The sequence below is a fragment of the Nicotiana tabacum genome, chromosome 22 (assembly GCF_000715075.1).
Source record: "Nicotiana tabacum cultivar K326 chromosome 22, ASM71507v2, whole genome shotgun sequence".
NCBI lineage: Eukaryota > Viridiplantae > Streptophyta > Magnoliopsida > Solanales > Solanaceae > Nicotiana > Nicotiana tabacum.
In genome coordinates this window covers 179200976-179273064 of record NC_134101.1, presented here as the reverse complement: position 1 = coordinate 179273064, position 72089 = coordinate 179200976, and the positions used below count along the sequence as shown (strand labels likewise).

At 39.5% G+C, this 72089-nt stretch overlaps 4 protein-coding genes and 1 non-coding gene across 6 annotated transcripts; 2 read left to right on the top strand and 3 right to left on the bottom strand.

Annotated features, from left to right (window-relative positions):
• Positions 1-41620: 41620 nt before the first annotated feature.
• LOC107788858 (uncharacterized) lies at positions 41621-45832 on the top strand. Its single transcript, XM_016610588.2, has 2 exons — positions 41621-42237; positions 45211-45832. The coding sequence occupies exons 1-2, from the start codon at positions 41958-41960 to the stop codon at positions 45579-45581; spliced, it is 651 nt and encodes a 216-aa protein (XP_016466074.1). The 5' UTR covers positions 41621-41957; the 3' UTR covers positions 45582-45832.
• A 1023-nt stretch (positions 45833-46855) lies between these two features.
• On the bottom strand, positions 46856-50366 carry LOC107788861 (putative pentatricopeptide repeat-containing protein At3g25060, mitochondrial). The gene has a single exon (XM_075243257.1). It carries the CDS (start codon positions 50017-50019, stop codon positions 47983-47985), a length of 2037 nt encoding a protein of 678 aa, XP_075099358.1. The 5' UTR covers positions 50020-50366; the 3' UTR covers positions 46856-47982.
• A 64-nt stretch (positions 50367-50430) lies between these two features.
• TRNAK-UUU (transfer RNA lysine (anticodon UUU)) lies at positions 50431-50503 on the bottom strand. The gene has a single exon. It is a non-coding gene; the product is annotated as a tRNA-Lys (tRNA).
• A 49-nt stretch (positions 50504-50552) lies between these two features.
• LOC107788859 (uncharacterized) lies at positions 50553-56649 on the top strand. 2 transcript variants are annotated; one of them, XM_075243258.1, is made up of 13 exons: positions 50554-50777; positions 50876-51548; positions 51965-52049; positions 52145-52234; positions 52362-52435; positions 52871-52955; positions 53039-53128; positions 53914-54044; positions 54654-54735; positions 54802-54849; positions 55107-55179; positions 55276-55379; positions 56152-56649. In XM_075243258.1, exons 1-13 carry the CDS (start codon positions 50588-50590, stop codon positions 56260-56262), a joined length of 1836 nt encoding a protein of 611 aa, XP_075099359.1. In that variant the 5' UTR covers positions 50554-50587; the 3' UTR covers positions 56263-56649. The 2 variants fall into 2 exon arrangements, with proteins under 2 accessions (XP_016466076.2, XP_075099359.1); XM_016610590.2 differs by lacking the exons at positions 55107-55179; positions 55276-55379 and having other exon boundaries at positions 50553-50777; positions 56152-56402.
• A 253-nt stretch (positions 56650-56902) lies between these two features.
• On the bottom strand, positions 56903-64659 carry LOC107788860 (uncharacterized). The gene is made up of 6 exons (XM_016610591.2): positions 64314-64659; positions 62714-62778; positions 62321-62607; positions 58542-58613; positions 58392-58454; positions 56903-57327 (listed from the first exon to the last, which is right to left on the bottom strand). Exons 1-6 carry the CDS (start codon positions 64418-64420, stop codon positions 57283-57285), a joined length of 639 nt encoding a protein of 212 aa, XP_016466077.1. The 5' UTR covers positions 64421-64659; the 3' UTR covers positions 56903-57282.
• Between the last annotated feature and the right edge of the window lie 7430 nt (positions 64660-72089).

The window sequence follows — 72089 nt, the reverse complement described above, 5'->3', positions numbered from 1 at the left end:
GTCGTGGTAGGGGTAGAGCAACTAGGGCAGCACCTGCAGATCCACCAACTACCCCAGTTCAGGATCAGGTCCCAGTTATGGATGCTCCAGCAGTACCAGCTTAGGTACCAGCTGTGCCCATTGTGATTCCGGGTCTTTAGGAGGTCTTGGCTTAGATCTTATCAGTTTGCACTGGCCTAGTTCAGGCGGTTTCAGCCACTACAGCCGCAGCTACTTCTTAGGATGGGGGAGGCAATCAGACTCCCACCGCTCGCACACTTGAGCAGGTCGTGCAGGGACTTTAGACGTCGGGGCACATCCAGTCTAGTTGGTTGCAGCTGCTCAGGACTATGTAGTCCCTTCTATGCTAGAGGATGAGCAGCATAGGTTGGGGAGGTTTGGTAGATTGCAGCCTCCGACCTTCAGTGGTGCAGAGGACTAGGATGCCCATGGTTTCTTAGATAAGTGTCAGAGGATGCTTCGTACAACAGGTATTCTAGAGACTAGCGGAGTCGCTTTCACTACTTATCAATTTTCGGGAGCTACATTTACTTGGTGGGAGGCTTTTGAAAGGCGTAGGCCTGTTGGTGCATCACCCCTTACCTGGAAACAGTTCTCCGTTCTCTTTCTGGAGAAGTATGTGCCGCAGTCCCGTAGGGAGGAGCTGTGTAGGGAGTTTGAGTGGTTATGCCAGGTAGAGATGACTATGACGCAGTACGGGATGAGGTTTTTCGAGTTAGCTCATCATGCTATTTGGATGGTTCCAACAGATAGAGAGAGGATTAGGAGGTTTGTTGATGGCCTCACTTATTAGCTACACATTCTCATGACCAGGGAGAGGGTGATTGGTGCTACTTTCGAGGAGGTTGTGAATATTGCCCATGAGATTGAGTCTATTCGTCGCTAGGAGTGCGAGGAAAGGGAGGCCAAGAGGCCTCGAGGATCTGGTAGTTATAGTGATGCTCCTTCGAGAGGTCAGTTTCAGCACGGCAGAGGTCGTCCATTCAGTCATGCTCAACCAACTCGCCCAGGTTATCATGTGGCGTCATCGGGTCATGGTTCTCATAGTTCTCATTAGGGCCAGTCATCACTTAGTGCCCTTCCATCTCAGAGTTCGTCCCATGCTCCATTAGTCAAGGGCTCTTCTATGCCGAGCGCATCTGCTAGGCACTCCGGTGCGAGGGGTTCCCTTCAGTCCACTTCTCCAGCACCTGGGAGTTGTTATGAGTGTGGTGAGATGGGTCATATGTGGAGGCAGTGCCCTCGTTGTCTTGCAAGTTCATCTCAGTAGAGGAGTCAGTCATCGGCTTCAGTGCTAGTTACTTCACCACCACCTGTCCAGCCAGCTAGGGGTGGAGGTTAGTCAGTTAGGGGTCGCCCGAGAGGGGGAGGTCGATCAGGTGGCGGTCAAGCTTGTTTCTATGTACTTCCAGGTAGACCCGATGCTATTGCTTCAGATGCTGTTATTACAGGTATTGTTTCAGTCTGCCACAGAGATGCCTCTGTATTATGTGATCCCGATTCCACCTTTTCTTATGTGTTATCGTACTTTGCTCGTTATTTGGGTATGCCCCGTGAGTTTCTTGCTTCACATATTCATGTATCTACCCTGGTGGGCAATACAGTTGCTGTAGACCGTGCATATCGGTCGTGTGTGGTGACTATTGGGGGTCTAGAGACCCGTATGGATCTTTTATTATTGTGTATGATGGATGTCAATGTCATTTTGGGCATGGATTGGCTATCTTCGTATTGTGCTAGTCTGGACTGTCATGCTAAGATAGTCACATTGGCTATACTGGGTGTGCCATGGATCGAGTGGCGAGGTGTGACTGATTATGTTCCCAGTAGAGTGATCTTATTCTTAAAATCCCAGCGTATGGCTGGGAAGGGTTGTCTTTTGTATCTAGCCTTTGTGAGGGATATCGGTGTTGAGACTCCTGGCATTGATTATGTATCAGTTGTGAGGGATTTTCCCGATGCGTTTCTTGCAGACCTACCGGGCATGCCATCAGACAGGGATATTGATTTTGGTATTGACCTGGTGCCGGGAACTCAACCCATTTCTATTCCGTTGTATCGTATAGTACTAGCGGAGTTGAAGGAATTAAAAGAACAACTTCAGGAACTCCTTGATATTGGGTTCATTCGGCCTAGTGTGTCACCTTGGGGTGCGCCGGTTCTATTTGTGAAGAAGAAGGATGGCACTATGAGAATATGCATTGATTATAGGCAACTGAACAAAGTAACAATTAAGAACAAGTATCCTTTGCCTCGCATGATGATTTATTCGACCAGCTTCAGGGAGCAAGAGTGTTCTCCAAGATTGATCTCCGTTCAGGTTATCACCAGTTGAAGATTAGGGACTCGAATATTCTTAAGACAACTTTCAGGACCCGATATGGTCATTATGAGTTCTTGGTGATGTCTTTTGGGCTGACCAATGCCCCAGCAACATTCATGCATTTGATGAATAGTGTGTTCCAGCCTTATCTTGATTTGTTTGTTATAGTCTTCATAGATGATATTCTGGTGTATTCGCATAGTAAGGAGGAGCAGGCAGAGCATTTGAGAGTTGTGTTGCAGAGACTGAGGGAGGAGAAGCTCTTGTGCAAAATTCTCCAAGTGTGAGTTTTGGCTCAGTTCAGTGGCTTTCTTGGGGCACGTGGTGTCCAGCGAGGGTATTCAGGTTGATCCAAAGAAGATAGAAGCGGTATAGAGTTGGCCCAGACCGTCCTCAACCACAAAGATTCGCAACTTTCTTGGTTTGGCAGGCTATTATCGCCAGTTTGTTCAGGAATTCTCATCTATCGCATCGCCCTTGACCAAGTTGACTCAGAAGGGTGTTTCATTTGTATGGTCGGATGAGTGTGAGGAGAGCTTTTAGAAGCTCAAGATAGCTTTGACCACAGCTCCAATGTTAGTTTTGCCATCGGCTTCAGGTTCATATACCGTGTATTGTGATGCTTCGAGAGTTGGTATTAGTTGTGTATTGATGCAAGATGGTAGAGTTATTGCTTATGCTTATCATTAGTTGAAGCCCCATGAGAAGAACTACCCCATTCATGATTTGGAGTTGGCGGCCATAGTTCAAGCGTTGAAGATTTGGAGACATTACTTGTATGGTGTGTCTTGTGAGGTGTTTACTAATCATCGTAGCCTCCAGCACTTGTTCAAATAGAAGGACCTCAATTTGAGGCAGCGGAGGTAGTTGGAGTTGCTTAACGATTATGATATCACTATATTGTACCATCCGGGAAAGTCCAATGTGGTGGCGAATGCCTTGAGCCGAAAGGCAATGAGTATAGGGAGTTTAGCATATATTCCAGTTGGGGAGGGATCTCTTACAGTTGATGTTCAGGCCTTGGCCAATCCGTTCGTGAGGTTAGATATTTCAGAGCCCAGTCGGGTATTGGCTTGTGTGGTTTCTTGTCTTCCTTATATGATCGCATCAAAGAGCGCCAGTATGATGATCCGCATTTGCTTGTCCTTAAGGACAGAATTCAGCATGATGATGCTAGAGATGTGACCATCGGTGATGATGGGGTGTTGAGTATGCAGGGCCAGATTTGTGTGCCCAATATGGATGAGCTTTAGGAGTTGATTCTGGAAGAGGCCTACAGCTCGCGGTATTCCATTCATCCGGGTGCTGCGAAGATGTACCAGGATTTGAGGCAGCATTATTGGTGGAGAAGAATGAAGAAAGATATTGTGAGATTTGTAGCTCGGTGTCTCAATTGTCAGCAGGTGAAATATGAGCATCAGAGACCAAGTGGCTTGCTTCAGTGGATAGATATTCCCAAGTGGAAGTGGGAAAGGATCACTATAGACTTTGTTGTTGGACTTCCACGGACTTTGAGAAAGTTTGATGCTTTTTGGGTGATTGTGGATCGACTGACCAAGTCCGCGCACTTCATTCTTGTGTGTACTACCTATTCTTCAGAGCGGTTGGCAGAGATCTATATCCGCGAGATTGTTCGTTTGCATGGTGTCCCAGTTTCCATTATTTTAGATAGGGGCACTCAGTTTACTTCACAGTTTTGGAGGTCTGTGCAGCGAGAGTTGGGTACTCAGGTTGAGTTGAGCATAGCTTTTTACCCTCAAACGGATGGGCAGTCCGAGCGCACTATTCATATATTAGAGGACATATTGCGTGCTTGTGTCATTAATTTCGGAGGGTCATGGGATCAGTTTCTACCGCTTTCAGAGTTTGCTTATAACAGCAGCTACCAATCGAGTATTCAGATGGCTCCATATGAGGCTTTGTATGGGAGGCGGTGTAGATCTCCCGTTGGTTGGTTCGAGCCCGGTGAGGCTAGGCCCTTCGGGATAGACTTGGTGCAGGATGCCTTAGAAAAGGTGAAAGTGATTTAGGAGAGGCTTCATACCGCGCAGTCGAGGCAAAAGAGTTATGCTGACAAGAAGGTTCGAGATGTGTCCTACATGGTTGGCGAGAAGGTTCTGTTGAAGGTTTCTCCCATGAATGGTGTTATGAGATTTGGGAAGAAAGGGAAATTGAGTCCTCGGTTCATTGGGCCTTTTGAGGTGCTTCGGAGGATTGGGGAGGTGGCTTATGAGCTTGCCTTGCCACCCAGCTTGTCTAGTGTGCATCCGGTATTTTATGTTTCTATGCTTCGGAAGTATATTGGGGATTCGTCTCATGTTTTGGATTTCATCACGATTCAGTTGGATGATGATTTGACTTATGATGTGGAGCTAGTAGCTATTTTGGGTCGTTAGGTTCGAAAGTTGAGGTCAAAGGATATAGCTTCAGTGAAAGTGCAGTGGAGAGGTCAGCCCGTGGAGGAGGCTACCTGGGAGACCGAGCGGGAGATGCGAAGCAGATATCCCCACCTGTTTGAGGCTTCAGGTATGTTCCTTGATTCATTCGTAGACGAACGTCTGTTTAAGTTGGGAGGATGTGATGACCCGGCCAGTCATCTCATCAGTTACCGCTCCGTTTTCCCTATTTCTTCTTCATTATGCCTTGTTATCCATGTTATGTGGTATTGGGTTGGGAGGATCGAGTTCGGAAAGGATTTGGTAAGGTTTGAGACACTTAGTCTCTTTAAAGTGAGTTTAAATTGGAAAAGTCAACCAGATGTTGATTTATGTGTTAGAGGGCTCGGATGTGAGTTCTAATGGTTCGGTTAGCTTCGGGAGGTGATTTGTGACTTAGGAGCATGATCGGAATGAATTTTGGAGGTTCGTAGTACATTTAGGCTTAAATTGGCGAAGTTGATATTTTGGCAATTTTCGGTTGGTAGGCGAGATTTTGATAGAGGGGTCGAAATGGAATTTCGAGAGTTACAGTAGTTCCATTGTGTCATTTGGGATGTGTGCGCAAAATATGAGGTCATTCGGACGAGGTTTGGTTGGGTTTTTTATCAAAAGCGGAATTTGGAAGATTTTAGAAAATTTGGCTTGAATCCGATGTGTTTTGGGTGATTTAATGTTGTTTGAGGTGTTTTGAAGATTGGTACAAGTTTGAATTAGGTAATAGGATTTGTTTATGCTTTTGGTTGAGGTCCCGGGGGCCTCAGGGTGATTTCGGATGGTTAACGGAGAAGTTGGAATTTTGTTGTAGTTGCTGAAGGTGTTGCTTCTAGTATTTCCGCACCTGCGGATTGGGGACCACATGTGCGATAAGGGAGGTCGCAGAAGCGGAAAGTGCTGAGGGAGTCAGGAACCGCAGAAGCGGTGAGATGGACCGCATCTGTGATGTCGCAGATGCGGATGAGGGATCGCAGAAGCGAAAAATTGTAAGTTTAAACGGAGAAATAACCGTAAATGCGGTACCGCAGAAGCGGGTATTGGGCCGCAGATATGAAAAGTTCTGGGCAGAAAGTATAAATTGTGGCCTTCGTGAATTTTGAGCTATTTCACCATTTTATCTCGACTTTGGAGCTTTTTTGACGATTGGAGAGAGGGATTTCAAGGGAACTTCATTGAGGTAAGGAATTTGGACCTAAAACTCGTTCCTATGCTATTATTTCATGGATTAGAGCTAGAAATCATGGAAATTAAGGGTGAAAATTGGGGAAACTAGGGCTTGGGAACGTAGGCCTTTGATTGAGGATTTGGTGGACCATTTGGGGTCGGATTTCTGAACTTTTGATATGTATAAACTCGTGGGGAGATAAGGAATCTATTGATGTAAAAATTATTGAATTCCGAGACGTGGGCCCGAGGTCGGGTTTTGGTAATTTCGGGATTTATGTTGTAAATTAATTATTTTCGCTTGGGCTTCGTTCCCTTAGCATATTTTGACGTCCTCGTTCTGATTTTGGATAGATTCAACGCGAGTGGAGGCCGATTAGAGGGGCAAAGGCATCGCGAGCTAGAGATTTGACCGGTTCGAGGTGAGTAATGATCGTAAATGGTGTTCTGAGGGTTTGAAACCCCGGATTGCACATCGTAGTGCTATATTGAGGTGAGACACACGCTTGATGACGAGCGTGGGGTCGTGCACTATTGGGGATTGTGACTTGGTCCATCCCGATTGATGATTTTTCCGCGTATTTGACTGAAACCTATCTGTTATCATCATTATTTGGGCTGAATGTCATATTTGGGCCTTGAGCTAACAATTTGAACCCTTTGGGGATTCTTACTGGTATTTCCTCATTGTTTTAACTTTATACTTGAACTCAATCATGTTATTTTCCAATATTTTCGTACTCAGCCATGTTTACTCAGTTTTAATACTTAAATGATATTTTTAAATGATGTTTGGGCTGATAAACACTGTTTTACTATTGCCCAAGTGGCTTGTGAGGATTTTTGACTGAGTGAGGCCGATGGCCTATGTTATGAGGAAATATTTGATACTGATTATGAGGCCGAGGGCCTGAGATATGTATGCCACGAGGTGGCTTGATTGATATGAGGCCGATGGCCTAGTGATGATGTCACGAGGTGGCTTGATATTGCGCTTGGGCCGTAAGGGGCCCCTCCAGGAGTCTGTACACCCCCAGTGAGCGCGAGTGTAAGCACGTGATTTTTGCCCTATATGAATTACTCCCACAAATTCAAAACAAAATAATTTCTTTCATTATTTGCAAATTTCGTAGATTTTCGTAGCATTTTTTGTTATTGTTTGCATTTGTCTGTGCATGTTTAGTTTTGTTAAATTATGAAAAATACAAAAATATGTTGCATTTGCATTTAGGAGTTAATTTTGCATTTTTAAAATCAAGTAGTAATTTAGTTGCCTTACAAAAATGAAAAATCACAAAAATAAATTGGTTTATTTTGCATTGTTCAATTTTTAGATTTGAATTTTGTTGGTTTTCCTTTAATTTGGTATTTAATTAGTCGTAATAATTATTAGGGTTAATTAATTTAATTTTCTAAGATAATTTGGTTTAGGAATTATGTTGGGTTTTGTTTCATTTTCATTTTTTGAAAAGAAAAGAATTTTTGAAAATAAGAATTGAAAAGGAAAAGAAGGATGAAAGTCAAGAATTCAGTTTTTGGGCAAATTTCACCCAAATTCGTTTAGGCCCAAGTTAGTTTTCCCCTAGACCCGGCCAATCCGAGTCTAAACCCGCCAACCCAGGCCCAGACCCGCTCCCAATTACCCGGTCCACCCCCTTACAATCCAAACGACCCTGTTTTGTATTGAGTAGATCTCAACCGTTAACTTTCCTTGATCCAACGGTCACGAAGTGGGGGGGGGGGTCGATAGTATTTATATGTCCGAACCTCTAACCCCCCTCCCAATCGTCTTTCTCACCCCCTCTCTTCAATCGTCTCTCTCACCCCCCTCCTCTTCTCTCTTCAGATATTAGAACCCTAATCCGCCGCCACCATTCCCCCACCGCCTTACGGTGGCGGTGCCACCCCAAACTGCTCCAAACTAACACCCTGAAACCCCCATGACACCCTCTTTCCAAATCCCTAACCCATATCCCTCGAATCCCTCTCAATCCTTTCGAATCTTAAATCAAATATTCAAGCCCTAAAAGCCCAAGGCCAAATTCATACATGCAAGGCTACTCCTCCAAGTTTTCTCAGTTATTCAAGGACGGTTTTGTCACAAAATAATGTTGTTCGCTTGTTCTTGACAAAGAACAAGCGATTGACATTATTTGAGGATTAAATCGGAATATCAGTCGCGAGTTCGAGCCTGGGTCGGTGAGTTCCTTCTTTCTTGTATTCTTTCAGCCATCTTGCCTTTCTCTTCTTCTTTTTTTCTTGGGATAATTCAATTGAAAAATTGACCAAAGTTTCTGGCCGAGATGGACTACTGTCCGTTTGTTCCTTATTAGTTTTCTTTTCCAAGTCTTGTTCTCTAATGTCGCTTGGTCTGTTTAATTTTCCTGTTAAAAGCATGACTAAATTTCTGAGTTCGCCCTGTTTTTTCAGCCTTCTAGGTTAACTTAATTAGGTTTATTTGATAACTTCATTCAATTCTGCATGTTAGTTTAGGTCTTAGTCTTATGAAATCGTTTAGCTGTTTTCTTACGTTTGTCATAATTTGCTCAGTCTGGTTCAATTCATTTTGCTGTTCGGGCTCTGAATCCATTTCAGAATTCACTCCAAGGGACTTGAATTAAGTTTTGAGTCCGGACCTGGCTTAGCCATTGGGTCATTTGACCCATGACCCATTTGGTTTCCTGAAGTAAAAATAGGGATATTAAGGGGTATTTTGGGTAGTCTAGGTAAAGAATCTCTGAATAACTACCTAGGGAAGCTTCTAGGAAGCTGGAATTGGGGTTAATTGTGAATTTCTGGTTTTTTAACTAGGGATATCTAAGCTATAATGAAAATTTCAGAAGGTGCAAAGTGAAAACTTGATTTTCTTTAAGCTGCCCTAATAGCTTGCCTATAAAGGCATCCTAACTTGACACTCAAGTCATATTTTGAGAGAAGAAAAATTCTGCAAAACTGAAACAACTGAAAACTTTGGAAACACGCTGATTTCTCTGCATTCCTTTATGGGAAATTGTTCAAAATTATGAGTGATTTGAAATTCTGACCCTCTTCATTAGTTTGAATCTTTTGAAAACTCTAATTCTGCATTTGGGTTGAAGATGGTTTGATTTGGGGTTTCGAAAGTGGGGTTTGAGCTGGTTTTGTGTGGAGTACTATCTAGTTTGCTGTTTCAATTCGAATTCCTGGTTTTTGGCAGATTTCAAACACTGTTTCGTTGTTGTCCTACTGTTTATTGCCTACTGATTTTTGCACTTCTCTTGTTTCCCCTTTTATTTCTAGGTATTTTTCAGCACTATGGATGTCACTTGAGTGTAATTTGAAGTGTAGATTTGGAAAAGTTGATGAAATTTGAGGCTATTTGTTATTGAGCTTCATTTCTCCTGCTTTCAATCATATGCATAGCATGTAACACTTAGTTTTTTCTAGAAAGATTCTGATTAGTGTATATATCAACGAATATGATGTAATTGAAATCTAGAATATGTTAGTTTATTAAGTGTTGTTCTCTTATGTTTTTTCATCAAACTATGTAGTCAATATTGGACTTCTTTGCCTTGTTTGCTCATCTCTATCCTTGCCTCTTGAATCTGGTTTGTACTAGTGGATGAATTATGAATTTAGCTTCTTTGGTTTACATGAGCTAGAATCGAAATATTTCCAGTCAAGTTGTAGGTGTTGAATCTGTGCTAGTTCAGCTAAAATCAGTGGTTCGTTTGGTGTAGATTTCTGATTTTTAGCTTTGCCTAGTAAAGGCTGAAATATGACCTCCTGTTAATAGTATAGAGTAGTAGATGTCTTTCATTTTCTGTCACCTTGAGGTTATGCACGCTGTTGGTTAAAATTGTGATGGTATTAGATGCTGGATAACAAGAATGAGTTGATGCTTAGATTGTGTCTCCTGCATAAAAGGAAAGTGACGATAGATGTATTCTGGTGTTTGTTTAAAGGACAATCATTAATTGTTTTGATTTTCTTAAAGCAATATGATTGGTAAATTTGAATTCGAATGCCTTGGCCTTATGCGTTGTAGGGGACTCGATACTGAGTCTTTCACTCAGAAATAGTGAGGTTCTGAATTTGGGCTCATTCCTAGCCCAAGCTTGACAGCCTCCTTCGAATGAGACTTGGGTTACTTCCTTCTCGTAGGTCCAGTTATTCGAGCCCAAGGCTCCTTTGCGTTATTTCCTAATCATCATGCCATCTGCTCGTCCTCTCTCACGTTGGTCTGTTAGTTAAAGTTGGTCCACATTTTTAGTCCAAAAGTAGTGGTAATTCTTGCCCTTAGTCAATTAGATTTCACCAATTAAATCATGAGGTGCGCCATGCCAAACAAAATCTTGAAATGCATGGACTCTCGCTTAATTGATATTTTAATCCTTAGAAATTGAGGCATGCCACTTAGTTGAATTTTTCATGGCCCTCACAAATTTGAAAGTGCGTAGTTGCTTTAGTCGTGATATATTAATAATTTACCTTCCTAAACTCGGGTGCGCATTTATGTGACCCCAATCCAAATCTCAACAGCATTAGATAAAATGTGTTGCGGACTGTGGGTGCATTTATGTGACATGGTTCAAAACGCGTTTTATGTGATGTTGAATTTTCCTAAAAATATTAAATAAAAGCGGTTATAAAGTTGAAATTATACCACAGGCCAAAACATGTACTAAAATTAGATAATAGGCCAATTATAACAGTTGTGCGACCGTGCTAGAACCACGGAACTCGGGAATGCCTAACACCTTCTCTCGGGTTAACAGAATTCCTTACCCGGATTTCTGTGTTCGCGGACTGTAATACAGAGTCAATCTTTTCCTCGATTCGGGATTCGAACCGGTGACTTGGGACACCATAAAATTATCCCAAGTGGCGACTCTGATTTTTTAAAAATAAAATAATCCCGTTTCGATTGTCACTTAAATTGGAAAAACTCCCTTATATACCCTTCCGGGGTGTAGTAAAAAGGAGGTGTGACAGTGAGTACCCATTGTGATGTGAGATTGAGCCCAAGGGTCTGGTATTGGTCTATGTGATTGCCCGAGGGGCTGGTACTGTTCTGAGATATTGCCCGAGGGGCGGATTTGTTGACACTATGCCCGAGGCGCGAGCCTTTATGTGTTTACTTTTCATAATCGACTGTTAATTACCTTCTTAATTATTGAAAAAGTTTTTTCATGAAACTACACTTGAGTTAAAGGATTTTACCTATCTTTCACTGATTACTGATTTTAAATGGTTTTACTGCTTCATTATAGAATGCTTTGTGCCTTACGTGATTTCTTGTCTTCAGTCTTTATTTACCTTTGTTACTCACTGAGTTGGGGTACTCACTTTACCCCGCACCCCTGTGTGCAGATTCAGGCATTACGGATACTGCCAGTGCGGGTTGAGAGCACCCAGCAGATATTGGAGTCCACGACGTAGCTGCTTGACATCCGCAGTCCTGTGTTTCTCCCTCTTAATCATTTCCATATCTTAGCAGACATTTGTAATAGTTTGTGGATTTTTCAGACTTGTATTAGGTTTATAGATGCTCATGACTAGTGACACCCCAGTATCGGGCTGTGTTAGGTTGTTCTTCCGCATATTTATGATATTATCTGCTACTTTGGGATTATTTTATCATGTTTCGACTGTTTTTAATGCTTAACTGTTAAAAATTAGAAAATGGGAAGTGTCGGCTGGCCTTGTCTTCGCGAGAGGCGCCATCATGACCGGGTTCGGGTTTGGGGTTTTGACAAATTACTCATAATAATCCAATTTAAAACAATTTCTAACCCTGATCGAAAAGTTGACAAAATCGCCCTTAGGCCCAGGTGCCCGGATTCCGAAATATTTCGAAGATAAAGTTTGCTCACAACCTCACGAATTTAAATATATAATTTTCTCTCAGTTTCATATCTAAAATCGTGGTCCAAAATCCAAGAATACCAATTTTCTAGGTTTTTCCTCAAACCCCAAGTTTCTACTAATTTCCATACTTTAATCTGTATTTAAATTATAATGAGTGGGAACAACTTACCTTGCGATACTTGAAGAATATCTCCCCTTGAAGCTCTCCACAATCGCCCAAGCCAAATAAAAAATGGGAGAAAATGGCCAATTCCCTATTTTTAAAAGAACCCTTCTGCCCAGACGACTTTCGCATCTGCGGTCGATTAGCCGCTTCGCACCTGCGTGCTCGCAGGTGCACCCAAACGTCTGCTTCTGCGTGTCCCCCTCCTCCAGTCCTTTTCCGCTTATGCGGCTTCCTTCCCACTTCTGCGGGCTCGCACCTGCAGTGCCCACTCCGTAGGTGCGATTACACCAGCAGTCCTCCAACTTTAGTTGCTTATTAATTCCAAACCTTGATCCGTTAACCACCCGTAATCAACCCGAGGCCCCAGGACCTCACCTAAACATACCAACAAGTCCTAAAATTCCATACGAACTTAGTCGAGCCCTCAAATCACAACAAACAATGCTAAAATCACGAATCAACCCCCAATTCAAACTTAAAGAACTTGAAACTTCAATTTCTACTTTCGATGCCGAAACCCATCAAATCATGTCCGATTGACCTCAAATTTTGTACACAAGTCATATTCAACATTACGGACCTACTCCAACTTTCGGAATTGGAATCCGACCTCGATATCAAAAAGTCCACTTCCGGTCAAACTTCTCAAAAACTTTCAAGTTTCTAACTTTAGCCAAACGACTCCAAAATGACCTACGGACCTCCGAATCCACTTTCGATCGCACTCCCAATACCAGAATCACCATACAAAACTATTTTCATACTCGAAATCCCAAACAGACATCGATAACACTGAAATGTGCTTCAACCCAGATTTATGAAATTCTTCCAAAAATGCTAACTTTCACAATAAGCGTCAAAACGCTCCCGGGTCATCCAAAATACGATCCAGACATACGTCCAAATCTAATATCATCATACGAACCTGTTGCAACCTTTAAATCCCGATTCCGAGGTCGTTTACTCATTAATCAAACCTTAATTATTTCAACTTAAAGCTTCCGAAATGGGAATTTTCTTTTCAAATCAATCCCAAACTTCCAGACATTCAATTCTGACCACGCGTACAAGTCATAATACCTGAAGTGAAGCTGCTTATGGCCTCGAACTACCGAACGATGCGCTAGAGATCAAAATAACCGGTCGGGTCGTTACATTCTCTCCCACTTAAACATATGTTCGTCCTCGAACGTGCTGAGAATTGCGCTGGAGTAGTCTGAAATTACTGTTTAACACTTCGTGCACCAACCCATGCTACCACAACTCAGTTGAGCACATTAGCTCGACCAAATCTAAAGATATCCTCTTTCATTTAGGCAAATAAGCATTAGAGCCCAGTTCCAACATCCGGAATTCTCTGCCAGGCCTACTTCCAACCTACGAATACCGTATCAATCACTACACGATGCACCAATACAAGATTTCATACCTTTGCTGAATTCTCACCATGCACCACATCATTCACGGACCATAATAACATTCTTATATCATAATAACCGACATCTCTCGAATCTGATGCTCACAATGCACCTCATGACATATATAAATCTTGTTGCAACTTTTGCAATACCGCCACAGCGAAAGAGATGTGTAAAAATTCATAACCAGCTATTGAGTCGACAAACAGTTGAGTCTATACTCCTGACAAGAATCATTACCTCATTCTAAACCAAATAATGGTATTTGCTCATTGATATACTTTCATATAATTCGATCACACTGGTCCTAGATCCAACAATCTTGTCTCACCTAGTTCGAACTGGCCAGGCAATAAGCCACTCCAGACATGACCAAAAGTCTCATATGATGCCAAAATGTGCCGATAGGCCACAAACTTGGACGTGATACATAAGGAAATCGAACTCTGGAAGGAATACTTAACTCACACAACTAATATGAACTTTCTCAGAAAATGGGAAACAAAACACACAGAAACTAGAATGTAGAAAATTATACTCACCATCATATAGTTGCGGCATGCAACCCGATCTAATAAACATACCTGTGGCGGCGCACCACCCGATCTGCACATAGAACTCACATAAGGAGATACATACCAAGCTAAATTGTTCACTACTACTAAATATCAAATATCGGCCACAAGCACGCTAAGTGCCTAATACCATACCTGGGAAGACATATAATGCCACAAGCTACAAAACTCAAGCACAAATAAGGTACGTTATATGACCTGAATCTCAGAGCCATCCTGCTCACACAACACCCTCGCTACGCAGAACCTCAACACATAAGAAATTTATCAAGTCGTTTCACAACTCACACGGCACCATATAGTATTACATGAAATAGTCGATGATGAAATAACATCCCACGTTCGAATACTCCTCTATGAGGAGTGCTATGCTGAAATGAACTCATCTGGCCTAATATAAAGCCCATATTCATATTTAAATCCACTCACAAACCATAAGCCGATTCTGATTGCACCGTACTAGGCAAATAACCTTTCAAGGGTCCATAAATACCCCTTTTTCCTATAACTCACAAGAACAACCATCATAACCGGAGTAAACCTCCACAATCCACAACCTAATAAATCGTGTGCCCTCCAGGCATAAATTCTCATATTAGTGATACTACCTCAATCTTCACACTTAGTTTAAATCTTCAATCAATCAAGTGACTCCATGTCACACTTATACAATCTTCCCATGAGGTACGCTCCCACGACCTTCCGCACTAGATAACGAGTCTGCACATCCATACCACCGGTCATACTAATGTTGTAAAGCATATCAAGAATCCGTAACCAAGATGCAAAGCCTCAGACAAAAATGCTGATCTCAGGTGACGCTGAAGACAATACCAACTTACTCCAAACACCTAATTCCCCTTCCTGCTCATCCGAGCTCATGACATCCTCGTTAAATACCGAACCGCAATCTGGATCCTCACTTTCAAATCCCATGTTGTTCACTGCACCTAACAATCCAATATGCAATAGTGCCAAAATTTCATCATAACTCCCGAACCACTAATAGGGTAAACACTTCATCACCTAGAAACTTTTACTTAACTCATTCCAAGAGAACCCTAGCAACACGCGAGTAACTTCTCATAACCGTAGGACATTCTAATCCTCAATTAGTGGTCTGAACTGCCATAATCCTTCCGGGATCCGCCTACATATAACATACCATAATACTTGAATACTTCCAAATAAAATCAATCATAGCGGCCATCAAGCCTCACACGCCGTCATGAATCACATGCATAACTTAATCACGCTAAAGAAATTGATCACTACCACCAATATGCCAATTCCACTATGGCTAACTGATCTAACTTCTTCCCATTTATCCTTGATTGCCTTAATAATAATAATAACTCCATTCAACACATCACGCACTCAATCCGCACTCATCCCGAGTGGACTTGCATCACGAGACCATGTTGTCTCAAATCCCACAAACCATCTCATACCTTCCTTGGGAGCATATTCGTATCCTCAACTGGTACACCCATTCTAATAATCCCTCTACAAATCCGAAGTCTATTTCTCTCATTCACCCAAATGCTACACTGCAAGCTGAAATTATCATAAAACATTCGGAGCCTCCTATCACGATCTGCTGCAAAAGCTTGGTTCTTAACCACATCGCATGCTTGAAATCCTTAAACACCACATTTTAATCTTTGAATTCACTAGGACCGTTATTGAGAGTCATCCACTTTGGCTTGGTCCCGAATATAATCAACTCCAAGGCTCCACTGGCATATGAACACCCATCTCCGTAGAGCACTCGATTGAATCACTTCCTTGTAAACCACCTCCGTATGAAACACAAATCCTGAGCCTTCCCAAAGCCCGGACAAGAATCGATAAGACCATTTATGGCACACATCTCTCAACCCATTTGCCCAAATTACCACTCATATTCTTTTCCCTTAGCTGAAATAACTTGTCGTTATGCCAATAGCCAGAAGCCTCACCAGTAGGTAACCATGCAACCGAATCGTAGGCGGTGGGACTCTCCCACTTAGCTTGAAGCTAATATTACACAATTCTGGAACCCACCAAGATTCTTTCTTCATTATTGACATGATCTTACACAACCAACCCGCCAAATTCCTCGAAACCCTTTTGTTAGCATTTCATGAACACTCTGAATCTCTAGCAACATTCACATATTCGATTTCTTACTGGATAGTTAGTAAAATTCTTCGCAGAAGCTTTGCCAACCATGCGATCGCTAACCTGCTCACAGGAGATAAGCCACCTGTGGAAATTACACATCGACATCTTCCAACGACGCTGCACTGCACACTTACTACAAAAATTACCAACCCATCCTGAGCCCATGCTCAATCACTACTTGAACAAGTCTGTTCATTCCTTAAGGACATCAACTAAATACACGACAACATCTCCCAATTCAAAGTTATAATGTATCCTTCCTCATATCGAACAACTCATTTCTGTTGCATCCAATGCCCTGCCGTATAATAGCCATTATTTCAACTTAAGCCCGTGGACCCAATCACCGTCCACTAAAATTCCCAAATCACTCTAAGCTTTTCCTCAAGGTGTGTAGTTATCCCGCCACTGAACTTATATGCTACTCTGCCACTCTCCCACTTTGGGCTAAACCCATCTTCTTTAAGCAACTACTCAACTTCCGCTTCTTACACATGGCCTTCTAGAAGTTAACCATCGTATGACACTTCCCACATGTTCTTCCTCATCCTTTGTTGCTTAGTTGATGCCTTAGATTAAAATCTATCTCGGTAGCACTTGAACCAATAGATCGTTACTAACTTTAAACCTTTCCGAATATCATCTTTTCTCAAGCCATCGATATTAGAAACATTGATTCAATCCTGAACCACCGCACCCCGCGATCTCTGATAGCCGCTTCTTCAATACTATCTTACAATATTCTACCCCACAGGCAATTTGCAGAAGATCATAACATCGGCGAACATAACATATTCAATCGAGGACGACGATACCACACCATAGATGAAAATTCCACCACACTTGTAAACACCAAGTCTCGCACCTCTATCAACCCAAACCTGATCATTTATAATCCGATTGACTTTCCTTTGCCGGAAATACAATATTGAATCTCTGAATCATGCATTGAGAAAGCCTCATTCTAAGTCATACACTACTCCTACGCATGGCCGAGCATCCCCCATCACATCAATACCCTGCGATAACCATTCATGAGAATCATAGCAACTTGTACATGGCCTAAAAGCTCTTAGAAGTACAACAACGGGGCTAAAATGACAGAATATCCTTCCGCAAGGCGACGACAATAGCCTAAACAACCACGCGAGGAGAGACATCTCGCACCACATCTGTAGTACCATTAAAATTCCTCGATTCCTGATTTATAATAAGTGCTTCTTGTCGCGTAAGATCGAGTATGAAGGAAATAAAGGCATAACCCTCAAAGGAATCAAATCGCACGATGAGGAATCATGAAGAGAAGTGCTCCTAACAGCCCTATAGCCTCTCGAAGATAAGTACAGCGTCTTCTACCGATCTGCAAGACTCTACTAGACTTGCTCATGACTCGTGAGACCTACGTGAACCTAGTGCTACGATACTATGTTGTCACGATAAAAAATCCACTAAGGGTAGTAATGGCGCCGGACACCACTATCAGGCAAGCTAACACCAAGAAGTTAATTAAATTCTCATTTTAGTATTTATTGAAATCATTTTTTTATACATTAAACAATAAATAAAGAAATTCATTGAAATAAAAATGACGTCTTTAACAAACTTAGTATTGAATACTCCCATAATCATCCCAAAACCCGGTGTCACAAGGGCATGAGCTATTTAGGAAATAATGTAATACAATAACCGTCCGAAATACAAATTGGACTGTAGAGAAAATACAATACAATACTCAGAAGGAGACTCTGTTGGCTGCGGGTCATCTCGAGGAGTGCAACTCACCTAAGTCTCCGTACCAACCATGCTGCTGCGCCGAACTAGGCCACTAGACATACATGAGTCTGTGCAACAAAAATGCACAGTAAGTGTAGTATGAGTACAAAAATAACGTGTACCCAGTAAGTATCCTGTCTAATCTCGAAGAAGTAGAGATGAGAGGTCGACTTCGACAGTTACTAGTGGTCCAATAATAATATACTAATAATATAGTAAATCGAGAATTTTCATAAAGATGGTTGTAACTCAATAGCACGAGGCAAGTAAACAATTCTTTCGTTTATAGGAAATTTCCAATATCATTTTCATCATTTATACATTTATCTCAGGCCAAGGAGAACAAATATCAACATCTATGAATCTCAAGGCAAGCAATACAAGCATGCGCAAATCATGCCAAGATCGTACGGTCCGATCCACCAAATATTTAAATTGTGCATTGTCAGAGGGTCGAATGCTGCAAACCATAGATGCATCTATTACTCCGCTCACGAATCATACATGCGACACGGTCAAATATAAATAAACAATCAACCTTCTTGTGAATCATGCATGCGACACAAGTACACATAGAAACACATATTCAAACAGTCAAACAAGACTTCATCAGGGAAACAATTATTCAGGGAAGTGTCAATTTCTTTTTGACAAGTCGAGAAAACGAAGTTTAACTCTTTTAGAAAATCATTTACCACTTCGATACGATTAAGGCAATTTAAATATCAATAAGGTTACAATTATTTCAAATAAAGCTTGTTTTTGGGTCTTAGACTACCCGGACTTAAGCATAATAGTAGCTACGCACGGACTATCGTCACCTCGTGCATACATAGTACCCACAAATAGAAGCACATATCCAATTAATTCACCTATGGGGACAATTTCCTCTTACAGGTTAGAAAAGGGACTCACCACGCTCTGAAGTTCCATAACCGGCATTCCACAACCTTCCGAAGATTCAAATTGATGCACAATGCTCCAAACCTAGCCAATAATTATGCAAACCCATTAATATATGTTCAATTACTCATAATAATCCAATTTATAAAAAAATTCTAACCCCGATCGAAAAGTTGACAAAATCGCCCTCAGGCCCACCTGCCCGGATTCTGAAATTTTTCGAACATATAGTTTGCCCACAACCTCACAAACTCAAATATATAATTTTCTCTCAATTTCATATCCAAAATCATGGTCCAAAATCCAAGAATACAAATTGTATAGGTTTTTCCTCAAACCCCGTGTTTCTACTAATTTCCATACTTTAATCCATATCTGAATCATATATTTAACTTATAATGAGTGGGAACAACTTACCTTGTGATACTTGAAGAATATCTCCCCTAGAAGCTCTCCACAATCGCCCAAGCCAAATGAAAAATGGGAGAAAAATGGTCAATTCATGATTTTTAAAAGAACCCTTTTGCCCGGACGACTTTCGCATTTGCGGTCCATTAGCCGCTTCTGTGGCTCCACTTCTATAGCGTCTTCTTCGCATCTGCGCCCTTACCCGCTTCTACGAACTTCACTTTCGCACCTGTGCGCCCGCAGGTGCGCCCAAACGTCCGCTTCTGCGACTCCCCCTGCTCAGTCCTTTTCCGCTTCTACGGTTTCCTTCCTGCTTCTGCAGGCTCGCACCTGCGGTGCCCACTCCGCATGTGTGATTACACCAGCAATCCTCCAACTTCAGCAGCTCCTTAATTCCAAACCTTGATCCGTTAACCACCCGTAATCAAACCGAGGCCCCCAGGACCTCACCCAAACATAACAAAAAGTCCTAGAACTCCATATGAACTTAGTCGAGCCCTTAAATCACACCAAACAACGCTAAAATCATGAATCAATCCCCAATTCAAACTTAAATAGCTTGAAACTTCAATTTCTACTTTCGATGTTGAAACCCATCAAATCACGTCCGATTGACCTCAAATTTTGAACACAAGTCATATTCGACATTACAGACCTACTCCAACTTCCAGAATCAGAATCTGACCCCGATATTAAATTCCACTTCCGGTCAAACTTCTCAAAAACTTTCAAATTTCTAACTTTAGCCAAACAACTCCAAAATGATCTACGGACCTCCGAATCCACTTCTGATCGCGCTCCCAATACTAGATTCACCATACGGAGCTATTCCCAGACTCGGAATCTGATCACAGCCTACTCTACACTACTAGTAGAAAGAGAGGGTCGCAATAGCTTTTATTCGATTTGTGAGTCGGGATCGATTTCCACAGAAAGCTAGGAATGGAGTCGAGTATCTATTTAGGTTGGAATTGCGTATTTGTTCCAAATATCACTTCTAATCATTTTTGGGTTTTCTTTATATTCTACTATTATCAAACTACAAATTATAATTGCTACTAGATTAACTACGAGTAAATTGCTACAAGTTGTATCTAATAGTTTAAAAGGCACTAGGGTAGTGGCATCCTCCTAGGTAGCCAATTGACGAGTAATTGAACCTAACGCATGATTGACATGATTAGGGAATATGTGATAACCGTTGCACAATTTTACCAACTCTCACACCTCTCGGTAGAGAGAGTGATTTTGCCCAATTGACTTTCTCAAGACCAATAGGGTAGGCAAATTTGCTCAAGCAACTGGGGTTCAAGTCGGGTATTACTCTCTCGAGGTTTAACCCTTTAATTGAGACTATCAATTCTCTTGAGTCCATCCCAAATCCTTGTTGGTTCCATTTCGGAGACTTAGGCTCTCTTTCTTAAGAAGAACCCAAGTCAACTTAGCACAAACTAGTGTTTGCAACCACTAATTCATAGATTAAACCATGAAATTGACCCAAATAACAAACACCCATAGTCAATCTAACCTTAAATCACAACACCCATCAATTACCCACACTAGGGTTGAGCCACACGTGGCAGCCCATGAAATGGTCCAAAAATCCACAAGGAGACTCTTATAGTACATGGAAAGGTGTCACCTTATTAAAATACTAAGTTATGACTCATGAGTGTTGTACTAACTCCATCTCCCACATGCTCAGTGATTTCTTGTTGCTCTAATCAACGACCCTTTTTGCACATCAAAGCAGCAACAAAAGCATAGAAAAGGGAGGTCACTAGAAGTGGAAAAGGTTTATACACCATGCAGGTGCTAATTGGAAGCAATATTTTGGTTGCATATTTGCCTCTCTGGTTCTAGTCAAAAGGGTCATTGCAGAAATTTGTTTTGAAAAGAATTTGTGCTTACCTTATCTTAGACCAAGCAATTAGTACCAAATATTGGTCTTACTATTGTGTTAATGGTTTTGAAGATTATCTCAATAAAGGATTGTGATATTTAAGAACTGAAAAGTCATTTAAGGGGCAAATGTAAATCTCTGCGTTGAAACATCTTACAAGGAGCAATGATTGTCTAATGATTTGGTCCAATTGGATGTGGGATCTTAATTATACCATTCATGATTTGTATCATCCTGGGACATATTTCTTGATTATTGGCGAAATATGTTGGTAAAAGAATTGATAACGAAGTGGAGTTCGAGTCGACGCTTTATGAGCGAAAACTCTGGTCATGAGTGGTCGGGTCCAACCGGTTGCAAACAAAGGTCTCCCAACCCCTCACCTTAAAGTTTAGGGTCCTCTGCAATATTCTAACCCCAACTGTCAACCAATTAGGAACGATACCTGGGATTGCCAGGTATTGAGCTAACCATGGACAGACCTCCTCGCCCATCTCCATTTTCACCATTTATAGAGTCTCATCCTCCTCATCGAAGCCCAGATATTCATTAATTGACTTCCCATCGAACAAAACTTTCAAATTACAAACTTTGGTCACTTTGGAGCCCTTTTTGATGTGGGCTACATTATAATAAAACTCTTTGATCAAATGCTCGTTGGTGTCCACACAGTTATCTAAGAAGTACTCCCAGCCCACTCTAGTTCTAAACTGTCTCTACATGTTGGGGTTATGGGGTAGTAGATCTGTGTCAATGAAACTCCGCTCCGGTATCAACTTCCTCACCGGCCACCACTCCCAAAATTTGTGGTATGCCACCTGCTCACGAACCTATCCTCCCAGACATCAGGTTTTCTTGTTCTGGCAATACCTCCCACCTGAGGCTCACCACCTCCGGCTGCCTCCTCATCTCCCTGTACCTCCTCCTCACCTCCGCCTGCACCCTCCCCGGATAATGAAGCTGTGGGGGAGGAGGAGTATTCACCACTGCCGGCTGCTGAGCCCTCATACGACTCAGTAGAAACATGCCCTGGTGCTTGGGTAGTGGGTGATGAGGGAGGGGTGTCTCTATGTCTGGCCCTCTTTGGATACAGGATAAATTCTGGGACTGAGTCCGAAGAGATCTCCCGAGAGGGCTCGTACTCACTCCCCGACATGTCAATGGCTCTATCAGCCGCTTTTATGGCCTTCCTCATGTTCTTGATGTTTTGCCTAGCTTGGGGAGTGGGTTTGACCATTCTCTGCTTTCCACCCCGGGAAGATTCACCTCTGCCGGGTTGTTTTGATCACTTGCCTCTTTGTTTTACCATTGTCTGCAAACATCATTCAATGTATTTGTTAGTATCAATCAAGGCAGTTCAAGTTATTGCAGCAAAACAAATTGCAGAACAGAATCAAAGTGTTGCAGACAGTCCTCAAAGGTTGCCCAGTGCGGCCGCACAGGGCCTAGTGTGGTCCGCATAAAATGGTAGTGCGGTCCGCATAGGGGTGGGGTTCAGAATACCCACCCTCTGAATCTTGACAGTGCGACCCGCGCAAAATGGTACTGTGGCCGCACTGGCCCAGTGTGAACCGCACAAAATGTAGTGCGGCTGCACTGCCCAAGGGTTATCTTTTAGAAGTTCATCAGTGCGGTCCGCACAAAGTGGTACTGCAGACCGCACTAGGGCACCGCGGTCCGCACAGGGTGCCCAAAAGTGGCACTAAGTTAGGGCTTGAGATTTTGCTTTTAAGGCAAATTTCCACCTAATTAGAGGCCCTAATCGATTACCCAGTCCATTAAACTACTAAGTTCACAGGAATCAACATTAAAACTAATCTAACCTAGAAATCAAACTAATTATGGGAGGAAGAAGAACAGAAGTTAAGAAAGATGGAATTTAAACAAAATTACAAAATTAAACAAAGAAGGAATGAGTGTAATGTTACCAGATTATGAGATGAAGTGAAGTTAAATAGTGCCAATCAAACAATTACGATCAAAGAAGAAGAGGAACAGTATTTAGAGTCTTTGAGGTTCAATTTTTCGAAAAGGGTAAAAGGAGGCCCTCAGGGTCTATTTATAGAAAAACCCTTGGGGCCCATTCTTACCTACCAGTGCGGATCGCACAAAATGGACCGCGGTCCGCACTGAGCTGTTATGATCAAACTTGGCCAATTATCCCACTGCGGTCCACACAAAACAGACCGCGGTCGCAGTGGTTCACTGCGGACCGCACAAAGTGTAGTGCGGCTGCAGTGGCCAACTTCAGAAAGGTATCACTTTGGCCTTCACCAGTGTGGATCGCACAAAGTGTAGTGCGACCGCACTGGCAACTTCAGAGACTGAACAATTTCTTCATTATGTCTTGCACTGCATCAACACAATCCTTGCAACATCTCACAACCAGTTAGCCCAAAAATAAATCCTATACTACAAAGAAAATCAAAGAAAACAACAAGAAGAAAAACACATGGGTTGCCTCCCAAGAAGCGCCTGATTTAACGTCACGGCACGACGCAGGTTACCATCACATCATTTGAAGTGAAGAAGTGCCACCATATGGCTGTCATCAATTTTCCAAGATAATGCTTGACTCGGTGCCCGTTAACTCTGAAGACTTCACCATTTTTATTTTTCAAATCAAGAGCACCAAAAGGGGTCACAAACACAACTTCAAACGGTCCACTCCATTTGGATTTGAGCTTTCCCGGAAACAGACGTAACCAGGAGTTGAACAAGAGAACCAAATGACCTACATTGAACTCCTTTCCACGAGTATATTTGTCATGAAGGTACTTCATCTTGTCCTTATATAAGGACGAACTGGAGTAGGCATGGAATCTAAATTCATCGAGTTCATTGAGCTGCTCTACACGAAGATTGGCTGCAACATCCCATTCAAGATTCAACTTCCTCAAAGCCCACATGGCCTTGTGCTCTAACTCAACCGGGAGATGGCATGCTTTCCCAAACACCAACTGATACGGAGACATCCCAATCGGAGTTTTGTAAGCCATCCGATAAGCCCATAGAGCGTCATCCAACTTCTTCGACCAATCGGTCCTATTTGCATTGACCGTCTTTGACAATATGCTTTTGATTTCCCGGTTGGAGACTTCCACTTGACCACTTGCTTGAGGGTGATAGGGGGTAGAAACTTTGTGATTGACACCGTACTTAGAAAGCAACGTGTCGAAAGCTTTATTGCAAAAATGAGATTCCCCATCACTAATAATCACACGGGGAGTGTCAAACCTTGTGAAAATGCTCTTCTTAAGAAACGCAACAACACTTCGGGCTTCATTGTTAGGCAAAGCCACGACTTCAACCCATTTTGAGACATAGTCAACCGCCACGAGAATGTAAGTATTCCCACAAGAGCTAACAAATTGACCCATGAAATCAATGCCCCAAACATCAAAGATATCCACTTCAAGAATGGTATTGAGAGGCATCTCATCCCTTTTTGAAATTTCACCTTTGGAAATCATCACACCTCTTCACAAAATCACCAGCATCTTTGAACAAGGTTGGCCAATAGAATCCACAACTAAGAACTTTCGAGGCGGACCTCACCCCACCGTGATGGCCACCATAGGGTGAAGAATGGCAAGCCTCTAAGATACTCAGTTGTTCTTCCTCCAAAACACATCTACGAATCACACCATCCGTGCAAATCTTGAACAAGTATGGCTCATCCCAATAGAAATCCAAAGTATCCTGCTTGAGCTTCTTCCTTTGGTTAGAAGAGAGCTCACACGGGATTACTCCAGTCACAAGGTAATTGGCAACATCAGTAAACCATGGCATATCATTCATTGACACCGCAAGGAGTTGTTCGTCAGGAAATGAATCATTGATCTCAAGGCCATCACAAGGCCTCCCCTCCTCCTCCAAATAGGAGAAGTGGTTCGCCACTTGGTTCTTGCTACCTTTCCGGTCCATAATTTCTAGATCAAACTCTTGAAGTAGTAACACCCATTGCATCAATCTTGCCTTGGAGTCTTTCTTTGTTATCAAGTACCTAAGAGCGGCATGATCGGTGTGCACTATGACCTTGGCCCCCATAAGATATGGCCGAAACTTTTCCATTGCAAATACTATAGCCAATAACTCTTTTTAGGTAACCGTGTAGTTCCTTTGAGCCTCACTCATAGTCTTGCTTGCGTAGTACACCGGATGAAATATCTTGTTAACCTTTTGACCCAAGACAGCCCCAACCGCAATGTCACTTGCGTCACATATGAGCTCGAAAGGCAAGCTCCAATTTGGTGCGGTAATGATTGGAGTAGTGGTCAACTTAAGTTTGAGAAGCTCAAATGCTTGCATACATCCCTCATCGAACACAAACTTTGCATCCTTTTCTAGTAGCTTGCACAAGGGGTTTACCACCTTTGAAAAATCTTTTATAAACCTTCGGTAGAACCCCACGTGCCCAAGAAAACTCCTCACCCCTTTGACAAAAATGGGGGAGGAAGCCTTGAAATCACCTCTATCTTGGCTTTGTCAACTTCAATTCCATGCTTTGAAATTTTGTGACCCAACACTATACCCTCTTCAACCATGAAATGACATTTTCCCCAATTGAGTACGAGGTTTGTGTCTTCACATCGGGCCAATACTCTATCCAAATTTCCCAAACATTCTTCAAAGGAATCACCAATCATACTGAAATCATCCATGAAGACCTCCAATATATCTTCCAGCATGTCGGTGAAAATATCCATCATGCATATTTGGAATGTCGCCGGAGCATTACACAATCTGAACGGCATCCGAGAGAAAGCGAAGGTTCCATACGGACAAGTAAATGTGGTTTTCTCTTAGTCCTCCGGGGCAATTAAGATTTGATTATACCCCGAGTACCCATCCAAAAAGCAATAAAAAAAGCACGCCCCGCGAGGCGATCAAGCATTTGGTCAAGGAATGGCAATGGGAAATGGTCCTTTCGGGTCACCTTGTTTAGCTCCCGGTAGTCCATGCAAACCCTCTAACCTGTGACTGTCCGGGTAGGAATAAGTTCATTGTTGTCATTGGTCACCACAGTCATACCACCCTTCTTCGGTACACATTGCACCGGAGAAGTCCATGAGCTATCAGAAATGGGGTACACAACCCCGGCATCCAACCATTTGATCACTTCTTTCTTCACCACTTCTTGCATAGCCTCGTTCAATCTTCTTTGATGCTCCAAGGAAGGCTTTGCATCATCCTCCAAGATAATTTTGTGCATACAAAATGCGGGGCTTATTCCCCGAATGTCAGCTAGAGTCCATCCAATTGCCCTTTTCCGCTTTTGAAGCACCGCCAAAGTGGCCTCAACCTGCATGTTAGTAAGGCAAGAAGAAAGAATAACTGGTAAAGTAGAGTTTGAGCCTAAGAATTCATACCTGAGGTGTGGAGAAAGTGGTTTCAACTCCAACACTAGTGGCTCCTCAATTGATGGTTTTGTTGGTGGAGTTTTCTGGTTTTCAAGATCCAAAGACAATTTTCTAGGCTCATAAGAATAAGATCCCATCCCATGTAAAGCATTCATGCACTCCAGTCTACTTACATCCTCATTGACGTCAAGATTTAATAGCAAGGCCTCAAGAGGATCCTCCACGTTGGTCATAGCACTGGTATCATCCACAATCACAGCTGTGACAAGGTCTACAAATAAGCACACCTCGGTGCTATTGGGTTGCTTCATAGACTTGCAAACATGGAAAACGACATTTTCATCACCCACTCGGAAAGTGAGCTCACCCGCTTCAACATCAACTAATGCCTTCCCCGTTGCAAGGAAAGGTCTACCATAATAGGAACCTCATAGTCCACTTCCCAATCCAAAATGACAAAGTCGGCCAGCAAAATGAATTTGTCCACCCGGACAAGCACGTCATCAATAATGCCCAAAGGTCGCTTCATTGATCGATCCGCCATTTGAAGTCTCACTAAAGTTGGTCTAGGTTGCCCGATACCCAAAGTTTTGAAAACCGAGTATGGCATCAAATTGATACTAGCTCCCAAGTCACATAGAGCCTTGGCAAAATCCGCACTCCCAATGGTACAAGGAATGGTGAAAGCACCGGGATCTTCAAGCTTCGGGGTCATTGAATGCACTATAGCACTAACTTGGTGAGTCATCTTTATAGTTTCACAATCCATATAATGCTTCTTTGTAACCAATTCTTTCATGAATTTTGCATAACCCGACATTTGTTCAAGTGCCTCCACCAAATGCACATTAATAGATAAGCTCTTCATCATGTCAATGAACTTTTTAAACTGATTATCATTCTTCTGCTTTGCGAGCCTTTGAGGATAAGGTGGAGGTGGCCTTGGCAAAGGAGCCTTGGATGTTGGCACAACCGGCTCCGGCATATCAATTATGTGTTCCCTAGACGGGTTCACATCATTTTGGGTTTCCACCTCGACTTCTTGAATATCAATCCTCACGTCATTGTTCACATTTTCATCAACTACATCTTCAACTACCAAAGGGACTTCGTCATCTTGCAACTCAACATCATCTTCTACGACTTGCTTTTGCTTAGAGGCATTCACATCACCGCCTCTCCCACTTCTTGTTATGACCGCCATAACATGATTGTTCCGACCCTTTGGGTTCACTACCATATCACTTGGTAGAGCACCCTTCGGGCGAGTATTCAATGACTAAGAGATTTGGCCTAATTGCACCTCCAGGTTTTGGATAGAGGTGTTGTAAGAAGCTAATTGTGCATCAGAATCCGCATTCCTCTTCATCATTTGCTCGAACATCATTTCAATTCTACTCATATCATTACCAGAAGAACTAGGACCTTGAGAAGGGAAAGGGGTGGATTGTTCGGTTGTTGGTACATTGGGGGCCTTTGAAAGCCTTGCCCCCGGTTGCCTTGGTTTCCATTGTTATTCCACCCGCCTTGATTGTTATTGTTGCCCCAATTGTTGTTATTTCCATTCCAACTGCCTTTGTTGTTGTTTTGATTACCCCAATTGTTGTTTTGGTTGTTGTTGTTCCAATTACCACAACCTTGTTGTTGATTGCCCCAATTTCCTTGGGGTCGCCATTGTTGGTTTGAAGAGTTGTCTCTATTGCCTTGATAGTTGTTGACATATTGTACCTCTTCACTTTGATCATCATAACCATCATTTTGAAACCCATCACATGTATCATCATATTGCTCAGAATTACCTTGATTTTGTTGCCTCCTTTGCCTTCTCTTGTTGACAAGCATACTAACACACTCCATGGCATTCACTTGGCGAGGATTCTGAACTTGTTGCAACTGCGCCTTAGCCAATTGGTTCATAGTAGTAGTAAGCTCAGTTATCGCTTGCCCGTAATCATGTAATTCCTTATGCAAATGGATAACCGTAGGGTCACCTTTAGGCACATTTGCTCTACTCTGTCATGCTGAAGAAGTGTCCACCATTTCATTAAGTACATCACATACCTCATCATAAGAATGCTTCATAAAATTGCCCCCGGCCAATTGGTTAACAATGCATTGATTTGCAGTATTTATGCCCCGGTAGAAGGTTTGTTGGATCATGGCCTCAGTCATATCATTATTTGGGCACTCCTTCACCATCGTTCTATACCGCTCCCAAATCTCATGCAAAGGTTCCGTTGGCTCTTGCTTGAAGGCTAATATTTCATCTCGAAGTGCCTCCATATGACTAGAAGAGAAGAATTTGGCAATAAACTTATCCGCCAGCTCATCCCAAGTTGTGATGGAATGGTTGGGGAGTCTCTCGAGCCAGTCTAATGCCTTCCCCCAAAGTGAGAACAGGAAAAGTCTCAATCTCAGCGCATCCTCAGATACATTCGTCTGCTTGCTCCCCCAACATGTATCTACGAACCCCTTGAGATGTTTGTAGGCATTTTGATTCACAGTTCCTGTGAAGTACCCACGTTGCTCAAGTAAGGTCAACATCACATTGGTTATATAAAAGTTGCCCGCCCGGATTCTGGGTGGGGCAATAGCACTTGCATAACCCTAGTTTGAAAGTACTCTTGGAGCCACTCTTGGAGGTGGCGGAGGAGGGTCTAGAATATTGTCATTTGGATTCGCATTAGCATTGCGGCCTCTACGTTGTCCTTGAGGTGCAAGAGGAACCTCATCTTGCTCAAGATCATCTACTTCCTCCCCCGCTATCACATTTCCAAGAGGGTCGGTAGAGTTGTTTCAAGACATGTTGGTACCTGAGTAGTGACACAAACAAGTAAGTAACAAAGAAGGAAAGAAGAACAATACACAAAACTAACTAAATAGATAGCCAAAACCGTTAGCTCCCCGGCAACGGTGCCAAAAAGTTGATCGCAGGCTACTCCACACTACTAAAAAGTAGGAAGAGAGGGTCGCAATAGCTTTTACCCGATTGTGGGTCGTGGTCGATTTCCACAGAGAGATAGGAATGGAGTCGAGTATCTATTTAGGTTGGAATTGCGTATTTGTTCCAAATATCACTTCTAATCATTTTTGGGTTTTCTTTATATTCTACTATTATCAAACTACAAATTATAATTGCTACTAGATTAACTACGAGTAAATTGCTACAAGTTGTATCTAATAGTTTAAAAGGCACTAGGGTAGTGGCATCCTCCTAGGTAGCCAATTGACGAGTAATTGAACCTAACGCATGATTGACATGATTAGGGAATATGTGATAACCGTTGCACAATTTTACCAACTCTCACACCTCTCGATAGAGAGAGTGATTTTGCCCAATTGACTTTCTCAAGACCAATAGGGTAGGCAAATTTGCTCAAGCAACTAGGGTTCAAGTCGGGTATTACTCTCTCGAGGTTTAACCCTTTAATTGGGACTATCAATTCTCTTGAGTCCATCTCAATTCCTTGTTGGGTCCATTTCGGAAACTTAGGCTCTCTTTCTCAAGAAGAACTCAAGTCAACTTAGCACAAACTAGTGTTTGCAACCACTAATTCATAGATTAAACCATGAAATTGACCCAAATAACAAACACCCATAGTCAATCTAACCTTAAATCACAACACCCATCAATTATCCACACTAGGGTTGAGCCACAACCCTAGCTAATGGGTCTAGCTACTCATGCTTGAAGAGAAAAATAGAGACATAGATGAAGATAAAGACATATTAATTAATTGCTAAGGTAAATACAAAGATTTAATGATAAAAACTAAGTAAAATGCACAAAATGGCTAAGAAAAGTCTTCTCACTAGCGCAGCTAACGTCTGATAATATCTGATGCCCTAAAAATGGAAAAGGTTCTATTTGTACTAAGCTGGAAAAACTGGACAAAATTGCCCCTGCGGGGTTAGTGCGGTCCGCACAAAATGGTGTCTCTTGAACTTGCAATCTTGACTCTCTGAACCCAGGCTCCGCGGACCGCACAAAATGGACTGCGGCCGCGGAGGCTTCTAGTGCAGTCCGCACAAACTCGACTGCAGACCACACAGGCTTGAACCTCTGAACTTGGCATCACTCTGAACCTTGTCTCTACGAACCGTACAGAATGGGAGTGCGGCCGCAGAGGTCCACTGCGGACCGCACAAAGTGTAGTGCGGCCACATTGCTTCGAAGCCTAAAATGCTGAGTCTCTGAACCTCTCTAGTGCGGACCGCACAAAATGTAGTGCGACCGCACTAGGCCTGTTTTCCTGAGTTTGTCTTCTCTTTGGTACTTGTGCAAGTTTCACTCCTTTTGAGCTGATCTTTGACATCTCATCACTTTGTTGATCAAACCTGCAATCAAGCATAACTTATGAGCCTTTTGGGACTATTTTGTATGAATTTATAATCAAAGTGCAAGCAAGAAGGAGCATAAAATGCGTCAAAATCCCTAGTTATCAGAATCCCAAACGGACATCGATAACAATAAAATGCGCTTCAACCCAGATTTATGAAATTCTTCCAAAAATTCTTACTTCCACAATAGGCGTCCAAATGCTCCCGGGTCATTCAAAACTCAATCCGGACATACGTCCAAGTCTAATATCATCATACAAACCTGTTGAAACCTTCAAATCCCGATTCCGAGGTCGTTTACTCATAAATCAAACCTTACTCAATTATTTCAACTTAAAGCTTCCGAAATAGAAATTTTCTTTTCAAATCAATTCCAAACTTCCCGACATTCGATTCCGACAATGCATATAAATCATAATACCTAAAGTGAAGTTGTTCATGACCTTGAACTGCTGAACGGCGTGCTAGAGATCAAAACGACCGGTTGGGTCGTTACAGAGAGGTTTAACCGGGGGTTGACTTTGTTGATATCGAGTTTAGATTTTAATTCCGGGAGTTGGTATAGCTCTATTGTGTCATTTAGAACACATGAAAAAATTGAGGTTATTTCGAATTGATTTGATATGGTTCGGTGTGAGTCTTAGAAGTTGAAAGTTCATAAGTTCATTAAGTTTGGTTTGAGTTGTGATTCATAGTTTTGATGTTGTTTGATGTGATTTGAGGCCTCGAGCAGGTCCACATTATGTTATGGAACTTTTTAGTATGTTTGTACGCGTTTTCGGGGGGCCCGGGTGTGTTTCGGACAAGTTTCGGATCATTTAAATGTTTTTGGGCAGCTATGGTTCTAGTGCTTCGCACCTGCTTATCTTGGAGCATAGGAGCAGGGCCGCTTCTGCGTGCCTTGTGATGCTTATGATATGTTGAGCTCTGGGTGGAAGTTCCTATCTTGCGGATGGAGGATCACAGGTGCGATTAGCACATCTGCGGATTTTGGACCGTTGATGCGACAGGGTCCGCGTCTGCAGTTTATTTAGGCATTTCTGCATTGTCGCAGGTACGACCCCTTTTGCGCAAGTGAACGTTCTGTCCTGGTAAGTGGAAACCATAGGTGTGGGTATTGGCTCGCAAAAACAATAGCGTAGGTGCGCATTTTTGGTCCGCAAATGTGGAACCCCTGGGCAGCATCATGATATATCGAGGGTTTGGCCATTTTTATCATATCTTGAGTTATAGACCTCGGTTTTGGGCGATTTTGGAGGGGTACTTCACGATTTGTATTGGGTTAAGTTTCTTTATCCGGATTTGATTATATTTAATGATTCCATATTTGTTTTTAACATTTAATTAGTGATTTGAATGGGAGAAAATGAAATTTTTTGTATAAACTTTCAAAAAAAGTAAAATTAGGATTTGAAGGCTGATTTGATGTTGGAATTGGATAATTCTGGTATGGTTGGACTCGTATCAGAATGAGTGTTCGGATTTGTAAATTTATCGGGTTCCGAGGTGCGGCCCAGGGTTGACTTTCTAATTTTCATTAAAGATCAAAGCTTTATTATCCAGAATTGTTTCCTATGGTTTTTATTTATGATATTATGTTATTTTGGCAAGATTTGAGCCGTCTAGAGATTGTTTCACACGAGAGGGTTATTTTAGAGTATTGATTTGGCTTCTTTGAGGTAAGTATCTTGCCTAACTTTGTGTGGGGGAACTACCCCTTAGGATTTGTGTCGTTTGTGCTATTTGTGTCATGTGAAAACTGGGTACGTGAGGTGCCGAGTACGTACTCGGGCTTATATGTGGAAAATTGACCGGCTTAGACTCTTAGGCTTCTTTCATGTATTTATATGGAATTGTTAGCACATGTTATATGTTTTATTTGTCATGTCTACTATCACATGCTTTATTTGAAGTTATCGTTACATGTCACATTCTTTACTTGTCGAATTTGCTCTTATATGCCTTATTTGAAGTTGTTACCACTTTTACCATTATGTGATTTCTTTTTATTGTCTAGTTACTCTTACTTGAAATTGTTGTTACATGATATCCTGTTGTTTCTAGGTTATTCTCATGCATTTAGATGTAGTACTATTTCGTGCCATCTCTTTCATTTGTACCCTAATTCATACACTAGAATCCAAAGTTGTCATTTCATTGAAATACTTCCACTATCAAGTTTATCCTTAACAACTAATTGGAATTGAGGTTATCGAAAGTTATTAATCTATTTAATTGAAGTTGTGTTTGAAGGGGGTGTTGTTCCTAGTTGAGTTACTTTCCCATTCATTTTGTTGTTATTGAGATTCTTTACGCATTGTGTTTAAGCCATGGGCTATTGTTGTGAAAAAATATTGATATTATCTTTGGAAAGGTTGTGGCTTATGGGTACTTGTTTTATGAGTTGATATGTCGTGTTATTGTGATATTAGCATTTGTGAATTGTTGTATGGTTTGGTTGTTGTTATGCGGAGTATAAGGGCGGCATTTCACCGTTGTTGTTATGCAGGGCATAAGGGTGGCATCTCACTGTTTTTGAATGTAAGGAGTGATAAGGGTAGCTATTGTGTTACTGTCCAGGTGGAACGATAAGGCTGGCAATTATACGGAGTGATACGGGTGGCTATCGGAGAGATAAGGGTAGCTAATGGTATTGTGTGGAGAGAGTGATACGGGTGGCTATCAGAGAGATAAGGGTGGTTAATGATATTGTCAGGGCGAAATGATACAAGTGGCTACCAGAGAGATAAGAGCGGCAATGTCCTAGATGATGTGTGATGACTTGGGGACACTGTGTTGGTGATTTTTGTGTAATGTTGTGCTTTTTCCTTGTGTATGACTTGTTGTGTTGCTTCGATGAGCTACTCGATGTCTTTGATATTATTGTTGACTTGGGCTGCAATAGTACACTCTATTAAGAATACACCATAGTATACCACTTATATTAGCTTAGGAGTATGAAACTTGACATTTATTAACCATGCCCATGTGTTATTGTATTATCTGTTTTCATGTTTCTATTGAACTTGTGACTATGCCAGGCGGATTGTGATATTGAGCCTATGACCATGCTGGGCGGATTGCGATTGCGAGCCTGTGACCACGCACGGCAGATGTTGGATATGAGCCTGTGATCATGTCGGGCGAATTGAGATATTGGCATGTAAGTTGTTCGTGTGGTTGTGATTTGAGATGTGGGCGCAAGGTTCCGTGAGCATATGACAGTGGGTTGAGACCCATGACTTGTGACTATGAGATGGAGTATCTCGGGTAATTTCATTTCGAACTTGTGTTAGAATGGCTTGATTAATTGGTTGTCATTTGTGTTCCTCATTTGGTTCCAATGGTACTTTCATGATGTTCTTATTGCTTTGCTGTTTATATCACACGTCGATTCTTGTTGTCATTTATCGATTCTTGCTTTCCTTTATCAGCTTTATACTTCTATGTTGCACATGTTATTTTGTCTAGTGGGTGTCTTGACTTGTACCTCGTCACTACTCCACCGAGGTTAGTCTTGATACTTATTGGGTATCGACCATGGTGTACTCAAACTACACTTCTACACATTATTGTGATAAGCTAGGCATTGGAGATATCGAACTCAGGCAGAGTTAGATTATTGGTCACGGGGATTCAAGGTAGAGCTGCTTGGTCGTTGCAGTCCCTTGGAGTTATTCCCGTTCATTGTACTGTCAGCTTGTTATTTGGACAGTATTGTATTTCGATCTTTGAGATCTTTTCATATACTTAGCTAGAGTTCATGACCGTATTACCAATCTTGGGAGGTTGTTATGATTACTGTTGCGTAGTCACATTTCGCTTTTGTTTCGGTATTCATATTAAAATATGTTTCAGATTATCATTGTTAAAAAGTGTCTTAATTATTATAGTAATCGGCTTACCTAGTCTTAGAGACTAGGTGCCATTACGACATCCTACGGAGGAAAATTGGGGTCGTGACACATCCACATTCCAAGGGAGGAAAATGTGGAGGCAGACGCATTGGCCAATTTGGGTTTGTCCACATAATTGAAAGGGTTTGATTCCTGTGCGGTAGTTCAATTATTGTATTCGGTGTTGGATGTGGATTGCTACCGTGAAGTTAACTCAACCAATTTAATTTGGGATTGGAGAAATGAGTTTATAGAAATCTAAGTCATGGCAAATTTCCTGAAGAGCCAAAAGGATCTCGAGCACTACGGACCAAGGTAGCTCGTTACTGTCTTGTTGACAATCAATTATATATGAGGTCGTTCCAAAGATCACTAGCATGGTGTTTAGGGACATCAGAGGTTGACTACGTGATGAGAGAAGATCATGAAGGAGTATGCGAGAACCATTCTGGTGCAGACTCATCGGTTCTCAAATTGATAAGCGTTGGTTAATACTGGCCCCAGATGGAGCAAGATGCGAAGACATTTGTACAAAAATATAATAAGTGTCAGCATCATGCACACTTAGTACATCAACTGACAAAATGTTTGCATTCAGTGGTGTCACCATGGCCATTTATGAAATGGGGGATGGACATAATCGGTCCCTTACTACAAGGACCCGGTAAGGTAAAATTTCTTTTGATTTTAACTGATTACTTTACTAAATGGGTTGAATCAAGTGCTTACCAAAAAATCGGAGGACGAGAAGTGATTGATTTTATACGGGATCGCATCGTTTTTCGATTTGGAATATCAAAGAAATCGCTTGTGATAATGGGCCACAGTTTATATGTTCCAAAGTCACAAAGTTTTTGAAAGAATTGAAGATTAAACAAATTACATCTTCACCATACCACCTGAGTACTAATGGACAGGCGGAGTCAATGAACAAGGTAATAATCCAAAACCTTAAAAAAAGTTAGAAGATGCTAAAGGCAAGTGGCCAGATGAGCTACCAGGTATTTTGTGGGTATATCGAATCACGACAAAGTCGAGCACGAGCGGAACCCCCCTCACTTATATACAGTTCAGAGGCTTTGATCCTAGTGGAGGTGGGGGAACTGACTCTAAGGTTTTCTTGAGCAAATAAGGAGACAGACAATGAAGTATTGCCAAACGAGGAGACAAATAATGAAGAATTGCTGGTGAAACTGGATTTTCTTGAAATGCACCAAAATCTGGCATATGTGAGGATGGTGGCACAAAAGTAAAGAATATAAAGATATTACAACCGTAGAGCAAATCTCCAATATTTCAAAGTTGGAGATTTGGTTATGAGAAAGGTAACTCAAAATACTCGGGAAGTTAATGTCGGAAAACTAGGTCCAACATGGGAAAGACCTTAGCAGATTTCACCTATAACCTGTAAAGGTTCATATGTATTGGAAAATAAAATGGAGTTAAATAGTCAAGCAATTGGAACGCGACTTACCTCAAAGAGTATTATTGCTAAAGATCCTTACTGGAACCGAAAGTATGTGATGTGCTCTTTTTTCTTTCGTCCAGTTTTTGTCCCAATCAGGTGTTTTCGGCAAGGTTTTTAATGAGGCAGCAATGTAAAACATACTACGAAGAAAGGGTCATCGACAAAAACAAGACTTCCAGTGTTCTAATTCTTATACTTAGCATCCGAACACTGGGGGGAACCATTATGTATGAAGGCACTAAAAGTGTTACGAAGATCGGGGACTGTTAGAACCGGGAACAATGTATTATCAGGACCGGGGACTGCATGATCAGTCCCATAGAAATAAGTTGTACAAGTTAGTCACATGTATTAGAAACTTTATTTACTTAAGCAAAAGAATGATTATGTAAATGTACTTTTAAATTTAGAGAGAATAAATCAAAGTCCTTTTATTTTTATCTTATTTCTTGTCCGAATGACAAGTTAATTTACTTTATCATTTGAAATTTAGTTAAAACATCACATGCTTGTGTTGGTATGAACAGGATACGTCCTCTTTAAGAGTACTGTAAACCTAAGAGCCCTCTCATATGAACCCTCATAGTCAAAGGTTAGATTCCGGAAGTATTAATGCCCGGAATCAAAAGCTATCGAATGTGAAAAGATTCTTGAAGCTTTGTTAGTTAAAGGAAAAAGAATATTTTTTGCATAACATTTAAGCAAAGAATTATCATTAATTAGAATTCTGAACTCAATAAATAAGTTTGGGCATAATTATAGAAATTAAAAAGAAAAAAAAGAAAAAAATGTGTACATCAATTATTCTTGCTGCCAGAGCCTGAAGGGAGAGAAGAGTCTTTGTTTTCTTTATTTGGAGGGGGTTGTTCCGCTTCCAGTTCGGGCTTCATCTTCCTCTTCCCCGAATACTCGAAGTTAGAATTCGAGGAGTCAGAAGTAGCAGGCTGAGCTGGGAGGTTCTTGAAAGCTGTTGTCTCTAGTTTACGAGCTTTGGCAATGCATTCATCAATATTTGCAATGCCTTCTTTGGCCTCCTCCAAAGTCCTTCTCTTAGTATGATATATGGCATATGTTTTCTCGAAGAGGATAGAATCTTCCTGGTCTTGGAGTTTAGCTCGGAGTTTTTCAATCTTGGATTGGAGCTTATTATTTTCAGCTTCCATAATGGTGATTTTGGAATCAAGCTCAACATTGGTGGTCGCGTGAAGTTGATTCTGCTCCATGACACTTTTGAACCTTTCTTCCATTCTTGCTCTCTTCTCCTCGGCAACATTAGCCTCCTTGGTTTTGGAGCGTAAGCTAGCCTCTAAGTTATTGACTTGCTCCATGAAAGCAAACTCGCGCTCGACAACAATAGTCATGGTATCATGTAGGTCAGTCACTTAGCCTTTGCATCCTTAAGGCCTTCAGGCAATTGTGCAGCCTCTTGGCAATGAGTCATTATGTTCTCCTTGGATTGCTACAACCGAGCCTCAAGATCATCCATTTAAGCAATTTTTGCTTCCAGCATCGGGAGGCGCTCGTCAAGCTGACTCTGTTAAGCCAAAAGTTGATCTCATTCCGTAGTAAGTGTTTGTTTATCCAAAATTAACCTTTGCAGGCCTTCGGAAGTAAGAAGGGTGGCTTGAAGAGGTTAAAGCTAATGTTATTAATTCAAAATATAACAAATAAAGAGTGATGGGAGATGATTATATTGGTAACTGTGTCGAGCAATGCATGCTTTTAATTAATAGACTCTCCGCGGAAAAAGAGTCCATTTTTCTCCAATCTTTTTATGTGGCCAGCGACTTCAGATAATTGACGAGCTCCACTGGCTTGATAAGCATATGGAACTCATTCGAAACCGTAAGTATAATGTTTATCTTTCCATGAGGGTCTTGAGTAAGTGTCGAGTAAGTATTTTCCAAATTTCCATAGTCGGGTGACTGCAGGGAAGGAGCATCTTCTATTTGTTCAGATGGCACCGGTAGAGAGGTAGCAGCTGGTCTAAAAGGAGAGGCAAATACTATCGGCTCAGAAGTTAGTGGTAGAGGAAGTTCAAAGATTGAAATCCTTTGACCGGAGGCGTCGACAAAAGTCGAAAAACGGGAATCGACATTTTTAACCAAATCTATTTTTGTGAAGAGGCTCTGAACTTCCCCCCGTGGTGGTGTTCGAAGCTCTCCCGGCTGAGCTGCTGAAGGTCTTTTTCTTCTATGAAGGGCGACCACTTTATCATCGCTTTCTTTGTTATCGAGGACTACTATTGCCAGTCCGATTGATGTTCTTTTCAATTTCTTCTCTTGAGTCCCATCCGAGGAGGTACGTTTCCTCTTTGGTTTCTTGTTTTTGGGTTGGGGACTTCGGGAAGAGGCATATTCACCAGAAGTGAGAGTAGATTTACGAGCTCTCCTATGGTTAAGGGAACTTTGCAGTACCAGTTCGGCTTCCACCGAGTCATCGAGAGCCTCGATGTCGGTTCAAACAATGGATCCTTTCGAAAGTCCTATGTGGTACAAAAAGATAGTTAACAAATTGTTTCTAAGTTATGTTGAAAGATTGAAAGAAGGGAGAAAGAATTTTTATTTACCATGGTTTTTGGCTTTTCACTCACATTTGGGAGCCATTTCTTTTCACCTCCGGGACTCTGATTTTGTAATATCTAGAATTTTTTGTACACATTGGGCCAGGTCATGAACCCGTGGAGGTTTCCAATGAGTAGTTGGAATAAAAAAATGCAAGGTTAATAAAGCAGGAAAATATTTTTAAATACGGAAAGGAAAAGATATCAGAAGACTTACGAAGAAGATTCCATGGTTCAGGAAAAGCAAGTGTTGTGGTCGGGAGGATGTCCCTGGCAGCAATAACAACAAATCGTTTCATCCATCCACAGTCGTTGTCATCGTCATCGCCGGTAAGAAGATCATGATAAGTACATTTGCTAAGTTTTAGCATACCCCCATAGAACATCTTTGGGGAGTAGAGATTCATCATGTGAGCAAGAGTTAGGGTTTCCCCGGTCTTAGAGCATAATTGGCGGAGGCAAGCCAACATACGCCAAACTGATGGGCCTGCTTGTACCAAACAGATTTGGTACCGATGACAAAATTCCAAAATTATTGGGTCGATTTCTTTTCTCACTCCCAAAGTGAAAGTGTACGTATAAACATACATGAACCTTGATTTGGAGAAGGTGGCCCTTTTTATTTCACTAGGGGAGAAGATTTCAATATTGTTCTATTCGCAGTCTTCCTTCATAATTGAGATGCTGGAAAGATGAATGGAAGAAGGGTACCTATGAACGGGCCAGGGTCTGTCACTTTTGGGATTAATGGGATCTTTTTTGTTCTTGAAAGTCAGATTTGGTGTTAAGTTGGAGAGGAATAATGGTGTTAACGATAGGAGGTTCAGATTCAACATCAACTTCTTTGGTTTTGTTCTTCTTAGGGCCTTCACCTAAGAGAAGGCCAGAGTTTCCGAGTACAGTAGTGTTAGAAGACATGTTGGTGAGAAATTTGAGTAAGGAAATATTTGCTGAAAAAAAAAAGTTGAATTTTGCAGTAGGGTTCTAAGGGGATTCAAAGAAGAAAAAGGATTTGCAAAAGTGAAAGGGAAAAGTGATACGTAGTGGAGAAGTTAATAAACAGAAAGAATTGTGGTCATGATTACCTTGAAAACTGGCGGAAATATTTGCCGAAACACGGGATAACACATGTTTGGCTCATTAAATGTGAAGAGATGTGCGGCCATTCAAGCATCAGAAACTTTTTCGCCAAGAAAAAAGGTCTTATCTACTTCCCGGTAACACTAAGTTGCGTCACTAAAAAGTAGGGAGAGTATCTATATGCAGTAAAATTGGTTAATGACAGTTGGACGAATGAGAAGGTGACACGTGGAGCTGAACACATGTAATACGTGAGTCAGCAAATAGTTGATACCAGTTGCAAGCATGTGATCGGTGCTGGGTGAATTCCGAAAATAGGATAACTGATAACAAAGATTTGAAGTATTGATATCAGATACCAATCAATGAGCCGCCATTACAAAAAATATCTGCATTTATAGCCAATCATTATGCAGTCATCGATGATGGTTTTATCCTCATTCAAGATGAGCTTGATTTGGGGATCTTGTCTCACTAAATATAGCTATAAATAGGAGAATTAATATTCATTATAGGATACTAAATATTCTGTACACAAAAGCTTGAATCAACTCTCCTTCTATAACATCATTCTTTTACCTTGTTCTTAATATCGTTCTTATTTATGTTACCGAAGAGGATAAGTTCATAGTCAGGCTTGTATGTTCTTTAAAGTTTATTTTGTAATCTTATTTCTATTCTTGTTTATTTCATATTTCTGGATAAATTAATTCACGTATCTATAAATTATGTTACAAATTTAATTATACTGTTTTACGGAAAAACACCTATGACTATTTATAAGTCTGACTTAGCAATATACCAAATCTTTTAACTTCCCTAGTTAAAGAAGTAATATCAACAAACAACACGATTTAACTCAAATAATTCCTCAAGTTTTAGAGTAAGTCTTACTTTTGTTCTTTCTTATGTTACCTTAAGCATATACTATAAGTGCTAGCCATTGCTTTTATTCAAGCTAGGTTTCATCTAATGAGTTACTTATTAGTACATTTTGCTATCACAGTATATCTAATAATTCATGTAGTTTACTTTTACACCCTATTCGAGAAAAGAAAAACTAGGCATTTATTCTTTTGCATCCAAAAAACCTTCCCATTTCCTTAGGGGAAATATGTTTCCTATAAAAACCTAACACAACAACCATAACAACTTGCCTCAGTTATAATATAATTACGCTTGGCTACATGAATCAGTTATGTTTAATTTTGGCATGTTTCATTCCACCACTCAATCATTTATCTTTTACTACACATTAGGAAATTTAAATCCGTCACTCATTTTGCTAAAATAGTGATTTTCTAAATCCATCACATATTCCTACGTTCTCAACTTCTCACATAATTTCTAAGCAAATTTTAGGTTTTAAATACTTTCAATCGTAGCTCTACCTTTTAATTCTGATTTTTATCTAAACATTTATGCAAAAATTTACTCTTTAAAATCCAAAGCAGTAAAAAACCAATAATAACAATAATTAAAAAAACAGTCAAATTAAGTGGGGGATGTATAAGCAATATTCAAAATCACGAGGGCTTATTTGCAATTTGTACAGAATAACTCAATGTACGTGATGACAGAGGGCAGATTCAGCAACAAGTACACATGAAGACCGAAGCGCAATCGTCCTTCCAACTCCCGTAAACCCATTTCTAATGTCGGAACAGATACACTAATATTAGCAAAATAACATTAATAATTTACCTTTTTAAATTTTTTTTCTTTCTTTTTTCCCACCTTTTTTCTCCCTCCTATTCCTTTTCCCAAGGTAGAGTGAAAACCTCATCCCACTAATCCCCAAAAAACCCAACACACCATTTGCTTAGAGAAAGCAAAAGGTGAAAGTAGAACTAAAATGGGTTTTGCTTAAATATCTTTTTTCTATTAGCTGAAGACTACAATTCCATAGATCTGCAGCTCAAAACCCTTAACATTTTCTACTAAAGTCACTAGCTTTATAGGGTTTGGTTCTTCCTTCTACAGTTCTTTATAAATGGGTTCTAAAAAAATTCGTTTTTTATTATTAGGCATCTTTCACTTGTAGTTTTGTTTAATGATTTGGTTTTTTTGAAGAAATTTCGTATTTTTCAAAGTGGGGTTTTAGTTAAAGGAAGTTTGAAGCTTCAAAAAAGGTGATTTTTTTTATAAAAAAAAGTGTAAAGATGATTCAATTGTTGTTTATGGTTCTATGTTTGGAGGGTATGGTGGCATTTCTTCTAATGGTGAAGATTGGGCCACTGAGGGAACTGGTGATGAAGTGTTTAGATCAGGTGAAGATGAGAAAGGGTACTGTCTTAACAATTGCTGGTACAATAGCAGCTATATTATTTTCCAACTTTATTAGTATTATCAAGATTCAGAACAAGGGAGCTAAGCTTGGTACTATGACACCAATGGATCAGGTTTTGTGGAGAACCAACTTGCTAGAGGCTACTCTCATGGGTATGATCCTAACCCTTTCCTTTTCTTCTATAAAATGCAAATAGTGAGTTCAATTCATTTGTTGTTGGTTTCTGATAATAAAACAACTCTACTTGTGAGAACTTAATGCTATTGTGGCATTGCAAATGAAGTGCAGATTCTTGGTTCAGTTGTTTTTGTTGATGATTGTATTCTGTTTTTTTTTTTTGGAGGGGGGGGGGGGGTATGCATTAGGATTTATTTTATGATTTTCCTTATTTGGTGGTTGTTACTTTTTGGTTTGAATGCGGATGAAGAGAATTAGCAGGCACATGTAACCAAGCCTTGCCTATTGCATTTTTTCATTTCAATTGTTAATAATTATGTTTGGTAGGATTTAGTAGATTTATTGGATGCCTTTTAATTTCTTAATTTATGTAGTCGTTTTTACCAAATTCTCATGCATGAAGGAAGCTTGTTCTCAAGCTTTTTTGATGAGTTAGTTGGAATTTGTGGGAACCGACCTTAATTTGAATTGTTCGTGCTACTAAAAGAAAACAAGATAGCAACTGGTCTGAAAGGATATGCTTTTAGAATTGATTTAATACCAGACTAATATGAGAAATCATCTTTGAGATGTGATGAGAAACAAGAAAATGAAGCAAAAGTTGATAGAAAAGCTAACTCTTTTAATTTTTTTCGGATTCATGCTGGGACGTTCGACTACGGAAGCCATTCACCTTGTAAGGAGGTTGGTGGAGCAATATAGGGAGAGGAAGAGAGACTTACATATGATAGTCATTGATCTAGAGAAAGCATATGACAAAGTCCCGAGGGATATTCTATGGAGATGTTTGGAGGTTAGGGGTGTTCCGTTGACTTACAGTTGGATGATTAAGGACATGTATGATGGAGCCAAGACACGAGTGAGGACAGTGGGGGGATTGAGACCACTTTCCAATTGTGATGGGGTTGCACCAGGGGTCGGCTCTTAGCCCATTCTTATTTGCCTTGCCGTTGGACACACTGACGTGCCACATTCAAGGAGAGGTGCCTTGGTGTATGTTATTTGCGGATGATATTGTTTTGATTGACGAGACGCGAGGCGGAGTTAATGCGAGACTGGAGGTTTGGAGATAGATCCTGGAGTTTAAAGGTTTCAAGTTGAGTAGGACCAAGACTGAGTACTTGAAGTGCAAGTTCGGTGACGAAACTGAGGGTGCAGACGTAGAAGTGGGGCTTGATACACAAGTCATCCATAAGCGAGCTATGGATGACTTGTGTTTATTATCCAAGGAAATTGAGAGATTGATGAGGATGTTACTCATTATATCGGAGTGGGGTGGATGAAATAGAGACTCGCATCCGGTATTTTATGTGATAAGAATTTGCCACCTAAACTTAAGGATAAGTTTTACAGAGTGGTTGTTAGACCTATCATGTTGTACAGAGCAGAGTATTGGCCAGTCAAGAACTCTCATGTTCAGAAGATGAAGGTAGCGAGAATAAGGATATTGAGATGGATGTGCGGACATACCAGGATTGATAAAATTAGAAATGACAATATTCGGGACAAGGTAGGAGTAGCCTTGGGGGAGGACAAGATGTGAGAAGCGAGGCTTAGGTAGTTTGGGCATGTGAAGAGGAGAAGCACAGATGCTCCAGTGAGGAGGTGTGAGAAGTTAGCCTTGGGTGGTCTTAAAAGGGGTAGAGGTAGGCCAAATAAGTGTTGGAGAGAGGTTATTAGGCAGGACTTGGCGTTGCTTTAGCTCACTAAGGACATGATCCTTGATAGAAAGGTGTGGAGGTCAAAGATTAGGGTAGAAGGTTAGTAGGTAGTCGAGTGTGTGTCTTCTCCATACCGGTAGTAGTAATTAGTCAGCCTTGTTTTTCGATTATTGACAGCCTTGATTACTACATATTTTCTTATTATATTGCTGATAATGCTTGTTATCTTGTTATGGTTACTGCTTGTTTCTTATTATCTTGTTGTTAGTATTGCTTGTTGTTACTGCTTTCTTTTTCTTCCCTTGAGCCGAGGGTCTATCGGAAACAGCCTCTCTTCCATAAAGGTAGGGGTAAGGTCTGCGTACACACTACCCCAGACCTTGCTCGTGGGATTATACTGGATTTTGTTGTTGTTGTTGGTTTGGTTTTGGGGGAAGAAGGGGAATTCTTCTCTCCTAGCTGTCAGAAGAAGTTTTATGCAGTTGACAAGCAGTGCACCGGTAATCCTGCTTCTTGATCTTAATTTAGGGATGATAGTGAGTCTAGCAAAGCAGCTGCTTTAATGTCAGCCATTCAAAAAGCTTTATTTTTGTTTTTGGTAATTAACGCTTTATTCTTTTTAGTCTAACAACATTCAAGTGTAAGAAAACAATTTTCTGAAACCTCTTGGGATATGGAGAGAGTAGGTTGTGTGGCAAACGTTTGACAGAGTCATTTCTCAACAATTGTTGTTGATATTCCATTGATGGTTCTGTTACTGTTTCGAAATGTTCCATCTTAGTAAAAGAAATGTTTGGAGTCACTCTCTGTACAGGTCGTTCCTTGATTCTTTCTTGAAGCTGTGTGGTATACTCCATTTGATATGACATGGTTATGGAGTAAGAATTCACAATGGATAGGTACAACATATATACATGTCAAGATTTACGGCTGATTGCTGCGAGTGAAGGATATGCCTGCCTACTTTTACAAGTGCTTAAATGTAGTACTTAAGTCTGATTCTGAAGTATTATGTCTTGAGATGGAGAAAGCATAAAAGCTGGTATCCTGCCTAGGCAGCAGTTAATCTGCAAACATACCTTTAGGTCTTTGCACCGATAAGCCTGAAGTTTAAATCTACTGCGGGATATTGACCGCTGAGAGAAAACCATTATAAATGGGTTAATTGTTCAGGTGGCTAAATTTAAGCATGCCGTTGAAATTTTGAATTGTGCGGCATCATATTTAGTTATTATTCAATTTCTTTTATGTTAATTTATCTGCACCTGAATGACATTTATCGCACAGGGTTTTCTCTGTTTCTTGGATTCTTAATTGATCGTATGCACCATTACCTTCGGAAACTGATTGTATTGCGCAATAATGCGGGATCGTCAAAGAAAGAATTTGAAAGTCTTGAGAAAGAAAAGCTGCAGTTTAAGGAGAAGGCAGATAAAGCTGCCGAGGAAATGAAACAGTCGCAGAAAGAAATCTCTAGTTTAACAGAGTCATTGAAGAAGGTCAAGTTGCAGTTGGAGCAGAAAAACAAACTTGTGGAAACTGCAGAAGCTCATGTTGCTGCCCTCCAAAAACAAGCTGCAGATCTACTTTTAGAATATGACCGTCTGTTAGAAGACAATCAAAATCTTCAGAATCAAGCTCATGGATATCGGAGTTGAGAAAATAGACAGAACCCATTGGTTCAAATTTTGAAACGTTTCTGATAACTGGCTGTGTTGAATGAACATTTTGTGCCTGTACGCCTTGACCCTTGTATTAGCAGAAGGGATTTTGGGAGTTGTTGTCAATCATTGAGAATCTTGTAGTATTGTTTTTCCGATATAGACATTGCTAAAATCCAGATGCCTTGCATCAGACTATTAAGATGTGTTATCTCTATTCTTAACTCAATTGAAAGTTCAATCTGAAAGATGTGAGCAAAAGCTTTCCATGAGTTTTGCTTAGAGTTTTAAACAACTTGAAACAAATGTAACCATATAATGTTAGTAGTTTGTAGGGCAACTACATGCTCAATTTTTCATACATATGCACAGTTTGAGACCCAAGGAATGAAGAAGCTTAGGCCAAAAGGCCCCAAAACCTTTTTTAAAAAAATGTCCTTTTAAAAGCAGCCAAACATAATTGGCTTACAGGGAAAAAATATAATTCCTCCAGCCAATAAATGGATGATTAAGTGTGTGTTTGGTATGAATTCCAATTTTTTCATGTTTGGTTGGCTTAAATGTTTTGGAAAATATTTTCCTTACCAACTCATTTTCCTCCAATTAGAGGAAAATGTTTTCCTTATCAAGAGAAGGAAAACATTTTCCAAAACACTTTTTCAACCTTCCCCACCTTCACCAACCCACCCTACCACATCTTTCCAAAAAAGACTTTTTTTCCAAATTTCAGTTTTTCTGTTACCGCCCACCCAACTACCCCTACTCCCCACCTCCCGCAAAAAAAAAAAAATACATTTTTTTTTTTTTTGCAATTTCAAATTTATTTTTTTTCGTTTTTCTGCACCCCCACCCCCACCCTGCAAAAAAAAAAAAATTTACCTTTTTTTGTAATTTCAAATTTTTGCTTTTTCCCTTTTTCTGCCCCCCTCCCCCCCCCCCCCCCCCCGGCCCCTGTCCCCCTCTCCCGAAAAAAATGTTTTTTAAATATATTTTCAGTTTTAATTTTTTTTATTTATCAGTTTAAAGGTTCAAAATTTTACAAGTTCCAAAGTTATGAGTTTGGAAGTTTACGAGTCTAGAAATTATAAAATTTATGGGTTCGAAATTCCACGGTTTCGAAAGTTTATGAAATTTGTGGATTCGGAAGGTTGTTGGTTTAAAAGTTTATGACTTCATGTTTATCATATCTAAATTATTTATGAATACTCTTGAGAAGTTATTTTCCTTAATTTGCGTACCAAACACCGGAAAATGAATAAGATTACTACTTGTTTTCCAAGAAAACATTTTCCATTATACCAAACAGACCCTAAAAAGCTATTAGAGGCTCATACTTAATCACAAGCTTAGTCATAGAAGTCTTTTGCTCTTCGTTGTGAACATCTGGGCTACTGAAAAACAATAGGCAGTTGCTCAGTTGCTTCTCAATTCATTTGAACCAGAATCCAGCAAAATGGGTTTGAAGAGATGAGAGAGCATCTAATTCGTTGTAAACAACCGCTTGCAAACAATTCTTTCTTTCCAAGCATACCAATTACTTCAAGAATTGGTTGTGAACTCTAGTTCTTGTTCCTCCACAAAATAAAAGTTATGCAAGGTGCCTTTAACTGAATTTTAGCTGCTGCTGCCAACTGAAAATAGAAAATTACCCACTCTTTCGTTGGAGGTCAAACTGCAAACTCCAGTTCATCTTTTAATCAAGCAGTGAATCAATCTGTCAACTCCGCAGAAATACAAAGCAATCTTTACAGTTGGCGAGCAATCAGACTTTAGAAACTATGCTAGTTATCCGCTGATGTTCCATGATAAAATCCATTTAATGCAGTCTATCTTTTGTTAGCCGCTGATGCTGATGCATTTTAATTTTCCATTTTGATACGGCTTGCATGAGAGTGAAATCAGCAGCTAAGTTAAGTCCTCAAGACACCACTCTGCCTTATGGAAGCTTGTTAAGCATTTGCTTCCCTCTCTCAGAAGAAGTGGAAGCAACTTATTTCCTGCTAGAAGTGGTTCCTCTGTTAGAATGTGATCGAAGCTATAGGATGTCCTGAAATCCCATTCAAATTCTTAATCTGACAAATAGTGGTCACTCAAGAGGTGCACGAACATCATGCAATGGATCAGTTTACTAACAAGAGATACTTTAGGAAGTAAGTCCAGACGACTCCTAATCTTTAATGCAGCTAAAAGATTTCCAGGTGTACGGTGAACAGGCGAGACAAGTATCCTGCTTCTCACAAGACGATAGCAGTCTATAAATTCTACAGATCATAACACAGCTATCAGGTGAAGGGCCTCTTATTGAAGGCCAAGGCAGCAACAAATAACTTTTCCCCATATATTAGTTTATATCCAGTAGTCACACAGCCTGAAATATCTTTGCGTGTCTAGACATGATTCACCAGTAATCACCGCAGGAGCATCTTCCATCCTTAAAGTGATGAAATCGTTTAACATCCCTTACAATAATCTCTCTTTTTACTATAACAGAGATAAACTTTGTTACTTCATGACAGTCACCACAGACCCTCAGGTTCTTTGTGATAAGCAACCTGGTTCCCGGTGCAGTGTTTAAGAGTCCAAAAGCAATGGCAAGTCTCTCACTATGATAACACAACACTTTCACTTTGGCCTCTTCTTCAAGATTCTGCAACACAAATTCAGTCTTTGGCACATAGCCCATAGCTTTCATCTCATTCTCCAGATTGCACAGAAGTCCAATTATTTGTTCATATTGAGGGTGACTTATATCACCCATAAGAAAAGCATGGAGTCTTCCATTTACCTCCACAGCACTGTAGCCAGGAACTTTTTTCATCCCTGCCTTTTTCATAACCTTCCTCACAGCAGCTGCTTTATCCCACATTTTTGCTGCCGCAAAGAAATTTGCTGCTAATACTAAAGTACCTATGTTCTCTGGAATTAATTCAAGTACCCTGTTTGCTGCCAATTCTCCAATCAAAAACTTCTTGTGCTTGTGGCAACCAGATAGAAGGGCAACCCAAACAGCAAGCCCAGGTTTCATTTCCATAGAAATGATGATATCTTTAGCTTCTTCAACTTCACCAGCTCGAGCCAATAGATCAACCAAACAAGCATAGTGCTTCTCAGAAGGTTTAATATTGTATTCATTGACCATGACATCAAACCAATGTCGTCCTTCCGCCACTAATCCCGAGTGACTCAAAGCTGAAAGAAGAGCAGCAAAAGTTGCATGATCTGGTTCTATCTTGTCCTTCATCTGCTGGAAAAGGGTAAGTGCCTCTCTTCCAAGCCCATGGATCCCATAGCACGCTATAATTGTATTCCAACATATCAAGTCCTTGGAACCGATGTGTTCATAAAGGGCACGGGCACAAGAAATGAGTCCACATTTAGCGTACATGTCAATAAAGGCTGTACTTAAAACTTGGTCCATAATGACTTTCCTAACTACATAACCATGAATTGACCTACCCAATTTTAAAGAGCCAATGTGAGAACATGCTAGAAGTGCACTTACAAGTGAAGCTACATCAGGTGTGAGTCCCAACAGTTGCATCTCTATCAACAGCTGAAGAGCATTAACAGCAAAGCCATTTTGAGCAAAGCCAGAAATCAAAGCACTCCAAGAAACAGTATTCTTACAGGGCATCTTTCGAAATACACGAGTAGCTAGATCCAACTCTCCATTCTTGGCATACATATCAACAAGGCTAGTCAGCATATTCACATCCATAGGAAGAGCTCTGCGGATCATATAACCATGAACTGACAAGCCCAATTTTGTGTCTGCAATATTAGCACATGCCTGCATCAAACCCAGCATAACAACACCATCACTTACCATGCCTTCCTTTTGCATCCTCCGATACAGATCCACGGCCTCTCTCCCTTTACCACTCTGTACAATACCCGTGATCATGGTAGTCCAACAAACAGTATCCCTCTTCTGCATCTTTTCAAATACAATTGCTGCTTTGTCCATCTTCCCACATTTAGCATACAAGTTCAAAATAGAGGACCCAACAAAGACATCATTTTCATACCCACACTCGACCACCTTTTCCCAAATCACTTCACCCTTCTCCAAATCCTGCAAAATCGCACATGCCTTAAGTGCCACGGTGAAAGTTGAACTATCAGGTTTGACGCCTTCAAAAACCATTTGTTTATAAGCATTTACGACCTCAACAGGGCACTCATTCCTCGAATAGGCAATTAACATCGCATTCCATGAATCTACTCTCCTCAGGGGAATTTTATCGAACACTTTGTGGGCAGATTCTAGATCACCCGCTCTACCATAGGACAATATTAATTGAGCTAAGGAGTTTCCACTGGTAAACAGCCCAGATGATACCATAACAGCATGGATTTGAGAAATCAATGCACTATGTCTGCATCCCAATAGGAGAGGTTTGAGGTCTTGTGGTGACAAGTTCTTTAAGCGCATTTATGCCCACTGGGAATCAGAAGTTCACCTCTTTAGTCCTTGTCTTTGTATAAGCATGTTGGAGGGAAACATACAACAACTGTGTCTCAGTCCCAAATTAGTTGGGAATGTTTTTTAGCCTATATACCTCGAAATTCTTTTAAAAGATTATATTTAAACCTTAACATCACAAATACTTCTGAAACTGCATGCGTTTTTCACATTTTAGTGATACTGAATGACGGATACTGCATCAAGAATCTTTATCCCAAATCTAAACACAAGACCTTTCTAAAAACCAGTTATTCTGTTCCAATATTAAATCTACTGATACAAGTGAAAGGAGAATCCAAATATGATTGTTTCCCAGTTCAGGAAACAAAAAGCGAAGCGAAAAAGATAAAAAGGTTGAAAATACAACAAGGGGTAAAACGCCGTCTGTGGGAATCGAACCCACGACCACATGGTTAAAAGCCATGCGCTCTACCAGCTGAGCTAAGACGGCACATTGATATGACAAGTACACCGTTTCTATACAAGTAATAATTAAAACCATTTTTCTTCTTCGCCGTATTTACACTGTGATGTGATGCCGGTGGAGGGAGCTACTAAGGATTCAACCATGGCGGAGATCTCCGAAGCACTAACTTCCTCCTCTGATCCACCTAACACTATGTCGGAAGAGGCATCAGATTTCGACCCTAAAACCATGCGTAAAACTAAGCCTGGATTGAAGCGTCTATTTCTCACTCTCACCGTCTTCTTCTCTTTCCTCATCGGTAACCCCAACACTCTTACATATCCTTTTTTGTTATATTTAAACTTCATTTTCAAAACTAGTAACAATTTCTTCTTCTATTTCTCATGTATAATACAGCTTTGCCTTTCTTACTTCAATCAATCGAAATTTATCGAGCGCCATTGCCATTTGAAGACATCGATTTACTATCATCAGCAATGGAGAAGAACCCATTGCAATATCCTTGCCAATTTCGAGCAGTTTTTATAAACTTCGATTATATTACTGATATAAATGAGCTAGGGCTTTTGATCAATTCTAATATGCAAAAGTTGACTTCGAAAGTTATTCCAGCTTGTGGCACGTGCGGAAACAATTATACCGTGGCAGTAACAGTTGATTCCAGTTCCAACTGTATTCATAGTGAAAGCGAAAATGTAGGTAAATGGCAATGCGGAGCGTTGAATGGATTTGATAAGCTGAACGATGACGAGGATTTTGATGAGTATTTGGAGTCTGTGTTGGATAGTAAGAATAGGAAACTTTATACGGTTGTGGTGGTGAAGAGGAATGCGGATGAGGAGGAGGGGAGAGTTGTTGTTGGAAAATATAGGCATGCTTGGATTGTAGGAAAAGATTCGGTGAAGAAAGCTGCTGAGAAGATGGCGGAGATTTTTGTCAAAGTGTTTGTGAATGGTGGGAAGGAAGAAGGATCAATTCGTGGGGAATTCATGCCAGTAGGTGCAGATGGCAAAGTCGTGCTTTCATTCAGTCTTTTGAATTCTGATCCGCATGATTGGGTTTATGACTGGTAATCTCCTTGCTCTCTCTTTTTTAGCTAGATCCTAATTTACTTATGACATTGTGTCTCATTGCCAGTAATTATTTTTCTTCGTGTCATTGTACAGCGTTTCTGTTCTATGAATTAAAATGTAGTGTGTATTGGTTAATGTGTTTGTACCCTACTTGGATAGCTAAAGTTCATATTTCACAAATGTATGTTTATCCTTGTTTGAACTAAAAGCCAATCAAATATATTAGTATCTCTTTACTCATCTAAAATCAAGGGCGGATCAGGATTTGAATTTTATGGGTTATAGATTCTAGGACAATGATCTCAAGTGCACAACTGGGTTCTGAATTTAATTTTTGTAGGCCAAAGCTATTGGGTCCTACCGAACCCATATCTTAAAGCCTACAGCATAAAATATTATCATCTATCTGCAGGGATTTTAAGGAGTTAGATGAGATTCTGCTGGCTCCTGTTGTCGATGCTTTAAGACCAGTGGCTGATATTAGTGTGGAAAGCCAGGTTAGCTGTCTGCCCTTTATATTCTTATATCACTAAAAGTCTGTCTTTCCTTTGGTTCCTTTGAACTTATACTTATTGAGCTCTTTTGTATGCAGGTTCTATATCATACTCCAAAGGCTTCATATTCGTATTGGGATGACAAGCAGGGTAGCTATATTTTCAGTACAAAAGATCTTCCTTTCTTTGTAAGTTAACGCAATTACTATGAATATGATATTCTTATTGATGGTCAGCATGATGGATTAACTGCACAAGAAAAAGGACAGAAATTCAAATATTATTCTAATTTGTATATTATCTGAGTTTTTGTAGGTAAATTCAAATGAATGGCACTTGGATACTTCAACAGCAGCTGGAGGGCGGTCAAAAGTCCTGCATTTTGTGCTGTATGCTTTTGATTTCATTACCCCTTTTTCTTAGTGGATATATCATTCAATGAATAACATGCAGGAGCTTTTGCACTGATATTAATATGCATGGACTGACATTATAGTATGTGGAATATCATTAGCATTTACTTGCTAAAGTATTTTCCCCCTTTTTTCAACGGAACTTGTTGACTTGAATAAACTTGTATAGGCAGAGAAACAGCACCGTCCTCTTCATCTGATAAATCTTTGAGGAAATTTTTCTGCCAAATCTTGTGCAACGCTACTGATTAAGGTCAAACTTCTTATATGTATGCTGAAAAAGAAGAAAATGAGATGCTTGAGCACTATGTATTGCAAAAACCAGTCACATTAACTGATTGTTCTTTCAAATTTAAGCTGGTTAAATTCAGCATTATGTAGTGACATTTTGGCTTGCTTTCTCAATGCCAGATATGTGCCATCTGCAAAAGAGTGCCCTCTAAAGTTGCAGTTTCCAAATGGAGAGATATCCATGACAAATGGCTTTATATCTCCAGTGAGTATCAAATTTATTGTAGACATGTTTAAGACTCTGTTAGCCATTTCATATATCATGCGGTCTAATACAGTCGATTCCAGATGTGGGGAGGTATTATTGTCTGGAATCCACCGGCCTGTTCAGAGAATTTACAAATTCAACATCTTCCCAAGCACAAAATTTCCTCTGAGGTAAGGAGCCTCTCTTTATGGTGTCTAACAGTTAAAAAGTCGAGAAGAACGAGCCTCATTGAGAAAGTTTGAGGATATACAGTTCCTTGACATGAGAATCTTTTACTTTGAATCTCCTTTTTTTGAGAAATAAGATAAACTTTCACGTGGAGATCTTTTTTGTTCATAAGTAAAGAGACCTTTTACTTTGAGGTCTTCTGCTTTTCACTTTCTGAAAAGGAAGAGGAGTGTTGCTATGCTTTACATATTTCTATGCATTCTTCACATGGATTTTAATTTGCTGTGATGTTACTTAAGTGTCTTCTGCATGCAATCATGTATTCTATTCCACTTTAAATCGTTGTTGTTTTGGCAACCTGAGCATGTAGGCATGTTGATGTAGCTTGCATAGGCATTTATGCATATGTTACATATTTGTGTTTGTCTACATGTGTGAATTTCACATGATATGTTTACCTGGATCATGAATCTAAAATGAGAAAGTGAGATATAGATAATTCTCATCAAATGATCAGTGGCAATGCCAATTTCTATAATGATGCTTCCCTATCTCATATTTCTTTCCTTTTGAGTTATTATTTTGTGTGTTTATCTGATATAAAAAGGATATACGGCAACTTTTTACATTCTATGGTGTAGTCTCTACTTGAACGGCCAAGAATGAAGCCCTTTACTTTTTGCAAGGGAAAGAAATAAAGAAAGCATTAGGATGCAATGTCCATGTCTTTGTTTCTTTTGGATGGTTTCTAACAACTTAAGACTGAGAAATGCATGTCCTGAAACAGGACTTGAAGAAGATATCTGAAGTTTTCATGGGACAGCTGCGCCAGCTATTTGGTCTAAAGTCTGAGAACCATTATGTTGGTGCATTTGCCACATCTGTGCTTTTAACCAGTGCAAAAGGCTTTGCAGAATGGTAAGATACTGATTAGGATGAAAAAGATGGAATGGAGGAAACAGCTTAAAGATATTGCATGCTTGATTAAAAAAAACTAAACCACTGATCTAAGTAGATACTCTATATGATAAGAAACATTTCCATTTTCATGTTCTATTGGATAGTAGTGTATCAAGTCGCAAAAGGAATCAGACTTTCCTCGTTTTGTCTCAGAATCTCGTAGTTGCATATTTTGGTTCTTAGAAATCATTCAGATATTGACCACTTGTATTTTCCTTTTTTTTTCTTTGCGAATGTCAGTATGTGTTTTATATAAATGTCTGTTGGCGAAACAATTGTTTGATTTCGATGATGACACTTTTAGTTTAACTTGCTTTTTATTTAGATGTACATATCCTGTGGGCATGTATTTGCAGGGGTTAATTACGGGTTCGGACGAACCCAATAGCTTTTTGCCTAGACATGATATTTGTATTAGAAAATCTATTAAATATGTATAAATACTTAATTGCGAACCCAGTAACTAACGAGCTATGAGTTTGGTTGCAAATTAGAACCCATAAACTTTAAATTTTGGTTCTGCCTCTGTGTATTTGACGATAAGTATTCTAAAAACTCTTGTTTTAGGGAGTTGGATGTGTTATCTAGGTATCACACATGCTTCAATCTTCTTCAGTGTGGCACCACCCTTGGATCTCTCTCTCGATTGGTAGGTCATCAGCGGCTAGTCTTTCTGCGTACTTTATACTTGGTGTTGACGATTTTCTCTTTCCAGGTTCAATCCCTTCCCAGGATGATCATCATGGATGAAATAGGGAAACAGGTTAGAGTTTCAATCCATGACTTTTTAGCAGCTTCATACTTTCAGTTGTAAATATCTAATTTCGAAATTTAAATGTAACTTCTTGTTTCCCATATGAAATATTTATTTGACCCCTAATTATTTATCTACTTTCTCCTGAGTTAATGAAACTAAAATGGATTTTCTTTTCCGAAGAAAAGATGTCTGCGATGTGTTGTGGATTTTGGTTTAACTTATTGGTGAATTATCAGCACTCACAATTCTGAGTAATTGAACAGGTAAAATATTCTCTTGAAGCTGCAAAATTATCCCTAAGCAATGTGTCTTTAGGATATTCTGATGCTTCTGCTGGTATGCTTCCTTCACCTTTGCATTAGTAATACAACATGACTTCAACTTGTAATTCTCTTTAAAAAAAAAAAAAAAAATTGTTCCCTTTATTATCAGTTTCCTCAAGAAAAGCAAGAGCCTTAGCAGAGGATGCCTTCTATCATCCATCAATGATGTCCGTGAGCTACTACTCATTTGAGCACTGTTTTGCTGTATATTCGGTATGCTTCATGACGCTGAAATATAATATAACTCAGCATTCATTTGCTTTTAGTAGGTTATACCTGTTAGCAAATAACTATACAACCCCACTTTCATTGGCTCAGTGTTCATCTTCAGCGGTTGTATTCGTCAACAATTAAATTATACAATTTAGTTGGACTTAAGTGCACATGAAGCAGACAATGCATCTGCATGTCTTCTGTTTTGATTATGTCAACGCTCAACACAACAAAGACAACCAACATATCACCACTCAATTGGCTATTTCTCATTGCAATTATTAAAAGCACGGCCCTTTCGGAAGTAACATTTAATGTGTGTTGACTGCTGAAGAGAGGGATGTGATAAGAAGGATTTTTTTATGTATCCTTGATCTGAAGAAATATTTCAGATCATGTCTATAATCTGTGAATGGCTTGTGAAAACATAGCTAGCCTCCATACTCTTTTAATTGAATATTAAAATTCTAACTTGCAGTTATCTTTAGACGCTCCATCTGCGTCAACATAGTGAAAAATCTGAAAAACTTAACTCTTATACACCTCCTGCAAGTCGATATCCTGGGAAGCATCATAAAAGTTGCTGTCTTTACTTGCTGTTTGCATTGATATAATTTCCAATGAGAAATGCTGCATCAGACTCATTTCTTTCTCTATTAAATAGTAATCGATAGCTTGCATTTTATTGCCATTCCATTATTTAGTCCAACAAGGAGATTAGTCTGGGTGGAGGAAATAAATGTTTATACTAGTGTTTTATTCTGTTCTGCAGCCATTCTTTCTGCCAGTTTCACTGCATGTGCTTCTTGCAGTCATTAGAGAATGGAAAAGATATAAAGTAGAAAACAGAAAGTACCTTGCATGGAAAGCCAAACTTGAATAGCATGTTGGAGTCACAGATCAACTTCAGCTGGCTTGCAGCCAAATCTTGAAGAACAGAAGAACAAAAACTGGTATGAAATGGACAAATGCAAAGTCCACATGAAAAAGGTTGAGGTTTGACTGGAAATGACTCCGATGGTAGTGTACAAGTTCTGGAGAAGTTTTGGATCCATAGTTGAGATAGGTACTACAGCCTGAAGATTTTGTACAAAAGGTTTCACAATGATGATATACAGTCACGGATATCTATTTTGGTGCTAGCTTAGCGCAATGTATTGCAGTGCAAAGTTTGCTATGTGCAGGATCATTTTTCATTGCTAAACTTGTATCTCCGAGATAAAACATCAGCTATCCACCTTCTCTGCCATCGTGATGGTGCAGAAAGAAATCATTCTGGCTTTATTTTTAGCGGTTAATAAGTGATTTTTTGCTATGAAAAGGAACAAGTATACCAATCCCCCCCTTTAATATTTTTAGGTCAGAGGGAAATTACAAGCGAAATGGAGCTTACACACTGTTCAGCATTGACAACGGCGAGCACAGATTAGAAATAAAATATAAGAGAATATTATGAGGGTACAGGTTGGAACTACAGTCGAACAAATTGACCTTTCCAGCGAGTAAAAAGGCAGACTTCACCGTTAATGAAGCATGGTATCTCCTTGATTTATCTTCATGAGAAGTGGACAAATATTAATAGTTGCAATGAATTGAAAGTATAGAGAATTAGATGCTGAACAAAGCAGCAAAATTTGGCATCCCAAATTAACATGACAAGCAACCAAAAAGCCATTAAATTATATGCCCGCCCTTAAGGGCTCAAGCCCATCATTAAATGTTGTAGCACTGATACACTGCGAGCTCTTGTTAACCACGCCGACTTGATAAAACCCAAAAATTAAAAGAAATAAATATCAGAAATAGACTTGTACAGATAAAACACAAGCCTGCTGACTTGTTGGATGGCAGACCAATGAATAAACCCAAGCCAAGCCAGCACGGAAGATGCAACCCAAAATTATCAGACTCTAGTCTCCAGTGCTAATATTATCTTCTTCCTCGGACCCTGAAACAACCAAAAGGGACAAAGCTTTCAATCAGCATGGAATAAATGACACTATGCTATCCTTTTTATTTCAGTAACATAGCTTCAACACTATCATTGTTCATTTGATTTCTCCTAAAGATGAAAAAAAAAAAAAGATCACTAAAGTAGCTTCAAAACAAAGAAATGAATGGTACAAATGGCTATAGAAGTTCTCGGCTGAAAGCCCAAGCTATCAGCACGTGGTCAGGGTTTACTTTGAAATTTGTATCCAAAGATGTGCTACTCAAGAATCCTTCGGCCGTAAGCCTCGGAAAAGTCTAATCTCTCGAATCAACGTGATTTCGGGACTGCCAAAACAAAAAAAACTTCCCTAGAAACATTTATAGAAAAATTTCTCTTATAACAAACAATGCCTGCTATAAGAAAATGGACCTTGAGACAAACTCAACCACAAAAGCCAGATTAGCAGGTTAGGATTGCCCAAGACCATATAAAGAGACATTGCCCAAGACCATATAAAGAGACAAATAATCCAAGCTCCCAACGATGTGAACTCAACACCCCTACAAGCCCAAGACTGGACATCTGGAGCGTGATTATTATAAGATGGGGTCCAACATCGGGTAAATCATGAATGGACCTTGGGTCTAACTCAACCCCTAAATCTAGCACATGAGATGAGGATTGTCCAAGACCATATAAGAAGACGCAATTCTTAATTCCCAATTGATGTGGGACTCAACACCCCGCACGCCCAGGACTGGACATTTGGAGAGTGGACAAAACAAGATGGGCGCCCAACATAGGTAAAAAATGAATTGGGTTGAACCTGGACTTTGAAATCATGTTAAGAAAATGGGCATTGGGCCTAACTCAACCCAAAAGCTAGCTCAAGAGATGAGTATTGCCCAAGACCATATACGAAGACAAATGATCCACACGTGAGACTCAACACCTACTAATTTGATGCTTTTCCATTATGATTTCTCTTCCCATTCATAAGCAAAAAATAACTAAGAAGAAAATGAAAAACAGGAAGTCGCAATTTCAAAAGAATTCTCATACAAAATCACGATACTTACCATTGGTATTCCCATAGCTTTAAGATCTTCATCTGTCATGTGCACAAGAGCAGCCATATCAACCTGCAGGAAAAACACAGGGAGAAGGTAATTTTTTGCAGCACTTAAAAACTAAATTAAAAAGGGAACGAGCAGCAATAATTTACATACTTCTTCAGCTTGAAATGTAATTGCATACTTCTCAAGACCCAATGATTGTAGAAAACTATCCACTGATTCCACCTGCACCAAATGTACAAATCGAAATATAAGAGCAGCCCCACATAGTGTACTCTAGAGCAGCGCACAAGCATACTTACGTAAATTTCAATCTTTTTAGTGTATTATGTGATAGCTGATAAAATCAAGGAAATGAACCAAAGTCATGAGATAAGTAGAATGAATATCGAGAACCACAGTCCGTGATTATACAGTAGGAAAAAAAAGCAAAGCAGAGGGTCTAATTGTACATGCACAATTGAGGAAGCTTAATAAATAAGGATCAAATGCAATATACTCACCACAAAAGACGTCATTTAGGAAGAATAAGGTAATAATGACAATGCGGCGAAACGTGTTAAAGTGTGTTGTAAGACATACTTGAATGGTAAGACTAGAAAGAAACATAAGATCTCTATGATGTCTTTTAGGTAACAGTAAGATTAGGCAAAGACCAAGTTTAGAACTGACATGAATAGTCACTACAGCAGGTTTTAGTTCCATTACTACTTTTTACTGTAAACCAACATAGATGACAGTGGAGATGTCAAATCCGAGCACGAAAGTTGTTGGATTTGCCTAGACCGTGAAATTCACAAAGTAGTCAAGGATAAAACTTTGGACATGGGTGCAGAGGTATGGTGCATGCCACAATGTTGTTAAAAGCCCGGTGGAGGAAACTTAAACCTTGAAGGTAAGTGCAATGTAGGTTGAGCACTTCGTCATTAGACAATGGTTTTATGTGCGCCCAGATGCCCACTTGACAAGTATAATTAGCTAAGCACTCAAGGGTGTGCCAAGCGATCAATGAAATGAGTCAAAAAAAGTTACGCGATTTGCCTAAGCCTTGGTCAACAGAAGAATTATCCTGGCACCTATGCTGAAGGAAGGTAACCGATATCGGGTAGAATAGTAGAAGTGCATGCAGGCTGATCCAGAAAAAAATTGAATATAACGGGCAAGACAATAACTTTGCATTAAAATAAAAGATTTATATTATTCTTCGACAAGATTGACATGATTTTTATTTCGACTCTTTCATTTCATTGCGGACTTTTCAATTTCACCGCACCTAATAGTTGTTTGTAGTCAAGGATAGAACATTGGACAATGGACACCAGGATACACTGTATGGCTTCCTTTCAAACGCCATGAGATACAAATGTACTAGGCCAATCTAGGGCGTCAAATGGGCTGGTTGGGCTGAATTTGAGAGAGTCAAAATGGGTTTGAATCAATAAATCGGACCTGTTACTTGGCGTGAGATTAGCTGGGTCAAGATGCGCTTAACAATGATTTGTCGTAGCCCAACTTGCCTAACTCTAACCTAGTTTTGATTTCTTTATTTATTTTCTTATCATTTGATTAATTACCAAACAAGACTAATAAAACTTTATACGGCTATATCTAACAAGAGAAAATTTTCTATTTAAATATTTTGACTAGTTCTCCAATGGGTCAATTTGGGCTACATGTTTAACTTGGGTTGTAACCAAATTGACCGGCCCATGAAAAGAGTAATATAAATTGACCTAGGGGAGGCAAAATTAGCCCATGAAAAATGTACAACGCAACCCATGAAAATATATACAGCCCAACCCATCCAAATTTGGGCGGGTTTATACTTTCATGGGCTAATTTTGCCACCCCTAGGTCAATCCTCATATTGCCAGTTTCACATTATGATAGGTTTTTCTTTCTTTTGTTTTATTTTTTTTCACTTCATAAAAGTACTAGGTCAATCCCTAGCTTGAGGATGCCACCTGCATCAACCCACCTTTGCCATAAACCATAGTGTTAAAAGCATAGACCCCTGATTTTTTTATTTTTTTTGGGAAATGTTAAGCAAATATTTATATTGAGTGATAAACTTACCAAGATAGTGCTGGATGTTGTATTTGTGGTACTTGCACAAACTGAGTTACACCTCTAATCGGTGAGGACACTGAGAAAATCTACAAGTCTATTTACATCAAAAACATCCTGCATCTTACACCAAAAATCCAAAAGAGAAATACTATTGTATTTCAGCCTGAGTATGTCCTCTTTCTTGCTTCAAAACATTTTCAGTTTCTTTGTCTCCAAACTATCCCATATGCACCCACCATACGCAAGCTGGTTTCTTCTCTCTTTCCTTTCCCTCCACATAGGGGCTTGATTCTAGAGAAGCACAACTCTTTTTTGGCGCTCCAGCCTGATATCAATCCTAATCTAGCGGCCAGGATTTCCACTCATGTATAAAGCATAAAGTTTCCTTAATCCTTACTTGTGGCCTATATGTCTATCTTCAAAAAATTAAATGCCTATGCTTTTGAAGTATCGAAGTAAGAAGTTTGCCTACCTCTCTTTCAACCATCAATCCCTAAGCAGATGTTGAAGAGCATGTAACTTTCATTGTGGTAAACACTCTATAAACACTACAAAGTTGAGGCAAGGTAGCATGTGGATAAGCATATATCATCCACAGGCTTCAAGGCACTACTTAAAGGATCTTACCTTATGTCGACCAAGCATATTCCCGTATTCATCCATATTACCAAGAAACTTCCCGGCTTCCATTCGATTGGCTGGTTGGAGTAAGGATAGCTCACTATAAAAGGATCAGCCAGCACAAAGGAAGAGATGTCCCAGGTGATTGATATTCAGTATTGTTGTTGATTTTCCCCATGCATATGTTGCAGGGACACAGTTACTCCAGCAGCATTTTAGAGTCCAGTGAGCAGAACCGCGTCCTACCCACAGCATATGCATACACAACAAAATCAAAGACGTATGCCCAGAAAAGCTCCTTTTATCAAACTGGAATAACGAAATTTCTATACAGGTGCTTAAGGCAATAGAGACCAACCATAAGAAGCACTTGGAAAAAGAATTTCTCAACATTCACAGAACTCAACCCTGGAAATATACAACCAGTAGGTATCAATCTTCCAAGCAACTGTGCACATAACCTTATCCGATCCTTAGTAGTTTTTCTTTTTAAGGATGAACCCAGTTCAGAGGCAAAGATGTTTGCTTCTGAGAGTTTCTTCACTGGTTGGATTCTATAACCCAGAAACATTTAACTAGCCGCAGGGAAGTGGACATAGCTATGAGCGATACCAAATAAATAGAATATGAAATGAACTTAGAAAGCCCGAACTGAGCCTGGCGGGGGAATGCTTACCGGTACCGAAGCCATTCCGCTTGTCCCTCTTTCCTTTTGAGGAGGGACTTGTCTTCACTCGCCTTGAAGAAAGCGAGTTTGCGGTTATGCAGACGATAACCGGCTTATACAAAGGTTTGTTTCTTGGAATTTTCTTCTGTCAAAATCTTTTGGGAGGCCTTCGCGGTACAAATAAAAGAAGGTTTATATTGGACTTGTATCACATTGTTCAGTATCCTAGTACTATAATCCTACTGGCATAATACTGTTTCAAGCAAGAAACTGACCCAACAAACATTAAAAAAAAACAGCACCAGCAGCAATTTAAGGAGCTAATAGCTAATATCTAAAGAACTGAAAGTAAGGAAGATGGTAACATTTAAAGCATGCCACATGTTATTATCATCTAGAGCACTCTATTACCCTTCTGTGTGGGAGGTTTCCAGTAGTTTATCTCCATTTTCTACTGATGCTCAGGGTGTGCAATTTCAGGTTTTATTGGCAACATCACGATATTTGATAAAGAAGTAAAACTATTGAAAAGGAGCTCATTGATGAAACTAATCTGCGCAAGGGATATTCTTGCCTTTTGTTGGGACTTCTTCTTTGAAACTGTACTGGCAACTTTTTTTGTCTCCACGGCCGGAGCTTCATCTATGACACTTCTCCTGACAGTTTTGCTTATCTCAGGAGCCACTTTCAGCTTTGCTTTGGGGGGAACATTTTCAACTGTTTGCGAGTATACAGTACCAGAGAGCTTTTCACGCAGATCCCTCATACCTCCAGAGACGGAACCCTTAACACTTTGAGTAGCCTGTTGGATACTTTTCTTTTGGAGTTTTAGACGAAGATCCTTGGTACCAATTTGCTGGCCTATGAAAGCCCATAAAAGATATAATAAATATTAGTGGAGCAATCACATGTATATCGCCTAATGAATAAGCAATATCTAAACTAATGGTATCTAACAACGCCATACTTGATCCCGGAACTTCATCAGGCTCGTAAAGATCATGCTCCCATTTGTCATCCTCTTCTCTGTGCCTGCAAAATAGATAACAATAATTGAACCAGAAGATTAATAGGATTCCACCAAGTGAAGCTTAAAGGTGCAAAGATAAGTATGATTAATCTCATATACTTTTTTTATCACCACTAGTACTTATAAATAATCAGTGTTGTCAAAGGCGAAAGGCTCTGAAAAGCGCTCAAGGTTTGTTGGGGCTTTCAGCACAAAGTGCAATTTAAGTGTGACTTCATTAAAAAAAGGTCCAATGAAGGAAAAAAATAAAAATATATATATGTAGATTAAAAAAAAAAAAGCAATAAAGTCATTTATGATGTTTTTCTTAACAACTAATACACTTATTTGCCGATTATATTTATTGTTTAGTACCACTCAATTCAAGATAGAATTCATTCACAATGAGTCTGCACACCTTATTGTTTTGCCTACATTGAAGCGCAACTTAAGCGAGGCGAAACACCCTCCCCGAGCTTTTTTGAGCTTCAAGGCTTAAGCACCCTTGAATGAGCCTTTGACAAGATGGTAAATAGTAATTTTTGCCAATTTTGTTCAATCCTCATTCAAAGAATACAAGAAGGGTTGAAGGGATTGATTTCACGAGGGGAAAGACCCATTCTTTATAGCCATCACGAAAGCTCCCAGAGAGAAACAGGTCTTTGTTGCTTGACTGCGTGAACCAAGTCCAGGTCTTTCATTTGTTCAATCCTCACTCAAAGAATACAAGAAGGGTTGGAGGGATTGATCCCAATAGCCATTCACGAGGGGAAAGATTTATAGCCATCACGAAAGTTCCCGAAGAGAAAAAGGCCTTTGCTGTTTGACTGCGTGAACCAAGTTCAAGTCTTTCATTTGGCATTTTTCCAAATCCTAATCATTAGATTGGCTAGTCCTTTTATGCATTTGAACGCCAAGCAGATAGTCCAATACTCCAATCTACAATGGCCTAGAGCCCCAAAAGACATTTATTTGGTTTCGAAATTGCAAGAGACAGTATGCAACAACAAGGAGAAAGGCAACAACACACTATCCAAGAAGAAAAATAACCATTACGAGGGAAGGATGCTCTCAATACCTCTGTTTAACAGGTGGTATGAGTTGCTACAAGTACTCAACTGGCTTGACCACGTACAATTAAATGAATTGCACCCAAAGGAATTTGAATCGTAATAAAAAGTGAGCCAATATAAGTTTAAACTGCTAGTATATATAGCAAAAAAAGGGGGAAAACTTTAAAACTGCTAGTATATATAGCAAAAAAAGGGGGGAAACTTTAGAACTGCTATTACACGCATCTCAGATAGTACTATAATAACCAAGACAGCATTCTTTGCCCTAAGCAGATGCGGGATTTTGGTCTTCTTGATACCAATCCTCTACTGGATTGAAGAAAAAACCAAACTTAAATGAATAAATAATACATCTAACACAAATGCATATTCACAATGTACAAAGATAGAAGTAGTACAGGAAGAAAAATGAAAAATCATAAAAATCTGAAGCCAAAAGAAGTGAATGATAAGTGCAAGTAGAAAAGGCGAGAAAAAGCTAACACCTCTTGCCAGCTATTTGTCTCCGGCGAGAAAAATCATCAGCACTGTTGCCGTTAAGCCTATCCCTTATCGACCTCTTTGTTACTGCCTCCACCCGATCAGAGTACATTGTACGTGTGCTCCCAATGGGCCCCGGCACTCGATTCTTAGCACCGAACCCTAACCCTAACCCTAATTATACTTCACTAACAGGCACGAATTGGATGAATTTGAGAACTGGAAATAGAGAGGGCAGGGATTTGGGAGAACTGATTCACGAGTGAGCTTTTGGCAGATATTATTCTGCGTTGCTAATAATAATAATCGAATGAACCGCGATGTACCCTACTATGGGATACAGATTCGGGTTATTGGGCAATGAACGGGTTAAAACTTAGTTAAATGGATAATTCAGGGTTTGATCAACAACAACAACAACCCATTATAATCCCACAAGTGGGGTCTGGGAGGGTAATATGTACGCAGACCTTACCCCTACCCGAAGGGTAGAGAAGCTGTTTCCAGGAGACCCTCGGCTCAAAAAAAAAAAAAAGACGATATATTAGTACCATAAAAATGCATAATAAAATAATAGCTTTATAAGAGATATGAAATACAGAATACGAAATACGAAATAGATGGCTGGTATAGTAAAAACTAGCAGGTAAAGCCCTGCATCAATAGACGACCAATGACATTCTTAGTCTAACTCCTAACTGGCTAGTCTCACTCTATTGTGCTGTAGAAATATTCACAACTTTCCCCTAACCTACAACCTTAATGCTCGACCTCCATAATTCCTTGTCAAAGGTCATGTCCTCAGTAATCCTAAGTCGCGCCATGTCCTGTCTGATCACCTCTCCCCAATACTTCTTAGGTCGCCCTCTACCTCTCCGCGTGCTCACTACAGCCAGTCGCTCACACCTCCTCACCGGTGCATCAGTGCTCCTCCTCTGAATGTGCCCGAACCATCTGAGTCTTACTTCCCGCATCTTGTCCTCCATGGGGGCCACGCCCACCTTCTCTCGAATATCTTCATTCCTAATCTTATCCATCCTTGTATGCCGGCACATCCACTTCAACATCCTCATCTCTGCTACTTTCATCTTCTGGATGTGTGAGTTCTTTACCGGCCAACATTAAGTTCCATATAACATGGCAGGCCTAACCACTGCTCTATAAAACTTACCTTTTAGTAACGGTGACACTTTCTTGTCACACAAGACTCCCGACGCTAACCTCCACTTCATCCACCCCACCCCTATACGGTATGTGACATCCTCGTCAATCTCTCCGATCCCCTGAATAACCGATCCAAGGTACTTGAAACTACCCCTCTTGGGAATGACTTGAGAGTCAAGCCTCACTTCAACTCCCGCTTCCGTCGGCTCAACCCCAAATTTGCACTCGAGGTATTCCGTCTTCGTCCTGCTCAACTTGAAACCTTTAGACTCAAGAGCATGTCTCCAAATCTCTAGCCTCTCGTTGACGCCGTCTCGTGTCTCGTCAATTAGAATAATGTCATCAGCAAATAGCACGCACCATGGCACCAGGGTTTGATCGTGTTCTAAAAATAAAAATGCCAACAATTTAAGATTATAATATTTTTGAGCAATTATATTTGAATATTTTTTCACAACAATAATTTTGATTCAACAAAAAAAATTATTATTCAAATCGTGTCATTAAAGTTCCTACAAAGATAGTCCAATGATCAAGAGATCCTTATTCGAATTATGAGGTATGAGTTCTAATCGAGCAATTACTTAATTATTACTGATTAATTGAATTTCTTTATTTTATATACCTATGTAGAAAAGATCCATTTAGTTTCTTTTATTAAATAACTAAATCATTTAAAGTAGTACGGTGTAAGGAGAAATTTTGATATTAGAAATTTTAAAATTCACTTTGACATGTATTTTAATTTGAACTTCTTTGACATACTCATATCTAAGAAATTTAGGTCCATGAATGTGAAATACGTTGTGCAAGTCATCTTCAGTATTTTAAAAGGCTTTCTTGGGACTCGCCTCGAGGCTCGCCTGGAGTGGGGCACTATCAAAATACCATGAGGCTCACGTGTGAGACTTAATTTTGTGAGACTTGCGCCCTAAGCATACGACTGTGCGCCCAATACTCACCACTCGGGACTCACCTACTCGTTCCTAATGCAAATCATGCGTCAAATTCACTAATTAGCATTGTTGACCCTCAAAATTTTTAAAATAAATAAATGATTAACGTTCTATTCATCTATAGAAATATGAAAATTGTGAGTAACTCAAAATATTGAGCCATAGTATTGCATATTTACTAATTGAGAATATTGGAGAGTGAATATCATTTGAATGGCAAAATTTTATATTTTTGCTATTATAAAGTATATATTTATTGATAAGGAGTAATAATTAAATTGCAATACTGATGAAGTTTATTGATTATTAACTTTTAGAGAGGTAAATTGTGTAGTTTGATAATATTGCTAAAATATTATTATTTTTTATTCATTTGAAAGATAAGATGTTATAGTTAATTTTAACTCATAGTAACTTCAACACTATTTCATTATTTATATTTATAAAAAATGCTAGATATTTTATTTATTATGAGTTTTTTTTAATTTTAATTTACTTAAACTTTTACTGAACTTCATATCTTTTGTGTGGTTATTATGCTATCTTATTAATTTATAAATTAAAATAATTAAAGATCATGGGGCGTTTTAAGAGTTACGCCTCACTCTATGTTAAGTCCGCTTATGTCGCCTCCTTTTAAAACACTGGTCGTATCGTATCAGCCTAAAATCGTAAAGGAGATAATATTTTCAAAATAAACAAAAAATTAAAAAAAGAACAAAGAACCAAAAGAAATAAAGAGAAAATCCAATTGTGGGTTGCAAGTTGTAACCAATAACAATATTTTTAGAGTCCATGGGATGTTACCAAATTAATCATTTGCAGGAACAAAGAGACGTCTTATTATGTATGCAAAGGATCTTCATGTAAAATATGGCCCACGTTGGTTACAAATTATTTTGGGTTTACTAAATATTAAATTAAGTTTACTAAATTTCTATTGGCTACTTGGGGATGTTGGTTTTGATTAAACCTCTGCGCTCTGGTGGAAAATGGGATTATGTGTTAAAATTACCGGTCCTTTATGTGTCTTTAAAAGGCAAATAATAATATATTCCATTGTTGTTATTCCGAAAGAAAGCAGAAAGAAATGAGAGGGAAAAAGAACTTTCTTAATCATAAGTAAAGGTCACACAATTCCGCTGCAAATCATCAAGAAAATATTATGGAATCTGGTATGTTTCTTAATTTATGTATTTACTTTGTTTAGTATGTGAAAATCATTAAGTTCCAATGATTATGAAATTATTGATAGGATTGTTATGTTACATTGTTTATGTACTACAATCTTAAATTGATAAAATTCTTACATGTGGTATCAAGAGCAAGGTTTAAGAATTGATAATTTTTCATTTAGCTTAATATTTTCTATTAATTTTGAACCCTAATTATGAAATTTTGGGATTCTATGTTTACTGTTTGTCAACCAAATCATTTTAAGGCCAAAACGTATAAGAAGTTTTATTTATGAGAATAATTGCTTAAATATTGTAAAAATTGCACGGGACGTCCTATTTGGTCGCCCTCATTTAACCTATAGCTATATTTTTAAAATTATTTAATATATATTCTAATTTTTACAACTTCAAACGCCTTCTTCTTCTTGCGACCTGTGCGCTCCTTTAATTGCTACTGAAACATGAAAGCACGACTTGATTCCCTGTGCATTAGGTGAAGATGTTACTTTTACTAATGGTCTTGTTTTATAGGAGTATTGCTTTTCAAATTTCCTGATAATTCCATTATAGCAACTGGATCTTAATGACAACTTGTCATAGAGCTAAAGTTGAGCAAATATAAACAAAAACTTCAGCTCCTAGAATGCTGAAGTTCAGCAAATACAAAACAAACTTCATCCCTGAAGTTCATCACAAACATAATAAACCTTCAGCTAAAACATGCAGAAGTTCAGCAAATATAGAACAAAACTTCAGCTAAAATATGCTTAAGTTCAGCAAATAGAGAACAAAACTTCAACTACTAGAATGCTTAAGTTCAGCAATTACAAATAAAAACTTGAGCAAATAGAGAACAAAACTCCAGCTACTAGAATGCTTAAGTTCAGCAATTACAAACAAAACCTTTAGCCAACACTTGGTTAAGAAATTTGCTATTTCAGGCCCATCTACTAGAATGCTGAAGTTTGCGTGATTGTCTTTGCTACTTCAGGCCCGTATGCCTGAAGTTACGCGAAAAGTGGGTACACTTGCAATTTTTTTGCAAAGCGGGTATAAGTTAAAACGTGACCCAAAAAGCGGGTATAGATGCAAATGCCCCTTAGATATTTCTACAAGTTTGGCCTTATTCTGAATTATAAGTTTACGCGTCCGGTGAATGTTAATATGTTATAACATAGAACTTTTAAAGCTTCTTGAATCCTTTTTTTTGTTGAGCAAACAAAAAATATTTATATTAAAAACTACATAGTGTTTAGTACATTACTTCCATATTTTGCGTCATTTAGGACACATTAATTACCTAGGCTTGCTAAAATATTGCAAGCATCATAAGATAGATTTTTAACAAAAACATATTGTTCTTCTAGTTCATTTCTCACAAAAGATTCTACATAAGAAGGCAGTTGAACAAATTGTCTTTTTCCCTTTGCTTGAGTATTTGCCTTCTTTGCCAACTGATGAGCTACATTGTTTCCTTGCCGGAATACGTGTTGGAGGGCTACTTCTTTCTCTTGGTGCATTAACAACCTGCATTTATTAACAATGTCATCATATAGTTTATTGCCTTGTTGTATAGAGTAAATTACCTCCGTGGAGTCTGTTTCTATTTCAAGAGGGAACATTCCCCATTCCTGCGATGTTCGGAGTCCCTCTAGGAGTGCCTTGATTCCTGCTTCTAATGATCCGTTAGCCTGGGTAGATTTTGCAAAACCTACCACCCATTTTCCATTAGCATTCCTGAATACACCTCTCAGGCCACAGTTCTAGTTGTTGTTATTAAAACTTGCATCTATATTTAATTTAAACCATTCTCTTGGTGGTTTGTGCCATCTTACTTTGATGGGGATTTTTTGTTGAGGGTTGTGGCTTTTTTCAGTTAGGAGGTTAAATTCTGTTGCCTTATGAATAATTTGATCACCGTTAATAGGAGTATCAATGTTGTTTTGATTATTGTTATTCCTATTTAACAAGATATACCAAATGACAAATGGAAAGAAAGATTTTCAATTAATAAACTTATTCTTTAGTGGATAGTTAAAGGCTTTTAACTGAAGAAGCCAGTGGTTACCTTGTAGTCTATAGAAGTTTTGCCATTCAAGATTATCCCAAAAGTGTTTGGTGATTTTACAATTAAAGAAAATATGGATGATGGATTCTTCTTCTTTGCGTTTGCATGTAGGGCTATTAGGATCAATGTTTATACCAACATTTGCAAGGTATTTTCTACATGGCATCCTATTGTGAAGACATTGTCATAAAAAGAATTTAATCTTATTAGGACAACTTAGATCCCAATCCATTTGAAGTTTAATTGGTTGTTTGGAGGGGATTCTATAAGGTTGTAGCAAGTCTTGGTTGTGAAAAAACCTTTTGTTGTTAGTGACCATATAGGAATATCAGTAGTTAATCCCTTTGAACGAATTCTTACTTTAAAAATATTTTCTTTAATGTCATTTGAGATGTTAATGGATAAATTATTGAAGTCCCATTTTTTGCCATTATAGATGTCCTTAATTTTTAGGGAATAATCACTGATCGAGAGGGGGCCTTCCACAACATTTTTAAGGCTTCCTAAATTAGGAATTCAATTAGTATGCCATATGTTCATATTAGTATGATAGTGAGGTGACCATGTAATACCTTTTGAACATAATTCCCACCCTTCTGGGATGCTTTTCCAAATGAAGGAGTGTTTGTTTTTAGCAGTACTAATTCCATAAGAGGTGATGATGATCAGTCTAGCCCAGGGGGTTGTGGCATTGTTAAGAATTCTTCATACTAGGCTAGCTAAGGTGCATATATTTTTAGCATTAACATTATAGATGTCAAGACCTCCATTGGATTTTGGTTGGCAAATACTTGACTATTTTACTAGGTGAATTTTTTTCTTTTCTGTGGTAGTACCTCATATAAAATCCCTTTGAACTTTATCTATTTTGTTTTGGACCTTTTTTGGAAGTAAGATGTATTGCATGTCGTGGTTTGGTATTGAATTGAGGCACGTGTGGGATATGGTAGTTCTTTCCACTATATTAATAAATTTCATTTTCCAGGCAGCTAGTTTAGTTCTCATTTTATCAATTATGAATTGATAATCTACTAGCCTTAGGCTTTTGTTTAATATTGGGAATCCTAGGTAGGTACCAAAATTTTTACTCTTTTTAATATCTAGTCTATTCGTAACATCCTTAATTAAAGAAGGTGGACAAAAAATAATATTTTTGATTTAGAGGTATTAATACATTATCCTGACAATTTACAAAAATAGTCTAAATCATTTTTAATAGCTTGACAAGATTTGTTATTAGCCTTAGCCATTAATGTAAGGTCGTGTGTAAAAAATAAGTGAGAAAAATTTGGAAATTTTCTTCTTATGGTTATTGGATCCCATTTTCTGATATCAACTTGATGATTTATATATCTGGATAACATTTCCAAATATAGGATGAAGATATAAGGTGATATGGGATCACCTTGCCTAATACCTCGGCTTGGCTCGAAGAATTTTGTGATGGAGCCATTAACTAAAATTGCTATAGAGCTGGTTGATATATAATTTAATAAAAGTTTGGAGAAATTAGGAGGGAAATTGAAGTATCTAAGAGTGTGATGTACAAAAAATTATTCTAAACGATCAAAGACTTTTTCTAGATCAATTTTTAGGATCATGTGGCCTTGATTGCCTTTCAGTTTCTTTAAAATGGAAACTAATTCTTGAATGATGATTGCATTGGCAGAAACTCTTCTATTTTTCATGAAGCTGGCTTGAAAGGGACTGATAATTTGTTCTAGGAATGGTTTTAGGCAATTTGCAAGGATTTTTGTAATTAATTTATAAATAGTATTGCAAAGGCCAATTGGTCTAAAGTTCCTAATGTTATTAGCATTAGGGATTTTTGGAATAAGACAAATATAGGTTCTATTTATGTCTCTGGGGATTTCCTGATTTTTAAAAACATCATGACAAAGATTCATTACAGAATGTCCTATAATTTTTCGGTATTTTTGAAAAAAAAAAGGGTGAAGGCCATCTAGCCCTGGGGCTTTGAATGGTTTAAAAAAAATAGCTCTCTTATTTTCAATATCTAGTAAAGGACTGTCTAGTGAAGTTAGGTCTAAATTAGGATGTGTAGAGTGGTTTTTCAGCGGACTAATCCAGTTTGTTAAGGAGTGAGAGGTGGTGAAAGCATTAGAAAAGTAATTAAGAACGTGTGACATAATTAAGTGGTGTTCATTGATCCAATTTCCAGTATCATCTTTAAAGAAATTAATTTTGTTTCTTCTTCTTCTATTAGATGCTGAAATGTGAAAAAACTTTGTGTTAGCCTCTCCTTCGTTTAACCATATTATCCTAGATCTTATTTTCTAGTAATCCTCCTCTATTCTAAGGATGTCATTATATTCCTTTTTAAAATTATATTCTAATATTTGAAGAAAATTACTATAGGCATAATTACTGAAATTTTGGATTTCTTGGAGTCTT

Bases quoted from the DNA above. Each gene is read 5' to 3' on its own strand.
- LOC107788858 (XM_016610588.2), top strand. From the start codon at position 41,958: ATGATTCAATTGTTGTTTATGGTTCTATGTTTGGAGGGTATGGTGGCA. The intron at 42,238-45,210 runs GTATGATCCTAA...TTTATCGCACAG, and splicing joins GCTAGAGGCTACTCTCATGG to GGTTTTCTCTGTTTCTTGGA.
- LOC107788861 (XM_075243257.1), bottom strand. From the start codon at position 50,019: ATGCGCTTAAAGAACTTGTCACCACAAGACCTCAAACCTCTCCTATTG.
- LOC107788859 (XM_075243258.1), top strand. From the start codon at position 50,588: ATGCCGGTGGAGGGAGCTACTAAGGATTCAACCATGGCGGAGATCTCC. The intron at 51,549-51,964 runs GTAATCTCCTTG...ATCTATCTGCAG, and splicing joins CATGATTGGGTTTATGACTG to GGATTTTAAGGAGTTAGATG. The intron at 52,235-52,361 runs GTAAGTTAACGC...GAGTTTTTGTAG, and splicing joins CAAAAGATCTTCCTTTCTTT to GTAAATTCAAATGAATGGCA.
- LOC107788860 (XM_016610591.2), bottom strand. From the start codon at position 64,420: ATGTACTCTGATCGGGTGGAGGCAGTAACAAAGAGGTCGATAAGGGAT. The intron at 62,779-64,313 runs GTGTTAGCTTTT...TCTATTTTGCAG, and splicing joins AGACAAATAGCTGGCAAGAG to GCACAGAGAAGAGGATGACA. The intron at 62,608-62,713 runs GTATGGCGTTGT...GGGCTTTCATAG, and splicing joins TGATGAAGTTCCGGGATCAA to GCCAGCAAATTGGTACCAAG.